The sequence below is a fragment of the Archocentrus centrarchus genome, chromosome 20 (genome assembly GCF_007364275.1).
Source record: "Archocentrus centrarchus isolate MPI-CPG fArcCen1 chromosome 20, fArcCen1, whole genome shotgun sequence".
NCBI classification, from domain to species: Eukaryota; Metazoa; Chordata; class Actinopteri; order Cichliformes; family Cichlidae; genus Archocentrus; species Archocentrus centrarchus.
In genome coordinates, this window is record NC_044365.1 from 24,787,663 (window position 1) to 24,859,751 (window position 72,089).

The following is a 72,089-nucleotide window of genomic DNA, read 5'->3' on the forward strand; positions in this document are numbered from 1 at the left end:
CCAACAAAAATCCTGGACAGTACAGTACATGCTCCCTGATGATTTGAAGTGCATAAAAACCCTTCCAGTGGTTTTATACTGTATGAATAAGGTCAATGAGGCCTGTAAATAAATTCATGTCCAAGAAGAAGAGTTGTGGCTTACTTTTTTAGATGATAGATGTTCCAGATCACCTCTGGCCTTGAAGAAGAGTTTCCCATCACCAACTTAAACTATTCCAGGTTTTTATGGGTATTTGTAAGCATGTCAGCACAAAGGCCAAAGGTAGTGAGTTAGGGTATCTCAAGAGGCTCTGCATGTGTTTGATACAGTACATGATATATGCTTTGGGGAATACTAGGTAGTAGGCATAAAAAATGGTCAGGGTTTCTTTGTTGTGGTTGTGCCTCCATAGTGTAGGGGTTTGCACAATTGTCTAGCAAGAGAAGAAAAAAATAAAACCCTTGTTCAATCCCACAGGGAGGCTCAAATCCCTTTGGGGTTGCATTAGGAAGGACATCCACCATTAAAACAAAAACAGCTGAATCAAATGTGTGGATGCTACCTGCTGTGGGACCCCTTGTGAATAAGGGAGCTGCTGAAAGCATTTCAGTATGTGAGCATTTAGGCCTACATGCTTCCTTCACACAGAAAGAGTTTTTTTTTTTTTTTGAGAAATCTCCCACATAAATAAGCTCTCTGACTATTCTCAAGTGGCATGGTGGAAAATAATCTAGCTATTTAAAGAAAAAAAATTAATCAGTGGTTTAATTTGCTTTAAAAGGTTCATCTGTGAGATACCTGCCAGGCAAGATACAAAAAAAAAGAACTGAGTGAGAGAGTGAGAACTTTTGACCTTGTGAGCCAGTCTTAAGCTTTGCATTCCTGGGAGGCTGTGTTGCCTGAGAGAGCTGAGTGATTTCTAGCTTTCACAACTCCCCGTGGTTTCTAACCTCAGTGTTTACGTGCGTTGGAGAAAGAAGGCTAAGGGTGGGGGTTGGGGTGCTCAAGAGTGCTCTATAATGACCACCACTTGACTTTGGCATTGTGCTTTGCACTTGTTTCTCAATCAAACCCTTACCTTCAAAGGTTAAATTTACTCTGCCATCTCACACGGAGGATCCACTGCTAACTTCAGGTCTACTCTGTAATTCTATTAAGCCAACCCTGATATTATACAGAGCAGCACCTGACAGATATAACAGCAATGCAGCTTTTTGCTACCACAAATGTTATGAAAAAAAGTACCTACCACTGGATTAAAGTAGATTCTCAGTTTCATAAAGGTTTCATTTATTTTCAAGTAATATTTTATTCAAGTTGCTCCCAATATAATAATGTACAACACATCATGATATATTTGATTGTTTCAGAAGCTCTCCCACTTATATACAGCATATGAATGCATGGTACTTTATATGCATTTTTAAGCAAATCTACATCATGAAATATTAAAGTGTTGCATAGTTAGTTAGATTAAATATTAAATTATCCCTCCACTTAAACTTGTGAAAGTCAGTACAAAAAGATGGTTAGAGCAGAGTGCCCAGATGAAGGCAGAATACCACAGCACAGAGCTACAGACCACAATGTCCAGTGTGGAAGATTTTTTTTGTCCATACAACAGAGGTATCCAAGGGGAAAAACAACCCCTTACTTGTGGTTGGTCTTTTAAGTGGGAGCCAAAGAGGCAATTAGAAGGATCAGGGTGGATCACCACTAGTTTTGTCTTGATGTGCTGTGGTCACCAGATTGCCAGCCATGGTGCTGCCGCTGCTTCTGGCTCCTCAGAGGGCATTAGGTTCATATGGATGGCTCAAAACAAACACACCCGTGCTGAGGGATTCTTCAGCTTTAGTATCTGGTAGGATTTGAAGAAGCGCTAACTACAAATCTAACAAGAGCCACACAACTGGGAACATACAATTATACCATACCAATGGACAGATGGCTACTGGGAAAAAAGCTTTCTATGGAATGAAGTTGACTATGGGATGAATAAACTATGGGAACCCTCCCATATCAAAAATACTGTTGCAATCCTTTTCTCCTTGCAATTGGAGCAATTAGTAACTCCCAAGTAAAAATTCAAATGTTCTAAATGTAGATTTTAGCTGGACTTTCCCAATGGAAGCGGAATCTTTGTAGCTCCAAATCTGTAGTCCTACATCCTACTTTTGTCATAGTTTCACATTTTTCCCTGTTGTATCCTTGCCTCTTGTAACATAATTGTGAGAAAACTGAAACAAACTAAAATAAAACAGATGGAGGTTAAAAAAAAAAAAAAATGCCAAGTGAAATTTTGGAATTTTGAGAAATTTAAGAAAAAGGTTGTTGAGTTTTGGTATCATTTGTATGGTCTTTCCTCCAGTTGTTTTCATGGAGGAGGTGATAGTATATGGAACGAAATAATGTCAGAATTGCATATTTTTAGTAATAACCTCAATATAAAACAGAGATGTAGCTGCTGTGACATCACCCATTGATTTGATAAAAAGTGCCCTAATTTTGATCCTAGCTAAAGTTTAAATTTAATCAGCCATCCATCCATCCATCCATCCATCCATCCATCCGGTTTCCAGTTCAGGGTCACCAAATCCTGGAGCCTTGTCCAGCTACATTTTCATCATACTTCATATTTGATGACAATAAAAGATTTCTATTTCTATTTCTGTCATAGATCAGGGTACACCCTGGACAGGTCACCAGTCTATCACAGGACCAACACAGAGAGACAGACTTTAACATCTTAATAATCCTTACGGGTGATTTAGAATTATCACATCACCTAAAGTGCATGTCTTTGGACTGTGGGAGGAAGCTGGAGTGCTCTGATAGAACATACACTGTATATACAATTATATATATGCTGCTGCTCTTTGCTCAATGCAGCAGAAAACCATTCATATGTGGTTCCTTGTTGCATTGTATGTCACAATATTTGCTTATTTATTTTTTAAATTTTGGGCCACTTTAGAGAAAGTCATTAAATTTCAGGCTAAAAGAATAATATTCAGGGTATTTTTACTGCTGTCAAATATCATAATGGATTGAATTTGGCAAGAACAGTATGCAAGGGTTAAACCTACAGTTCATTAGGTATCATCGTGGTACAATCACAGGAAATCATGGGAAACTATATAATGATAATCTCCAATGACGGCTGTTAGAATAATAACTGTACATGCATGGTAGGCAGTGACCATCTTGTGTTTTCGGATGATAAAATATTTTATACCTTATGGCACAACTTCAGAGAGATTGTTGCTATGAAGGTGTGCAGTTGAAATCCCCTGTTAGCTTTGATGGTTTTTAAGAAAGAACCATTATGTTTTCTTGGATTTCCCTCACTGTTATAACTGCCATGACACTATTAGTGAACTGTACTGATGGTTACTCATATCGGGTCATTAACTAGTCACCTAGTTATTGTTTTCCAAACTTCCAGTTTGTTTCCATCTCAAGCCCTCTTATTTTAGAGGGTCCTATTTGTCAGTCAATGAAGTATAACAATAAGCTTCCATATTCCTGCTTCGATCTGACTGTAGTAAAGAAATTAAAAATCATACACACCCTGAGAAAATTGTTCCCCTAAAATGCTTTACTCAGGTTAATAAAGTCTGAGATGCTGAAGTCCAACATTATCTGGATTTACACACAATAAACTTAATTATGATTACATTCTGATGCAATGCATTTATTAGTGGGGCTTTACTTTATGCTATATTTTTTTGTTGATTTCCATATATGGTTCATAACCTATCTCAAATGCTTCCTATCATTCACAGAAACAAAATTAGAATTATCAAAGATTTATTTAGGCCTTAGTTTCATTACAGCCCACTCTCCCCGGTTCCTCTCTTGTGAATCATTATGGACATACTGAGTGTGGGTGGTCATCTCCAGTACTGTGCCAAGAATCACAAACTAACTGATGAAAGCAGCAAGAAAATTGACTGTTTGACGTTTATCGACAGTCATCAACAAACACGACAGCAAGTAGCGTCATCTGGTATTTAGGCAATTTTCACTGGCTGTCTAGAAGAAACATTAGAGATTTGATGGTAGATTATATTTCATTTGTAATGTGTGAACATTGCACCAGATGATATCTTTAACGTGCTTACGTTTACAGCTTCCTGTGAGCAGACAATACAAAACTCTCTCACCTGGAGAGTTAAATTATTTCCATTTGCACCAGTAAGAATAATGAAACAACTGAATTGCTTCAAAATGCATCAAAAATCATCACAAAATATATTTAATTATGCACAACAGCCAAATTGCAGTCAGAATATTTTCTTAGCTAGAGAGATTGATTTCTGTGGATTTGTATTTGCATTTACATCTAAAAAGAAGTTGTTTTATATCTTCTTTGTTCTCTTATAACGTCTCTTTTTACTATGGAAAATGTCTGACATCGACTTTAGATGTGGCACAAACAGTCTGTACCCACAGGGGGGGCTCTAAACACCAGGCTCCCGTTGCTTCTTTTATGCAGCCACATTGACCTAAAACACGTAGCCACCACGTAGACTTGGGCACGCACACCCTGACACCAGAATACCCGACAACACCAGTCTTCTGCCTGCACTTCAACTAACAAAGTACAGGTTTAAATAAACTAAAAGATCATTCAAAGGACTCCAAAATAGCTCATAAAGGACATGTTCTGTCCTTTTTGTATGTTTTCTATAAACAGAGCTTCTGTGGCTTTAGAAAACTCCCATCTTCCATTCCACTTTTGTCTTTTCCATAAATCAATATCTGTCTGGGAGTGTGGGGCTGCTGATTGTTTTTACAGAGCGTTGCTGTGTAATTTGGCTAAATGGTACTTGCACCCAGTTTACTTTGAGATGGTAAACAGTCTGGCTGGTAAAAAGTGAGGGTGTTGATCATCTCAAAGCATGCAATCAACGTAATTGGTATTGTGGACTCTGAATGTATTTGATTTCTTACCTGGGAGATAGGCATGATGATAGGCTCATAATAATAAGTAGTGTTTTGGTTACAATAAACAATATGGATCACGTTCAATATGGATCATCTTGTCTTACCTGACATGTGGCATGAATTGGTTTTGCAGACTCAGAGTCTCATTTTCTTTTTATAGATCCCAGTAACGTTTTTTACAATGTGTTAGAGCTGCTGCTCTTGCCTCAAACAGGGGGTTTAAAAAAAAAAAAAGAAACAAGAAGAAATACTCCCACTCTTCAGCTGGTGATCTTTCCACACAATGATGCAAACTAGGATTTAATCAAAACTAGTTTCCCTGTATTTAGAGCAGTTTTTATAGAAAAGATGCCATCTAATCAGCGTCTTATTGTTTGCTTTGGAATGATGCATATGTAAAAATGTTGATGATGATCATCAAAGAGCTTTGGGCTCAGCAAAATACTTTGTTCTGGTGCAGGCACCCTTAAAAACAACAAGTAAACAGCAGCAGGCCTTCAAACTTCTGTGGTGTCACAGCTGTTGAAGATGTTGCTCCATAACAGAGGTCTCATACTGAGTGTTAGCAAATGATATAGATGAGGTCATCTTCCCAAGTTTTCAAACATTCCTGCATTGACTGCATCTGCTTATACACATAGTTCCTAAATGACCTTTGTTCCCTAGAGTCCAATTTGTGTGAAATATGAGGTTAAATGAATTTTACATCTTTTAAAGTGCACATATGTGAAAATAATGGACACAACTTTATTCGCACACATCCATTAATGCACAACATGCAGACTCAGCGGCATCAGATGTTTCCTACTGTATCCGTGTTTCATCCCAGTACTTTTCCACTGATGTCTAACTCACAATTGCACTGTGCCTGAACCGAGACACCCCCTCCCCACCCACCGCACCACACCAGTCAACCAACTGCCCCACCTCCACCCTCTTCTACAAATGTAATTTGAGATATGTACAGTATGTTAACCATGCAGTACATTTTAGATGTCTCACACACATGCATGCAGCTGGCCTTTTTGTGTGTCATGCCTTTGGGATCAAAATATCCTGCACAGGTGCTATACTCCTCAGGAATTATCACTGATTTTGCATGGATTTCAGATACACACAAACACACATTTCTTCCCAAACTCTGTCAGGAGCCTGATAGATTTTCTAAAGCATATGGCTAATGATAACTTGCATATTTTCACTGGAAACAAATCCCATGGAACTACTCATAGTTTCACTCCAAGCGCCTCCTCTCGCTGCTGTTGTTGTCCAAAAATGATTCAACACCCACAAATATAAGGGAGTTTGTTGCACTGGATGACATGCTGTTTTACTGTGATTAACATAGGCAGCGTCACTTATTTTAAGTGGGCTCCACATACACTGGTTTGGTGCCAAGAGTTTTCATAGTAGTGCACCAAAGATTTATTAATCCACAGCTGGAAATTAACTCTAGTAAAAATAACAGTGATTGGGTGCATGAGGAAATTAACTGCATCAAAAAATGGTGGAGAAATGTGGGGGAAATTAAAGCAAAACATAATGAAACTATATATTTGTGACTTACTATAAGCTTTTTTCAGTTGGACTGATAGGGCTGGATTTGGTGGCTCAACAGTATAAACACAAGAATCTAAGGATATATCTTATTGAACTTGGACAGTTTAAATAAATAATAAAGAGTAACTTAAGAATAGTTTTTAGAATAGAATAGAATAGAATGCCTTTATTGTCATTATACAGGATGTACAATGAGATTTTCTGTCACTTAATAGATTTTTCGCCTTATGGCACATATCAGGTCACAAGGCTCTTACACGTGGATTAATGCTTTGATTCATTACCCCAGGCGGTAAATGAATGACTAGGCAAATAGATAAACAGTCCATTAAAATAAGACAAACTATGGTGGAAACTCCTCATTATACCCACCAAGCAAGACTGCCTCCAAACCACCAGTTCTGGAAATGACCACACATAGACTGGCCCCAAGCACTTAAATTTCTACATCATTTTAAACACCTAATTCAAATCCTTTTGTTTGGTCAAGACCAGAGTGCTTGCCGGGGTAATGGCTAAATCACTATTTGCCACTGGGCACCCTGCAGTTAGTGGTGCACTTGAATTTACTTTGGGATAAAAGCTAAATTTCCATCTCAAGAACCATTTACCCTAAGTATGGGTATTCATTGGGTTAAACATGGTGAGTACAACCATCTACAACTGTTAAAACACAGACTCCAGAGCTGATTTTATTTATAAAAGGAGGAAATGACCTTAAACAACCTGCCTTTGCATTGAAAACACCCAGTCTACTGTATCCTACTTCTGACTTTAGAATAAATCAGGCTTCAAATATGTGTCACCATATCTTCCTTCTGATAAAGCCATTCCTGTGAGAATCTTCTGTGTTTGGTAAGGACGTTTTTTCCTGCATGCCTGGTTGGAATCAATGTCACCTTTCAGAGGGTCTGGACACAGGGCAGTTCAGGGGAAATGATGGCTACAAAGGGCTCTTTCAGCAGCTGAGAGCATTTCCTGGTCTGACCTAAATCTCCTCCTCCTCCTCTCCCTGTGTCTTTGCTGCTTCACAGCAGCTACTGAAATTCAGCCTTCATTCCAGCTTTACACGGAGCAAAAATGTGCATCTGGTCAGGGAGTTAAGCCTGCAAGGTAAATACATGGCTCTCAACGGGGGGAGGCAAACCTCCAGAGGCTATTGGTGATAAAAAAGTAATGGGATTTGATAGGAAGGTGAGAACTTAGTTTGTTTTTTTAATATATAATCTAGGTTCAAATCTAAAGTGGAAACTGTATTAGGTTTCTATATGGTAAACATGTAGTGATGTAAAAGCTAAAAATCTCTCTAAGCTCCACCTTCAACACTCCCCCTCCCCTGTTCTGTCATCAGTCTTACAAGCACCATCTGTACCACTTTCATGAAGTTGCATGTACATGTTTACATTTAGCCCCTAAGGTAAACTGAACTACTTTTGCACTGATGTACATCATCACACCACACCCAAGCACTTCAGGGATACTCCCTGCAGCAGAGCAGCACTTCAGTCCAAACCAGGCCTGATGGATATGTCCAGATGTGGAAAATGAACCGATAAAGTGATAAGACAGTGAAAGCTTGTCTGCAGTGGTAACTACATCCAGACATTGTTCTCTTGTGCCAGAAGAATCTACAAGAAGACAGCAGGTCTCAACGTTGAATTGTTAAGCATGTGAACTATCAGTCTGCTGTCTGGATAGTGAGTGCTTTAAATGCAAGAAGATTGTGCTTTCAGATGCTCCATTATTTCTCACAAGGTCACTGCAGTGGATGGACCCACATGTTGATTTGCCACAGAATTTTAAGCCAAATGCAACCATCCCATTTACCCAGACTCCTGAAGCTGGGATTTTGTCTCCTTTCCGGATATCACAATTTATCACTCATAAGGCAAATATGTTGAAGACTATACCACAGAGTGTCTGACTGTTAAAATTACAGTAAATTTGAAAACATTTATTATTCAGCAGAGTTTTTTTTTATATTGAATTTTTACAATAACTTAAAGAAAACGTGACTGAGTTTCCAGTCACACATATCTGTCAGGAAAAAAAACATTTTCAGTAAAGCAAATCAGTGTTGCCAATCTGCAGTAAAGAAAGAAGGAAAACCTTTCAAATAAAATGACATATTGATCTTCATTTAAATATAATTCTTATTGAAATCAGCTGTCTTTGCTGTGCAAAACTACCATTTTTTCTTTTACTGGGTACAAACCGAATGTTAATGTAATTAAGAAATATAATAAATAAAATCACAAATAGAACCTTGAGTGATTCAGGGTAGAAAAACACCTTAACTTACACTCAGACAAATAATGACCTTGAATACAGAAACATGTTAATTAGCACCAGTAGTAATTTTTGAAAGAATACATAAATTCAGTGACATTTTACCTGAAATACAATTTCATACAAAATGGTCATTTGCACAATCTCACACAGTACAGCCAATAACAAGCAAATCTACCAGTGTGCATGAATGATGGTTATCATGACAGCACTATGAAAATCATGACAATCTGCTGCACAGAGAATTCCTTGGAAGATTTTTGTTTTGAATCTAAAAATGAGATGGGAATGTGGCATAAATTATTACCCTGCTAGCACTTTTTTGCATCAAAACTGATAATTGCCTTTGTTACTTCCCTTTTCTCTCTACTCTCTTTGTGACAGAGATTATCTTTATGCAATTTTCCATCCTTTTAAAGCAACTGCTTTAAAAAAAAAAATCCCATCAGCAAAACAGCTTGAGCACAAAACTTCAAAAAAAAAACCCAAAAAATTTTGGATAAAAAAAGTGAAGCGTGGTCAAAAGACTTGACATCATAAGGTAGTTCAAGGATCAATAAAGGACACTGCAATGTAGCGGGTGCCGCTCGTGGTGGGTAGGCCTTCGTGGAGGTGAGTCAGTCGTCCCGGGTGCATGAAGCTCCAGCCTTTTCTCGGTGATTCTATGGAGCAGTTATACCGATGGAAACGGCAACCCCCTCCCTGAGAAAGAAAATTGGAACCATAAATGTGAAATAAATCACTGGACTGAGAATATTAAAGAGACAGATTATGCATGTGGAAATCTTAAGATAAAAATCAAATTTTATAATATTCATGTGACTCATCCCTCGTAATACAACTCCTTACCTGGAAGTCCATGCCTTTGTTATTGAGGGCAATGTTGATGGTGAAGGTGGAGGAGTCATGGTGGGGCCTCAAATATGCTTGTCTCTCAGGAGTGTATTTTACAACAAAGTTCATTACAGCATAACCCTGTGACGAGACGACAGAAATGCATTATTGGGTGTGTTGATGTACCCTCAAATAAAGAAGAATGCAGAGGACATAATTTACAATAAATTTCAGCTTTACAATATAGTAATACAGTACTTATATATTAAAGTATCCACCAGTATTAACTTATTATCATGAGGTTACTACTGCTTTAAATTTAGTATATAAAAATTCAAATGCATGGATGTCACCATTTTATTGCTAGCAGGTTTTGATAGTGTTTCCAGTATATTACTATGTTATTACTAATTGGTTTTCCCTCATAGCCATACATCTGTTTCCATATTATCACCCCTAGTTTCTGCCCTTTATTACTCAGTGACTTAAATTTCAGTGTAATATTACACAGCTTAAACCACAGTTCATATAAGAATTAGGTATTACTTAAGTGTTACTTTGGTAAGTAAATGGTAATAACTTGCATTTTCTAGATTACTACGCTCCTTTCCACTTTATTACCCCATCATTACCGTTGTTATCAAGCTGTAATAGAAAGCGCTACCAGCGTATTTTTCAGTGTCATCCAGTGGAAAATCTGTCATGTGCTGTTAAGATTCACGATCAAGAATACCACAAACATGTATAAACAGGTCTTATGACAACAATGAACTTTTCTGCTGTATTAGCTCAGCTTTTGGCAGAAAAAGGTCGGGTTCATACCAACCTTTGTATAATAGCCAGAGAAAACTTTTAATGTGACGGGTGAGATGAACTCTCGGATGAAGTGTAGCCACTCTTTCTCAAACCCAATTTGCTTCATGTGAATGTCGTCCGTGGGCACAGTCTCATAGCCTCCAGCGATCCGCTTGTCCTGAGAAAAAGGAGAGAAAACAGAGCACGATGCAGTGTGACTAACGATGGAACAAATGACCCACTATCCTCAAAGTGTGTGTCCACAGTTTTCAAAGTGATGGTGATTGTGATGATGTGCATGTTATTTTTTTTAAAAACCACAGGCTGTTCTGCTGTCTGCCTGCATGAGAATTAATGACCCATTCAGGTCAATCCTCTCCCAAACAGCGTCAAAGTATTTGTACAAATATAATCTCCTTGGCTAACTTTGAGACACCATGAATTAGACACCATTAAACTAAAACACAGCTGTTTATTTCATTGTATTCAAAAGGCCAATGTAGAGATGACAACACTAAAGTCATTTTTCAACTATATACATTAATCATGTCTGTGTGTGTGACTTTTTGTGTCATAGCAAAGTATAAATATGAAATTGCAAAAATCTAGCTAGCTAATCAAGAATAGTCCATTTGTTACACCTGGATGACAGTTAACCCACAAATGACTGAGAGACAGCTTGAAAGTATCAACAGTAGTTAACTGATGTTCAGTGTTCGGGTAGTTTAACAAAATTAATTTTCTCTATCTTGTAATTTAAAAAAAAAATTTCTATAAATTTTTTAACCATGATACAAATTACCTTACAATGTCATTGCAACAATATTAGCTTGCTAGCTATTTAACCGTTATTACTGATAAGATTGTCTCCTTGCTTCTGGCAACATGTAATGGGTATTTGTCTTTACATATTACATAAATGAAACCATCAATTTATGATTCTAAAGTATCCTGGTTTCATTTAGATATTAGGTAAGACAAAGCAGACAAGTTAACTCAATCTTCACTATCTTGTTTATGATCACAGTGCAGCATTTTCATTCTATTTCTTTTTATCTTCATGTGACATTTAATGTCTTTTTGTCCCTGTTGATAAGAGGTCAGCAGTTGCATCTCAGGTTCTGGCCTCTCCAAATAATGACTCTGTTGTTTTTTGGCTCCTTCTGAAATGAATCCAGCACCATTGATATTTTCATATGGTTATGGCCTCATAAAGATGTATAAACATAACTACAGAAAGAATAAGAAGACTGTGTGCCCGCTGTGGTTACACTTCTGTTCAGTGAAGCTGAGCTAACGGTACTCACCTCATGTCTGCCTCCAGACCATGAACCGTAGTTCTCCATCTCCTCAACTAATTCATCACAAAATTTCTCTGAAAAAACTGGGAACCAGAACACATCTGGACATGGCTGTAAGAGACACACAGAAAGAGACTGCTGAGGATAGACATGAATAACACCTCCACCCTGAGCTGTAGTAATTGTAACGTAATACCGAGATATGGTAAAACCAGATGTTGGGATTTCTCTGCGACATTATGTCATCCAATTTCCCTCTCAGTCTGTATCTGTAGCTTAAAGACATGCAGGTACACATACATAAATACAAACCTCCTCCAAGTAGTTGTCAGTAAAAATTCGAGTGTAGTTTGGGTGGATGTATTTCGCTTTCCAGTCCTGTAATTACAAAGAATTTCAGATTAGTGGCTATTTTTTTTTTTGGAACATTTTCTGACCTGCATTCCTCACAGTGGTAATCTCATCTCCCACAGGGCAGATCCCAGCTTGCCAAATCCAGTAGTAAATCATAAAGCCTTACCAGTCAAGAGCCTTATCACAGCAAATTATTTCAAAATTGTATCACACTTGTAATCCTTCCATTATTGTTAATAACCTTTACAGGTGGCTGTTGTTTATCTCAGCTATTCAGGAAAAAATAGCTTTTTTTGGTGGTTGAAGGATAATGAGAGATCGTAATGACTTACCACAGGGTTTTCAAATATCTGCCACAAGTCATTGTTGTAATGAGAAATGTTATAATTGGCTGTGGAAATGAGCCTCCCAAAGTCGTGACGGTTGGTTATGTACATGAAGACTCCCTGCAGCAACCAGGAAAAAGTTGAGTAAGTTTCGTAAAAGTTTGAGAAGAAAAAGATCTCTGATGTCTCACAAACAAGAGTTACTTGTCTACACAATCATTGTGCATGCAGTTCTAGAACACATGAATACTAATCAATGGTTAACGCTGGCATTAAAAACTGACGAGCTGATACTTGTGGCAAATGACTAAAAGCTTCATTTGCAAAAAACTGAGAATCAAGTTGGATTTAAGTGTGCTTAAACACACTGAAATCATTATTAAACTCTACATTCAAACAGACAAATGTCATATAAATAATCTTAGATTATTTATGGGTGTTGGGGGAGGGTTGTAGAGGATTGGGAACAGGGTATCATGGGGCAGGAGAGGAGAGGAGTGGGAGAACAAGAACAGAGGGGTGCTGGGGAGGCTGGGACAAAGCATATCCAGGAATGATATTCCCTCTACAGTGAAGCACGGGGAGGGCGCTGTGTAGGAGGGGTTTGGACTCACTATCAGACTAGGCTTTGTGTTTGATGAAAATGAATAAAAAATTAAGGCTGGTTTTGCAATCTCTTTGGTGAGTTTCCAAATTGCTAATGTGCAATACATCCTGTGAAAACTGTGATTTGGACCAGATGTTTAGCATGAGTGAGGGGAGAGAAAAAAAAAAGAAATTCTTTGAGCCTAGTCTGAGATTAGTCAGTGTGTTTAGAAAGAGCAGCTGGTAACGTGTGTGTTGTAGGGTTTGGATGTTTGGGGTAAAGCATCAGGACAGGGGAACTGCGTGTGAACTAACTCTCCAAGCTTTTGTCTCCTCCGTGATCTCCTCTTGGAAGCATGAAAACAGAACAGAATATGAGTCTTTCTCTGTCTAGCTGAGACAAGTTTACTTTTAGGCCTAAAGGCATCACAAGAAAAGTCAACATCAATTTCCAAAGAGCTGCCAGTCATCCTAATTTCTTATGCAAGGAAACAGGCAGCAAAATAGGCAACTCAATAGGAATTTGTTAGGAATTTGTAATTCCTCAATTTGAAAAACATACATTATAAACTCTTAATCATAAAACTCCCAATGGTGAATTCAGTGTAGGGAAAATTTCTATGTATAGTTTATTGAAAAGTTTGTATACTACATGAAATGAACCATGGCTTAGACCAGCTTCTGAGTGCTAACCCATTGGAAATGGATGTTTTGTAAGCAGAATAATCAAAACAAATGGAAACCTTTGGGGGCCTGAGCATATGGAATGATTCCGGAGAAGGGGAGTCTTTTTCTCTGTGACTGGTCTAAAATAAAGGAGAAGCATCATGTAAATAAGGTGACATGAATGATTTCAAAATAAAAGACAGGGTGACAGAGGAAGTATGTCACATACATAGGAACTCAGGAGGAGAGGAAACGCGCCTGCAATGATAAAGTAGCAAGATTCCCTCTGAAGCTGATGTTTTTGTAGGTTAACGTGGGAGCAGTGCATGCTGGGGGAACAGGCCAGGCAAACCAAACAACATACTGTACACCAAGTCTGAATCAGACACGGTAGTTGCCAAGTGCTGAGTGCAGGTGACACAAAGCAAGACTACGTAAAGTGTTTGCAAGTGAAGAGAAAAATAAACCCAGGACAGGAAAGACCATTTTTTGTCTGGTAGCCAGCCAGGCACTGGTTTTACTGATTGTGGTCATGGCAAAGGTTAAAAGAAAGTAAAGGATGATGGGATACAAGTGGAGCAGAGAACCTTAATGCACCAAAGAGACACTATAAACACAAAATAGTCATGCCTTGCTGACAAAGACATTTTAAACACTCATACTTGCCAGTGTTTGGTTTCCGTTGAGCTGTTGACTTTTGTTAGGTGCAAATTCATTGCATATTCAAACTAACTCTGTTGAATCTTTTCAATACATGTATATAGAATTTATTTGCTATAAATATACCTAAAGTTACCATGCCCTCATACATTCTTGCTGTTAAAGTAATAACATTTTATGGCCAGTAATACTATGACATGAATCCTTAAAGATGGAGGTTGTGCCTTCTTACCATTTCTCTGGCATTTCTACACAAAGCCATATCTGGGTCCAGTTTTTCCAGAACAAAGTAGTTCCGTTCTTTCAGTTCATTCCTTAAGGCACTGCCCTTGACAAGGTATACATGTGCCATGTAAGGAATGTTCCACAGACCCCTAGAAACAACAGGATATAAAGATGGGAAGTACTTATTTTGTATTAACCATCACAATTTGAATTCTTGGAATGCATTCATACAGTGTGTGTGTAAGTGTCTGTAGAGTGAGCTGTGTGGTAAAATAATGCCATCTTAATGAAATTTTAACTTATTTTTAAGCAAAGTCAGTCAGAAAGAAAAGGTCAACTTGACTCTTTTCACATCTCAGTATTTGATAATCAAATCACTGTTCGGGTAAACTTTAGCTTCACTGACTGTTCACGTACGCTTGCTAGGCTTAGGGCTCATAATGTGTCTTGCATTTTGTGGCTAAACATGAAGGAAAATTGTTTCAACACAATGGCAGGAGATTTATTCATAGTTATGGACATGCTCAGCGATCCAGTGCCCACTTTTGGTTTGTGAACCATGAAATGCAAAGCCATAACGTTGTTTACCCTTATTGCTCTTGTGACTTACACGCGTTTTCTCTGCACAATGTCAACATAATCTTCAGAGCGGGCGTAATAACCATCCAGACTCAAGGCTCCCCAGAAGTTGGACCACAGCTTGCCGTGACGAGTGACAAGGGGGCCAATTATTTTTCTGTTGGAAAGTGGGAAACAGAATGGAGCAATGGTGATTCTGTCAGGGCAGCTAAAACTCAGTGAAATCTCCCAGGCAGGCAACCACCTATCACACTGGGTCACTTCTGGATAAAATCTGCATCTAAAAGATCAAACTCTGGCTAGATAGTATACTTTATATTCTACTGCCAAGTCAGAAACAGATCACAGAGAACCACGATGCAAACCACACCAGTACATCATGCTGGATGCAATTCAAATAACTATACTTTTTTTCTATAAAAAAAAAAAAAAAAAAAAAAAAAAAACTGGGAAAACTTCAGCAACCTAACAGAACCATAAATCACATTGTGGCTTCATATGGATGTTACAGTATGCTAATAATGGCAATCTTTCTTGGTTAAGATAGATTGGATTTTTCCTCCCACAACCCCTGTGCCAACTGAGAATTCCCATGCTGCCTTTAAATATCCGTGAAAGGCTTTCGCTTTGCATGCCGCCAGTCACAATACCATGCCACAGCCACAGTGACATCTAGTTTATGGGAAAGTTTCTTTAAGATCATGAGCTTCAGAAGGGCAAAAAGAAGTTGCATGTTTGTTTTTTGTATAATGCAAAGTGGCATTTCAGGGTTAGTTCAGTGGACTCTTTTGCTGTTTCCATGTGGCCAGGGAAAAACAGGAAGCCAGAGCAGCCTATTTTAAAACTTTCATTCACTCAGCTGTAATGTTCCTGTGGGTTAGCAACTTGCGGGATAAACTAAATGGCTCGATGATCACAACAGCTACCAAGAAGATCCGAACAGACTCTATTGTGGCTTCTATTCCAGTTACTGTGTGATTACCTGTTTTGCTCAACGAGGAGCTTCAGTGTCTGTCTGTTGGTCAGCATGACATCAGAATCTATGCTGAAGTAGTAGTCGCATGTGGCGTCCTGACGGCAAAGGTCCCTAATGAAATTAAAACACAGACATGGTAGAGAAAATAGTGTGTTTTCCAACCCAGAGCTGATTAAGGCCAATAAAAGGCTTCGAATTAATCACTGTCACAGTTTTAGATTTATCAGCTTCAAGGTGTAATTTTCAGTGGTGGAGTCAGACTCTCACTGTCTTTAAACCTTCAGTGAATGAGGCGATTTCAGAAAATTAGAGACTCCTAATAAACCTTAGACTTCTTCATTATAGGCCTGTCCTGACCAATGCTTCCAGGCATACTGTACCTAAAAGTATTGGTCAGAGTCAAAGGGAAAGAGTTTACACCTGTGTGTGTGTGTGTGTGTGTGTGTGTGTGTGTGTGTGTGTGTGTGTGTGTGTGTGTGTGTGTGTGTGTGTGTGTGTAAACCCTTTTATATATACCGTATTTTTCGGACTATACGTCGCTCCGGAGTATAGGTCGCACCAGCCAAAAAATGCATAATAAAGAAGAAAAAAACATATATAGGTCGCACTGGACTATAAGTCGCACTTTTTTTTGGGGGGGGGGGGGGGGGGGGGTTGATAGAATCCGAGACCCAGAGCAGAAATTCCATCTTGAACGGCAATTTAAAATAATAATGGATTAAAGAACAGGACGAACACGGTTACGCCTACGTTATGCTAACGTAGCACATTCAGCTACATGACGCACAACGAACACGTGTTCGGTATGTTAACGTAACATTAAGTTATTCAGATAACCATAGCATAAAGAACATACTGTCACAGACTGAGTTATAAGTTCTTGATGTGTTAACGTTATAGTGTTCAGAATTCCTATTTAGTTAAGGCAGAGGCACTCTTACACTGCAGCAATAGGATTAACTGAGTGTCCTTAAATGTGTAATGACTTAGAGGCTGCAAAGCTTGTCAATCATTCTAGTTACCTATAATAGAGAGTCTACAAGAGAACATGCTGGTGATTGGCTGAGTGCATGGGGGGTGGGAGTGTGGGCTGGGGCCCGCGTGCGAGAGAGTGAGAGAGACGGCTGATGAGCACTGCAGTAGTTCCTAGGAACAGTTCTGTTGTTTTGGCGTTGGATACGGCCTACAGTAGCCTGTGTTTGGTTCCAAATAAACAGCAAGTAAACTGGCACAAGCTTTCGCTGTGGTCTGTTTGAGGGACGCTACAATACTAACAAGTTAACCAAACCATCAATCCATTGAATTCTTCATCCTCGGTGTCACTTCTAAACAATTCCGTACACTCCGTAGACGAAGCGCCGCTTCCTCTTCTGTGTCGCGTTAGTCAGACTCGTCGTCAGCTGCAGTTCCAATTATTCCGGCCTTTCTGAATCCCAACAGGATGGTTTGTCACTGAAGCCCATGTTTTCTTGATCCATCCAATGACTTCCAGGAAAGTTGGGTGGCGCATTCTCCCAGTTGCCGTTAAGCTGTGCTCTCCATCCATCATCCACTGCGCCCACAGGTTACGCAAGACTGCCTTAAAGCTGCAGTTCACGGAGATGTCAAGTGGCTGGAGTATTTTGGTTCATGTGTTATAAATGTCACATATACGTCGCTCCGGAGTATAGGTCGCACCCCCAGCCAAACTATGAAAAAAAGTGCGACTTATACTCCGGAAAATACGGTACTGTATATAATTTGGCAACTTCTACAACCTCATTAAGGAAGCAACAGTCTCCATCAGATGCTGTCTATAGATGCTTATGAGACCTGCTCAACTTAGACGAGACATTTTGGACCAGTCCTCCTTATGTAACCATTTCATTTTAACAATATTTCTGGGATGCATTGACTGAACAACCCTCTTCAGCTCATGTTACAGCATCTTAATCGGGTTAAAGTCAGGACTCCAACTTGGCCATTCAAAAATACAAATTTTCTTATTTTTTTATACCATTCTGTTGTTGATTTACTTGTGTGCTTTAGATTGTTTTGTAGCATCACCCAGCCTCTCCTAAGTGTCACACATTCCTGTAAAACCTCTTTTTAATGGTTTTAAATTCTTTGTTCCCTCAGTCTGTGAAGTTTGGCTCTCTTAGTGCCTTTAGGCCCTAAAGGTGAATTGCAGCACCAAACATGATGCTTCCTCCACCATGCTTTACACTTGGGGTATGATAAAATTTTGGTGTGAACTGCCATTTTTCCTTCAAACATGACATTGTGGATTTTTGCAAATAAGTTCAACTTTTTTCATATCTGTCTACAGAAAATGATCCTGGAATTGTTGAGGATTGTTTTGCAATCTTTTTCTGTGACTTTTTTTTTATATTAGCACATTTAATGTCTAGTGTTTTTCTTATAGTTGACACATGAACAAAGTTTTAGTAGGTCAAGATTTCATTTTTACATATTGTCAGGATTGCATGTGAGGCTTTTGGTGCAATAAGAGTAGCAGTCTTGAATTTATTCCATTTGGACAAACCAGAAACTATGAACTCACTGACAGTGAAATGGAGAAGCACTGAAATGGTAGTTACTTGTCAGTTATATTAAAACATACCCTGCTTTCCTTCTGAACACTAATAGGGACTGTAATTTAAAAAATCTACACCATCTATTTGAAAGAATGTATATTTAATGTATTTCTGCAATTTCTTCACCTTTTATATCCATTTTGATATAAAAGCAATTTAGAGGTTCAAAGGTAAAGCATGGTTAATCAGCAAACACCATAGCATCCTTTAATCTATTTTACTTTAAAAAGCACAGATTCTGAGAAATGATAGATTTATAATAATTATACATACATGCCCATGTTTCTGGCCTCTCCTTGACTCAAAATTTCTTCTGGTCCCACAACTTTGAAACTGCTGAACACATTCCTGTTCTCTTCCCAGAACCTCTGGATGTGCTTCTCGTGGTAAACCTCCTGAGCAGGGAGCCAATATTAATGGATTAACAGAGACACCACATACTGTGTAAGGAGCCATGTAGAGATCTAGGAAAAAAAAAAACTTCAGCTGCATCCACTCACATTGTTGTGAACAAAAAGTTTGAGTTTATCCTTTGGATAATCCAGGGTGAGCAGTTGCTGGAAGAATTCAGGAAGAAATGGAGTTGGCTGCTCAATGAATACTCCAATCAGCACACTGGGATACTCCTGTTTAGATTAGAGAAAAGACAAATTATTTATATTTTACACAAGTGTTCTTGGCAATGGAGAAGTAGTTTAACATAAATCATGAATGATTTTGACATTTCAGTTCTTACATAAGTGAACCATGAAGCCAATACAGCTGACACTGTGTTAACTTTATATACTTGATTTTAATTCAGCAATGTTCCTTGGTTATTATCTTTGCAGAGTGTTGTGCTGGTTTTGACATTTTAAATGTGTAGTTAATGCATTGCAATACACTGTGCATTAAATTACTGGTCATCTCCTGCTTTTAGAGACATAGCCATTTGATTAGTACTGTAGTTATCTAATAAAATTCCAGGAAGTGATTAAACACATTACCAACACATGGACAAAACAATTCCTCAGTAAGTTGGGGAAAGAAAAAAAAAGAAAAAAAAAAAAACCCAGGAAAATAGAAGAGAGGAGGACAGACTTTCCCATGACACTCAGCTCCAGCCCACACAGCTCAGTCTGGACTTTTGATCCTCTTGACCAGTTCATAGCAAAGGTCTGGGCCAATGATGAAAAGGGATCCAAGCCGAACCATCTAATTTTCAAGTTCCGCAGTGACTGTGTTTTAGGCACAAGAAGGGGAACTCATCCATCAAGCCAATGTGAGCTTGAGTTGTTACAGAAAAGCAATAGAGAGACAGAAAAGCGAAAGGAGAGCAAAGAGCTAAACTAAAGCATTTCTTATGTTAGAGAAAAGCGACACCTAAACACTTGAGACATCATTAAAGAAAAAGTGGCCTAGACTGGATTGTTGAGTCTTTGGTGGTGTAACTCTCAGTGTCATTGCAGGGCTTAAGTACACAAGTACAATAAGAACCAACAAGTACTGCCTGCAAACTGGGTTTACCCCACAAGAAAGGTCTGGATAGTATGACCAAACTTTCCACATGACCTGATCTTCCAGCAGTCCCTGTCCCAAATAAACAAAGGGGCATGGCAGAATGAATGTCCTCTCTAAAGTGCCTATTATTGAGTTGGAGCAGGGTTTTCTGCATTCACTGTGAAAGGTCACCAATAGAAACTTTCACAGTGATGCCTTTCATGTAGTTCGGTTTGTATTGAATCAGCTCCAGTTAAACTATTAAAGTACATTTATGCAACCTGTAGGATTACAGTAAATTTATTTGTGCAGCGTGAAGACTTTACTGTTAGTGAACAGTGAAAACATATTTTGCTGCACACTGGACAGGTTTCCCCCAAACTATTTTTCAGGTAAAAATGAATAAAGGTGAACTGAGATCTTCTGTTGGTTTTAGAGCTCCTTTCACACAGAACGAAGCAGAGTTTGGCAACATTCTTGACAGACATAACCGCACAGCAATAGACATTTCCTATTGCCTGCCATTCCTGCTGGCTATATGTTGCACAGTTGAACTCTGTGACAAATTTTCAGTGAAACCGCTGTAAGTCACTATTGTGGATAAAACCCACACTGAGAAGCCCGCTAAAAAGACAGGCTGGTCGACAGTGACACCCCTTTAAATGAGCCCTTCTGAAAACCTCAAAAGCCATATCCTGCAAAGCAGCTGTACAGTGCTTCCTCTTGCCCAAGTAGTTCTCCTTGCACTTATGCTCGTTCAAAATGGTCCAAAAGGGAGAATAGGCACATAACATATTATTGCTGGAAAGACAGCGTTGCACCAGCAGTCTTGCTTATCTGCTGAAATACCAAAAAAAAGAAAAAGGAAAAAGAAAATCTGGGCCCTTCTACTACTGTCTAAACAGTCATTGATACATGGGTGGTTGATGCTGGGAGACCGTCTGTATGTGTCATTCTTTCCTGTGTCCAGAAGAGAGGCTGAAGACAAACTTTCCACAGCAGCTATTTAAAAGCAGACTAAAAAAGGGATGGCAAGTAGACAAAAAAAAGACAGTCTGAAGCACCTACGTTTAACTGAGAAAAGTCCAGAACATCATCATCACAGTGGCTACAGCCATGTTCATAGTTCCATGCGTTGGGAACATAGTTGGCCAGGTAGTTCAAATACATCTGTAAGAGAAAGCATTCAAAGTAAATGAAAAGACTTTTTTTCCCCCCTTTATGCCTCAGCAGAGGTCACATTTTTATGATATGTCTGAATATCGTAACCTGGAGTACAACTGTGGACATGGAGATTTATTGTAAGAATGTGGCATGACTGGACAGATTCACTTGCAGACTAAAGGCCATGGGGTGATGTATCATCTACAGAAACTGAGGCTTGGAAACAATGTTATCATTCTTCATAACTTTCAACATATTGTTAGCACAACCATTGCTGCTCTGTATTTAGTATGAAAGCATATAATTTCCTGGTTGCTACTGTTTACCAGTCTGTTATTGTAGACGTTAACGCCGTGATCATGTAGCTGTCACCAAACTCAATTTGGCAAAGGTAACTAGAAAATGAAAATGAACTAATGGTCTGACATTCAGCTAGGCAGCTCACTAGGCCACATGTACTGTGATCTCTCATTAAAAGCTTTTCTTCCAGCTGTCGAGCCCTCTGGGAAGAATGACTCAGCAGTTTGGTGGGTTTGGTTCTTTAACAGGGAAGACCAGACAGACGCGGTTGGCCGTAGAATGACACAGAGGAAGGAAAAGACCAGAAGACAAGGTCAACAGAATGATAGCGAGCATCCTGGTTTTTAGCTTACTTAGCGCCTCACAGTGATGTCAGCTGACTGATGACAAAAAAAAAACAAAAACAAATGAGAGCATTATAGCCATCTTCACTACTGAATAATGACCCGCCTTTTATGTCTAGGTAGCTGGCAAGTATCACATTACCAGTATATATATAGTGGAATTTATACACTGAACAGTAATCAGTCATGATGAATGGCAGTTGGATAAAATCTAAAAGTCACGTGCCAGCATAAACTCATTTGCAAATGGGAGGAAAGCATTTGATAATTACACCCAAAGCCAGTCTCACAGGGGAGCATAAACATCTTAAAAGTATCTGTTCTGTGCCATGAGTGTGCTATATTAGGTGTGTCCTTCACTGTAATTTCTTGCTCACTTTGGTGTTTCCGTTGCCATGGACAACTACTGGCAGAGAGTCGTACACCGTGTTTCTAACTCTCACTCTGTCCGTTCCAAACTTGAGAAGCACTTCATCTGCCAGAAAAGGGGAACACAAGACATTTTAGGCCAGGTTATGAAATCGGATTTACTGCACGGGCGGGAGCTGCGAGGATTTATAACTTACAAATTGCCAATCCTACATGTTTGCTGAAAATAATCCACAGATTGTGGTGGCACAAACATGTTGGTTTATGGGGTCTTTTTTCACTTACACAGTTAATATTATACAGCTTCACAGAAAATTTTATTATGAAATAAAATGTCTTTAAGTTCTCACCGACGGCCCCGTTCAGGTTTTGAAAAATCTGGCACTTGTGGTCCAAAGTCATATTGAGAGATTCCTGTAAGACAAGAACACAAAGAGCTACATTTAGCCATCCAAGATGTGTTTTCAGATTAAATTAAGATGTCACAGCTGTGATTCAGTAGTGCACAGTTTACTCCTGTGGGTTGTCTTCTCTTATTGCAATACCACATCCAATTTATACCTCTTGCCAAGCTGTTGAACTCCCATTACATTACTCATAGAGACATGGCAGATGTTGATCCAGTCATGATCAATTCATCATGTACGTAGTAAAAAATAAATAAACAATGGCGGCAGGACCCAAATCGCAGATTTAGAGACTCTTTGGACCCCTGAAGGGGACACGAGGTACTTACTCGCTTTAATGGATCCAGGTATATTTTAGTGTAGAAGAGCTGGTCATCGTCATTGTCATGAAGGTTCCACTGTGAAACTATTCTGTTTATGTATGGGGCATACCCAATTATACCTGCAAGTAATAAACAGTGTGAAACACATATCCAGCAGTAAAATATAGGGTGAGAGATGTTTACAGGGGCATACACGAGTGGTAGACTGTTGGTGACAATTATACTACATCTGCTGGCTCTATGGTGTAGGTCTAAATACTTGGGAAGCCTGGATGTCTTAACACAGAGTGTGACTTTTGGCATAAATCCCAAGCACACACACAAGACATGGGTAGGGACTTTCTCTTCCCTCAGTGTAATCATGGGTAATAAGAAGGGTGTAATCTTTGTGTTATGACCAAGACAACTTACTGCTAGCTGAGCTTCTCAAACTGAGTTTGGTAGTATCTCGCACGCTATAAATGTACATTCTCATGGCAATCTCTACTCCAGTTTCCCCCATGCCTCCTCTTTTTCTCCCTCTGTTGCTTAAGGATAGTGACCACAATAACAGATTGCAGGGTTTGACTATGTTGCTGGGTTGCTCCATTTTGCATCCTATCATTTAAAAAAAAGCCTCAGACACTGTAAACAAGTCGATGGACAGACATGACATAATCTAAGTGGCAGGAATGAGAAAAAGTTCAAAAGGAATCATATTTTATGCTTTTAAGCTTATACTGCAGATAGCCAGTCTGCCTCAACAGAGCCAGGAAAAATGCTGGGAAGTGCACGCCTGTTGGACACGTTCAGTGCCTTGCATTTCTCTACTAGATGAGACAGCATAAAACATTCTCAGGAATGAAAACACAATGAGAAACAACAGTTCACATTTTTACGATATATGTACTTGGACAATGTTTGAAATTTAAGAAAACACTTGCAACGTTTAGAGCTAAATTCTTGGGGTTTCAGGTGATGAACTTTAACCGTTATTAATTCTGTTTGTGTGCGACCCCTTACTCTGCTTAAATAAACACATGCAGCCACACACAAACATAACCCTATCTTTACTGTATCCCCAAGACACTAGACTCTCTGTGACAAAGTATGTATCCAGATGCTGCAAAACTTTCCCCAATGGTCACTTGGGCGGTAGAGTTAGGAACACAAACAAAGCCTACAATTTTATACAAACTGTGGCACATTCAGGGGCCGAAGACAAATCCACATGTCATGTCAATGACAATGAATGCTAAAAACAGCCTCTGATCAGTCGGAGACAGCCGGGCTCCAATATGGGAGGTCAGACCACGCTGATGACCACAAGGAAAGCAGTAATTCAGTGTACTGAAGAACTGGCAGGACACGGCTGACCGTGCCATTCGGATTATACATGAGAACATACTGCTACTGTTTCTTTCCTAAAAATGTCTGCACCCCCCCCCCTCATTTCACATCTTCATGTGCGCATTCACATGACTAGAAACATCCCCACATGTAAGAGAGTGTCATTACTAAAGAAAAGAACCCATAGCACGCCATGGGCTTCTCCCACCTCCAGTGCACTGTGGACAGGAAATACCTGACAGATCAAGTTTACAAAGAAAATATACTTCCATTTTACAACAAGAGATAATAAAAAAAAATCCAGTGGTATTATATTTTAAAACTACCACTGGGCTGCAGGTCTCACAGCTTCTCCACCACTCTTAACTATAATAACACTGAAGGTGCAATGCAGTGTAACTTCCTGCATTCCAGCAAGGCTTACAGGTCTTACAGAATGTAAAAATCCGCTTGCCCACATAGAAGTTGGGTGTGTTTACAACCAAGCATAAAATATAGGTACATAACATAAACACAGTGGGTATCATCTGAACCAGTTTCTGTGGAAACCACTGCTGTAATGACCCTAATATTGCCTTCAGATTTTTTCAGTGTCCAGTTGTCTGACACAGATAACCATCACCCTTAACTAAGAATGTTTATTCTCTACAGATGCATGGATTATGTCACTTCAGGTAAAACATGGGTGACAGGGTTGTGTTAGAAACATTATTTTTACATAGCAGGCACAGAGCAGCAGCTGCCTTCAGGCAGTGTATTCAGATGTAGGTCTGCTCTGTGAATTTAAAACCACAAAAGAAGACTTATCACTTTTCCTTTTAAAATATTGCACAGCTCCTGCAGACAGCTGTTTTTGGTTTTAATAAAAGTGGATTATTTCTGTCAGATGTATGTGACACACATGACTTAAAAAAAAAAAAAAACACTGCTGAAATGCTTTTTGTGTAGATCAGGGCTCTTCAACTCCAGGCCTCGAGAGCCCCTGTCCTGCAGGTTTTAGATGTGTCTCTGCTTCAACACACCTGAGTCAAATATAGAAGTCATTAGCAGGACTCTGGAGAACTTGACTGCATACTAAGGAGGTAATTCAGCCATTTGATTCAGGTGTGTTGGATCAGGGACACATCTAAAACCTGCAGGACAGGGGCTCTCGAGGCCTGGAGTTGAAGAGCCCTGGTGTAGATGCACCTCTAGAGAAGGTCTAATTTAGTCTTTTGAACTCACTTTGTGTAACCACTTTTTATTGTTACTGTTAACACAGAATGATTTCAGAGATTGGACTTAAAACGAGACAAACAGCTTTTCATATTAGGAACCCACCTCCAGAGTTGAGGTAGCGTTTGCCACTGCGGACTGAGGGGTACTTGTCAGCTAGCTGTTTATCTGGCCATACCAGCCCCTCTGCAGCAAAGAGCACCTTGTGATTGGATTGCTGAAACTTCCTGAGAATTTCTTCTGGTCCTCCAGCAAAGATAAGATCATAGCTAAAAAAAAAAAAGGGGGAGGCAATAAGACGAAATACAACAGATCATTTAACCTTTCAAATGCATCAACATGTTTTATCTTACATCTGACACACTGCCTAGGCTTCTACTTGCCTGAGACTGATAAAATCTGAGTGCAAACAGTAGACATTCTTCAGGAGAGAACACTTGTGTAGCCAAGCATTGTGGATTGTAGTGCTAGGCATTTCAAAAAGTGCTGTGCTTTGTCAGACACCAAGGCACAAAAGCACATAAACTGTGCTGACGCATGCATGGCCTATGCAGGCCTGGGACAGACTGAGGGGAAAAATTGCCAGCCTCATTACATAGCCCTCATGGTGACTTGTTTAAAAGTATGCTATTATCCAAAGGTCAGATATTTTAGTATGTGGAAACTCTTAATATTTCTGGTGATTTTATTACTTTGAGGTGTGAAGTCATAACAATAAAAGAGGCGATTCATTTTAGTGACACCATTCCCAAAGTAATTGCTTATAAAACACTTTCTACTAGATGTGGCTCTGATTCAGAGTTGTGAGCCTGTGTACTTTAGTCTCATATTTAGGGGAATTCACATGGATTTAATTCTGAAACCCATTTTTTTTCTAACGGCTTGTGTCGTGCGATTAAGGTTTATCACTGCACCAAGCAAAGTGTAAAACAATACCAACAAGGCATGCAGCTTTGTCCAGGAAACCAACTGCCTTTCACATTTATTTCTGTGAATTTCCTGTATTTACTTAAACCTACTTATATGTCTTTTCAAGATGTTTAGTAAACTGTGCCTGTAAAGGAACGTCATATTGTGTTGTTACAATTGCAAACTTTGGTGTGACTGAAAACTGTGCAACCTGACTATTGAATATTAACTAGGATTGGTTTAGGTTAGTAGACTCATCAATACCAAACTAGCAGTTGAATGTAACTGGTAGATGAATGATGAAAGGGATGGGCTTTAAGGTTCAATATGTTGTCTGTTCAGAGATGCTTTTCTGCATACCTTGGCTGTAGCAACTGGTTATTTGAGTTACTGTAGCCTTCCTATCTGCTCGAAGTAGATTGACCATTCTCTCCTCTGACATCTAGAATCAACTAGGAATTTTCACCCAGAGAACTGCTACTCATGGGATATTTCTTCTTTTTCTGGCCCAGTCTCTGTAAACCCTAAAGACAGTTGTGTGGGAAAATCCCAGTAGATCAGCAGTTTGCAAAACACCCACACTGCCACATTCAAAATCACCTTTCTTCCCCATTCTGATGCTCAGTTTGGACTTCAGCAGGTCACCATGACCACGTCTGCATGGATAAATGCATTGAGTTGCACCTGTGATTAGTTGATTAGATAGCACTCAATAGAGTGGCCAACTGAGTGCATGATGCACAGTGTAATTCATAGTGTATTTGGAAACCCATAGCATTTACAGTATATACTGCTTGTCCTTGCTCCATTATGTTTTCCCAATTGCTGCAGTAGCTTTCATCTTAGTCAAAGCCACCTAACAGGAGCAAACATATCTAGAGATGCTTATGCAGTAATTAGAGAAAACGATTGCCTCATGAATTTAAAACCACCATTTCTTTAATTTCTTCCTGGCTTTACAAAGGTGTACTGTTTGGGAATGAGAAAACCCATTTAGCCAGTTATATTTTCCACTGTGAAGCACAGTAGCGATTACTTTACATGACCAGTTTCTACCAGTTATGAATGTGCATAGACTGACTGTTACATAGCTCAGCTGCATTCATCATTCTGCCTGTGTATCTTTTTTGATTGCATGCAATCGCTTTGATTCCAAGAATTCGGCCGATTCTGATAAGCACAATTTCAGTTTTAATTACAGTTTAGCAACTAAATTCATCATAAGGCAAAATGTAGGGCTTTGACTGTATCAAAAACAGAAACTGTCAAAACACCCAAGGTGGTCCAGCAGGATTAGAGATGTTGAATTACATTTAACTGGATCCTAATCTTCAGAAGTGCAGAGGCAGTTGAATATACTACAGTCATTTCCTCTAAAAGAAAAAAAAAATCCAATTACCTGTTTCAAGGGTGTGACAACTTTGCACAGCAATTATGGCGAACATTATTCATGTGACATGGTATGGCAAGTATCATCATCTTTTGCTCTATTTAAGGAAATGTGGCATGCAACGCTCTTATTATTCTCAACCACTCAAATTTACTCAGTGAAACTTTCCATTTGACTGCAAAACTCATAATTCACTTACCTGCATGGGAGAATTACTCTCCTCATATATTTGGCATTGCTCTATAATAATGCCTTTGCAAGAATGGTGCACACATAAATATGCAGAAACACCTCTCACTCAGGAAATATGGCTTTCAAAGCAATTATTATGGTCTGTGATTGAGGAAAATTAGTTATAATATCTAATTTATAGCTCTACATAGCAATTAAAGGTGTTTAGCTTTTTTTTTATACCGAAACAGAAAACAAAAATCAGATGAAAGCTCAGTCAAACTGATGGTTACACAGAAACTGAACAACAAAAGAGAAAATGTACCAAAGACATATCATAAGGAAGCAAAAATACATGATCAAACAACTTCATCTTTATTTAATTTATGATATTTATTGACTTTAAACAAATATAATAAGAATAAAGGCCTTTGCTTCTCTACTGCATTCAAAGCATGTCTGTCTCCCAAATATCTGCTGGGAATATTCAGTGTACCTTACATCTGCTGAGGCTTACTCATGCTTTAAAATAAGCCAATCAGACATATTTTCAATAATAATTAAATTATTTAATTTAACAGAAAATGAATTGGAATGGTAAAGGAAAGGCCAGTGAAAGGAAAAATAGTGCCGATCTCAATTTCCCATTAAGCTCAATAAATCAGAGCATACCTATCCACAATCAGGACAACAAGATCCTCCTGATCAGCCAGAGCCTCCATGGCATTCTTCAGTAGTCTGACTTTTTGCCCTCCACCAATAGAATGACCCACATCACCGCCCTTCCATGCTTCTCCCATTCCCAACACCTGAAACAGAACACAGGATGAGCCTGAAACTGGCTTGACACCAAAAAATGGCCTTGCAACACTCGAAAAATGCCTGTCTTGTCTGGCAGTCTTATTTTGTATAATCTGCAAAAAAAAAAACATCCCAAATGTACAGCAAGATTGGTCACTATTAATATAAAAGCAATTCCAAATCTTTAAAGAAGACGAGTTAACAAAATTCAGTTAAAGATGTGCACATTTAGGAAAAACATTACCCTTAATATTGTTCAGTCTACACAACTGCTAGAAGATATCAGCCTGATTATGGCTCCATATAGAAAACGCAGGGAGTCGTCGTGTGATAGAAATGAAAATGGGAGTGTTGCAAGACAGCTGATGTCCTGGGTCAGTTGCCCTTTGTTTTTGAGGTTTTTGGACTTGTAAACTTTAGTTTGTAAATATTCTGTTGATTCCTGGTTTGCTTAGTGTTTACATTATTTCTTGCTGAAGTAAATTTAATCTTGTTCTCAGCTGCTAGTTGCTTAAGTTTAGTTCTCCCTCAGTGTTGCCCCCTCCTGTGTCAAGTCTCCTGTACTAAGTTTATTCACGTGTCTATTTTTTTCCACTCTTCCTGTTTTAATTTGCTAGTCTCCTCTCTCATGTGATGTATGTTCAGTTTTCCTTTCCTTGACTCATTAGTTGATTCAGTTTACCCGTGTCTCGTTCTCCCCAGCTTTCTCCACTCACTCTAATTACCCTTCTCGGAGTATATATAGTCATTGTCTCCCCTTGCTAGAATGTCAGCTTATGTTTCTGCTTCTGTTCAGTTTTCCCTTTGTGTCTCCCTATTTCAGTACCCTCCAGCCCTGATGTTTAGCCTCAGTTTAGGTTTCAAGTAGTTATAGTTTTCAGTTTCCTTTGTACTCTATGTTCCACGTTTGCTCAAACCTGCCACCAGCCTTCAATAAAACGGCACGCCTTTAGTTCGTCTCAATCTGCCTGCCTTTGTGTCTTGCATTTGGGTCCTCGCACTCAAGCCTCCCCTCGACAGCTGATCTTTTAATCTTGCACAGTGTGTTTGTGATGCAAACCAATGCATCTGGAAAGCCTCACAATGCACCAATAAGACAAACAAACATGTCAAGAGTTTTCTGGGGTCTTTATCAACATTCATTTCTGCGCAGCTGATCAGTAAGAGCACAGAGCTCCAGCAGCTTTTGAGATTTATTTTGTTTGCTTTTCTCAGCTGTGTACAACTGTTAAATGCCTATTTGCTTTCTTTTCTTGGAAATTGCTAGCTAGTGCTGCCTTCTTGATAACATGTGCACGACTGATCCAGGAGCAAAGGGTACTCTGCAGGGTCACTGATGTAAAGACAAGGTATTAATCTGTAATTTCCTAGCCTGACAAACAGTAACAGGTAAAAACATCATGATAAACTGATAATTCAAACAATATAAGCAAAGACATAATAAGAAGCAATATTCAAGAAAAACTTAAAATGGTTAAAATCAATAAAATGGATTGTCATGGGTAAAGGGCCCAAAAAGGTTAACATATCTTGCAAATATCTGTCTGGAGAACAAAAACAAACTGGTGCAGCACACACACACACACACACACACACACACACACACACACACACACACACACACACACAAATGAGGGCAGGGCATGAACTGAGTTCTAAGGGGGAAAATAAGACAAAGAAAAGAGGTTTGGGTTTTGTTTTTTTTTTTTAAGTAGTTGTTTCAACCACAGAGGGGAATTCTGGACTCAGATTAAGGACTATCTGTTTAAGATGAATGTTTTTACAGCTTGCTCCACTGCATTGTTTCCTTCAAAAGGCCCAATCAATCCTGGGAAGTATTTGTTAAAACATCTTGCTGCAGTGTGTGTCAGTGCAGTGTCGTTAACTGCAGATTTGTGCAGACCATATTTTGCTCACTTAAGCTGTCAGACAGGACAAGTTTTAAAAAAAGAAAAAAAAAAACTGCAGATTTGTGGATATAAAGTCATTTCAGAATACTAAGAGTCTTACCTTCACAGTGTAGTTAAAATAATCAGCAGACCTCATGAAGCGGAGGAAACCATCTGTTTCCTCGGTTGCAACAGTTAAGACGAGCAATTTTTCTGGAAAAAAAAAAAAGAAATATTCCTTATTTTAACTGTAAGTCATCAAATACTTTCTTTGCTATGAAATTACAGGGATGCAGGGATATACTCTTGCAGAAGATATTTAAGGTCACAAAAATGTTGGCTTCCATTGAAGGATATCCACAAAAACGTGTATATTTTTCTAAGCTTAAATATACATACTGAGATTCCCACTTCTGTGTGGACCATGAGTTTGTAAACCTCAAACCTATGTCAACATACTGGTAACTATTTGGTTAAGCAAACCCACGTCTCAAATTAGGAAGGACTACTGTAGTTTTAATTTGATTCCAAAATGGACATGCATTTTCAAAGACAGACAAAATAATTTCCTTCTTTTTGGGATAGAACTCCCACAAACCTCCAGGATATTTCCAGTGGCCTTGAGTGCTGAAAACTGAGGTTTGAAGAAGGGTTAACCAAATGCTAATTTGAACCATCGTGTCTAGATTCCCCAAAAGCTACACTCACTGAGCTAGTTTTCACTTATGTCATGTTTTGTAAAGACACGCGCGAGCAGCTCTAATCTGAAACATTCTGGCTGTTATTGCAAGCCAAGGAAGGAAGGTCTGCATATCTTTACATCTTTTTCATCAAAAGCTATTACAGCATGAAGGGGGAAAAAGCTTCCATTTTATAATGTGCAAAATGCTCTGATAGCCATCAGACAAGCTAACAAAAAAGTTCAGGATGCTTTATTGTGGTTTTATATAACCACTTGAGCACTAATCCTGCTTTTCAAATTTGCAAAGTCTATTTAATATACAGCACAAAGTTCCATTAAACCCCTGTAAATTATTTATTGGACATTGGCAAGTAGAACTAGTAGTGGGAAAGACTACATATCTGGGACCTGTAAAGCCTTCAGGAGGATCTAACTCAAAAATGCAGTCTGCAGTTAAAGAGCTGGCAATACTCCTTTTTGGAGTGCAAAGTTTAACACAATTATCATAATTGATCCTTTTTGTTTTGTCTTTCTGACTGCATTGCAAATCTCACTAATCATATAAAGAGTCAAGTTATTAGAAAGTTTGTAAAGAGCATGTTTTAATATCACATTTTGATGTGGTACAACCTCCTTCACTCTCACTATTGGCCAAATAAATCTTACATGGCTGCCAGTTGATGTTGATCTTAAAAAGGTTGATGTAAGTTATTTGGATACATTTCTTGCCACATAAAAAAAGAAAAAAGCAACACCAAATTAAGAGTGGCACTGTATACTACATTTTAACTATGCAATATACTCAAGGATAATAACTGTACTAAATTATAAGTTAAATCCACTTTATGAAAATGTAATCAATTTTCCATATTTTGAATGTTACAAAGATGTCAGCTTCTGTCCCAAACCTATGCCCCATATGTACAGTTACAGGAGTTTAATAACATGAACAACCTTGAAAATGAATACGGAAGGTAACTTTGGGTGTTGTACCCAAAACCTTGTGATTACTTTGATCACTACCAGATTGCAGTCGCCTGGAAGATGCTGACTTGTCTGCAAACACTCACACTATCGTTTGTCAAGTACTTGTAACTTAAAAAAGCGTTAATGCAAACCCAAAACAGAGACCTTTTTTGCCATTAAAGTAAATGCTGCAGCTTTTCAAACATGTTGGCTGCTGCTTTTACTTTGAAGGCAAATATCCTTGCTCTTATCTGCACTGCACTTTTCATTTTCGCTGCTGCTTGGTTAGTAGATGGTGATTGTTTGGAAAAGTCGGTGTCTTCCATGCAAACTGTGGGTGAGTGCAGCAGTCTGTCAGTGGCCGTAGTAATGGTGAGGAGGGTTTCAGTCCAGTATACCTCAGCCTCCAGCTCGCCAACCATTTGGGAAATACGCATTCCTTAGTAAGTGGTGATTATCAGAGGGGGTCACTGACCAGTATCTAGGCCTGGGTAACTGGGGCTTTAGCAATTAGTTTCACAGCTGGTTGGAGTATGCACATTTTAAAAATGCTGTTTTAAATTATGTAAGGAACTAGTTTATGTAGTCGGTCCTATTCTAGAGCTGTATTTGTCAAGCAGCCTCATGTAATGATGTGGAGTAAGGGACCAGAATGTAGACTTCTTAAACAAAACAACTAACCTTTATTGAAGCCAGGAAAAAATTATCCCAAAAGCAGTAAAATGATACTGAGCTAACTTACACAGAGGAAGAGAAACAGATAACACAGTATGACACAAAGAACAAAGGCTAACTGAGGGCTTAAATATACACATGAGGCACATGAGGTAATCAAGGGAAGTGGACACAGGAGGGTGACGAGACAGCTGTAACTAATTAAAACAAGACAAGGAAGTAAAACTAAATGCAAGGCACGAGACAAATGACGATCAACGTAAAACAGAAAGTGAGTAATTAAAAATGCAGAATATAGGAAACTTGAAGTAGGAGGGGGGACAAGAACTAATCAAGATTTAAAACCTAATGGGAACTCAGAGCAAGAATGCAAGAAAATACTTAAACAATCAACACCTCGAACTAAGGAACCACTGACTCTAATGAATAAAAGAAAATCATACCCTGGGGATCAACTAAACTCAACTATAAATAGGAGCTGCAACTAAGCACTAGAGATAAGTACCAAGGAAAAACACAAAGATAAATTATAAACAACAAGCATACAAATAATCAAACAGAATATATTTAATAATAAGTCCAAGAACTCAAGTCTAAGACCCAGGACCATGACACCTCATTGCAACTCTTTTCCATCCTTTTACTGTCAATGTGACTTAGCCATTCTCTCATCTCCGTCTAGTCTGTGGCTCTGCCATCACAGCCATTCCGGTCATCATACCCATTCCGGTCATCATACCCATTCCGGTCATCATACCCATTCCGGTATTGGTATGATGTCAAGGTTCTGTTACAAGTTGGAAATAATTCCCTGCCTTGCCCTTTCCTAACAGTTTCAAATAGTATGTCACCCAGCAAAACCTAGGAATATATAAAATTCACATCAGTCACTGCATAAAAAGCGTTGGAAAGACTATTCTGATCCACAGGTGTTGTCTGTTCTTGTTCTTGGCTTGAAGCAAGAAGATGTCGGAGCACAGTGCTGCCAGGGGATGATGTTTCCTGCAGCTGAGAAACACATTTCTCATACAGCTCTATAAAACAGGTGATTTAAACGGTTGCAGGAGAGTTTCCATGTTGCCCATTTCCCCAAACCATACTAACACAGAGGCAAAGCTGAAGCCCCACAGGTCAACCAGGTCAGGTATGGGGATAACTGAACAGGATTCCAGACGGTGTACCCTGGAACCCAGCCACAGTGTTGCAGACAAAAGGCACACTTAGGTATGTCTTGGAACAATTCTGAAACCTCGATGAAAGATCTTTTTTTTACTTGTGGGCTGTGATTACAGCCAGGAGAAATATTTAGTATTTGTCTTTGAAAGTACTTTCAATTGTTTGTCTGTATGCACACCCCCCACCCACACATACACACATACATGCACACACAGAAATGAATTCAAGAGTTCCAGTAGCATTGTTTGGACTTTACAGAAAATGCTGAGCTGCATGTTGTGATCTATGCATTCATATGACATCTATTTTCACTGTGAAGAGCTGTGTACAGTACATGTTCTCCAAAAAAAAACAAAAAAATCAGACTTTCCTGTTACATCAGGGAGACATTTCCCTTGAGGAAGAAATACACTGACAGCTAACACCAATTACTCCTCTGTGACTCTAGCGTGACCTTTTCAAACCACATACCTCACTCCTGTCATAAACATGCAGACCACATGAGTGCATCCCAACAAGCAAGTTCCCACTTAAGTATAGCCTGGAGATGCAAACCACCTTTGATTTAAAAGAAATGAGACACACTTTTATTTCCGACATTCCAAGTTTTTCTTTTTTTTTCTTTCAAACATTTTTGGCAAGTCTCTTTTAAAATCCCCCACGATTCTGCAGTGCCCTCATGTGAACTATTGGCTGGTTATTATGAATGTGCCTCCAAATCCAAGCTAAAGTTCCAAGGACAGAAAACTGATGAGCCAAGCCAATCTGTCAAACATCTAACGGTTGTTGCTGCTTTAGGAGTTTCAACAAGTTTCTAATTCAAGACTTCACATTTCTAGTCAGCACTTTAGGTAATTGCATAATGCGCTCAACAGACACATGAAAAGTAAAGTCATTCATGCGTTACTAGTTTAATCAACATGTGTCCTGTTATGAATGAGATGGAAATCAGGCCACATTTTGCTAGTAATTAATGCAGAAATCCTGATAATTCCAAAGAGTTCAAAGTTTTCCTTCTATGTCTATGTAAGATTCAGTCAACTCTTCATTATATAATGGAGCAACAGTATTATCATATTAGATTAACTCATTCTGGGACAGAGCTTGTTAGCACTGGTCTTTATTCTCATACCAGTCAATTTAAAACAGACTGACACAGTTAAAATACATAATCCAATCACTCATCTAATCTAGGTAAAATGTCTCATTTTATTTGTATTATATATATATATATATATATATATATATATATATATATATATATATATATATATATATATATATATATATATATAATAAATATGAAAGCTCCCTGGAATGAGTATTAACAGAAGACACATATCTTTGATTATCTCATTTCATCCCAGTAAAGGAAAGGTAACAGAACTACTGTATGCATCTAACTAATTTTTTTTTTCTTCTAACATCAGTCTTAGGGCAACTGACCAGCAGTCCTTTGATGTGTTTTTTATGCAAACACCATAATCGCACCCATAATGAAGCATAATTGAAAGGCAGATGGTAACACTTAAAAGGGAGGTTTTTATATAGCTGCGATTTTAGAGGTTCAGTGTCTAGTCAAAGTAAACACAGCATGTTCTCTTGTCAGTACTGTATGAACAGCCCACAGGAGGAGAGGAATGTAGCTTATACAGTGCTGCTTAAATTCTTCTCCAAAAAAGGCATGGACACCAAGTGGTCTTTCCTTTGCACTTTTCCTCTCTACCACATGGGTTCAGCCATCTAGGTAAACTTTCACACTCGGACGAGCAAAAGTTCTGACTCACTGGCTGGGGCTAGGCTTAAGTAAGCATTTCTTGCAGAAAGGAAAGAGCTATCATGGGAATGTGCCCTGGCCCTGAACATGAGGATAACAGGATTCTTTTTTTATGAGACAGTCCTGGCTAGTGAACACAAGCCTCAGTTCCATTCTGGTCAAGCAAGTAAAAATAGTGTGGAAATATTCCAATCAATGACCTACATTTATTTTAGCTGCCTGAGGATGCTTTTTATGTCAACAGGAAACAATTCACATTCACAGGCAGTCTTTATGCATAAATTTGGAATTCCTCAGAATATACTCAATGTATCAAGTCAAGTCAAGTTTATTTATAAAGCACATTTAAAACAACGACGTTGACCAAAGTGCTGTACAAGATCTGTAACCCCAAGGACTATACTAAATAAAAATAAAAATATATAAATAAATAAATACAATAATAAAATAAAAATAAATAAATAAAAAATTAAGAACAATAAATAACATAAGAAAATTAAAAATCAGACCGTGCTTATGCACAAATGATGAAGGTTAGGCTACCTTAGAAAGAGTGAACACATCTTTAAATAATAACCATTATTATTGAGATTATTTACTGTTTTACAAAACATGATCAACAAAAAATGATAACAGAATAACATTGTTAACAATAATGAACTAAATTAGGGTGTTTCCTTAAAGAGAAATAGGGGTGTGGCAGCAGGCAGACTGCTAGGATGGACATATTGATTTAAAATGATTATGTACACTCACCTGAACACGATAAGAAAAAAAAAAAACTGGCACTGTGTAAGACCATAGCTATGCTCATATTGGTGTACCGAGTTTGGTGACAGACGGGGCATTTTTATAACCACATCAGAGATTATTTAGACTTCCATGCAAAGATTTCAATTTGAACTTTCAGATTTGCTTGAACAAAGTCTCCTGAGAAGCCAACCTGTAATGTGAAGTGAACTTTAATTCAGGTCTGTGTGTTCACATCCTGCATCAGATATAAGGAAAGGAACCATCAGTTTCTAAGCATGTGGAATGTGTTAGATTTCTAACCATTCCTTTTTAATGTATGGCGTTGGCACTTGACCTTTACCAGAACCTAAACACTGATTTAAACTGACACTCTGTATAGCTGAACTCCTTCATTGTTTTACTTAAAGTAACAAATACTTAACATCCTGTTAACTTACTTTTTTTTTAAAGGTCAGTTTCTGACACAAAATTTCATCACTTGTATCAATTGTTAAAGTTATTGAAATATCAGGACAAACATGTTAGCATTAAAAAAATAATAATTAAAAAACAAATTAAAGCTGACTGACGCTTCATAAACTTTTAAACCCTTACATTTACATTCCTTCATGTCTTCAAATAAACATGAAGCATGCTACCCTACCCACAGTTATTTTCTAAGGCTTTTTCCAACTTTAGAATCATTAGAATTTTAATGTGACCACAAAGAGCTTTGGCTCAGAAGTTTCACTTTTCATACCTTAAGCCAGGGGCTCCTAGACACAAGGACATTATTTTTTAACCTGCGCATTAGTCATTAGCCTTGGGCATACAATTTGTAGGGCGGATAGACAAGGTACTGGAAAAAAACATTTGCTCACAGAATTGGTGATACAAGTGTTACTTTTGCTGTCCACAACTAAATAAAGAGTTTATTTATTTATTTATTTATTTTTTAGTTACTACCAGAGTCACCATAGTTGACAAAACACGCCATTTCCATAACACAAGAGCCATGGAGGGCATCCACAGAAGCTCCTGTGTTTTCAATTACACGTTGCAAACCACAGGCACTTCAGGCATAGGATGTGGCATGATGTCACCAACATTGGGCCAGGAAACAATTTTAGTAGTCGTCACACATCATTTTGAATCAGGAATAGCTCATTACTTTTCCCTACACAAAACAAATAAAAACTAGAAAAAATAAGTAATCTCTCTGTCATGCAGAGACAGTTAGGACAGTCATTCCTTCTTCTGCCAAAAGGCTGGTTATAGTATAGACCTTCACTGATGGAAAGAACACACACTCAGCACACTTCAACATAATGCATTTGCAGGTTAACCAGTCAATATGTTAATGTATTCTGTACTGAATTGCTGTATAAGGAATGAAGAACACAACTGAGGCCTCAGACACATTAGAGTAAAAGTAGCACGGCAACTCTGTTTAACTAGGTAAAAACAGAAGTTGGCAAGAGATTGCGTTGAATTTTTGTCCTGTCTGGGACCAATTGCAAGTAATTGCAGTGACCAACTGGTTGGTCAGAGCTTGAGCAGATAGCACCCTCAACTTCTGGGTGACTGCTTTTGGTTGAAGGCGATTGCACAGGTTACCCCTGTGGGAGGTAAGCTGACTTGGTCTGATTCGGACTGACTGCAATAACTCGTAAACAGATTGGCAAAGGCTTGCAGTTGATTGCCATCTAATTTCTAAACACAGACTGCCCACATGTTGCAGTCAGTCAGACTCAGTCTGCGTCACTAAGTGCAACTTGTCTGCTCCATCAAATAAGGAAACACAGAAATCTGAGTTATTAAGGATTGTGGCAGGCAATTTACTGTAAATTGCACAAAACTTACCATTTGCGTCTTATTTTTGCACCCGTTTTGTGTGATAGCTGCCTGTAGGAGTGCTCGTTTTTTTGGAAGGAGAGAGAGAGATGTGATCAGTAGGAAGGCGTAACTGGCGTGGCTAGATGGCTCAAAGCTGTGAACACAGTGCCAAAACTCTGCCCAGTCGCTCTTTACTTAGTCCTCATTCTGAACATTTAGAGCCGAGCCCCAAATATTCCTGCTCCACAGTAATCCTGGTATTTTAGTGAAAAAGAGCAGCACTGAAGTGAACTTAACGAAGCGTGGGAAGGAGGGAGGAGAATCCTGATAGAAGACGTGTACAAAAATACATCGTTTTCTTTTTTTTTTTATTTTTTTTTTTTTTTTAAAGTGAGCAAAGCAGGTTCCAGTGTTTCAGGATTTTAATCACATTTCTACATGGAGATCAGTACACAGTGAAAACGTCTATGCATGTCTGCACATTCATGTTTCTTTCTTTTACTTCCCTTGATAGGTGCTATTACATATTTCTGTCAAAATAGAGCTATTAATGGGACTGTTAGTGTGTTATTGCATTACGTTAAGTTTAGTGTTAGTCCCCATCTTCCACTTTACTCTTCAGACGCTCATTATCAAATGCAATACAAATGATTGAATCCTCTATTCACTTGACCATATAATTTGATCAGTTTTGCCACTTAATTTCAACATTTAATATGACCTAATGTTAAAATGCAATAGCACAAAATGGTGTGAGTTTAAAGAAAGAATCAATATTACACTATATACCTACAAAAACAGTCTGCTTTGGTGTCTGATTTTTTTTTCCTGCATTCTTGCAGAGTGTTGTCTGCAGCACATCACCCTTTCCATGTCTGTAAATCTCCATACTAGGAAGGTGGTATCTTGTTCCATTTACTGAGTTAAACAGCAGACTTTTGGATTTTAAGAGTTAATAAACATGTGAAAATGACTGAGCTCTGTAATGTGTTTTAGAGCATCAAGGACCGCAAGTTCCAAGTTCTGTGAACATTGCAGTAAATGACAGACATGTTACGGCTGATTTTTTATTATTTTTTTTTCCCCCACTCAGGAGCTTGGCCGCTCCTTTCTATCAGCCCATCACAGCAGCACCACCATCGGTTGCAAAGCCAAAAAAACTTACTTGTAATATTTCTTCAGAGATGCCCTCATAACTAGATGAAGTTTTGTTGTTTTCTATCCAGTATAATGTATTAAAGATATGACTTTCCAAGGAAAAATCTGCAAGTTGGTCCCATTTTCTCACATCTGTAAATCTCCATACTGGGAAGGAGGCATCTCGTTCCATTTACTGAGTTCAGCAGCAGACTTTTGGACTCAGAGTTGATAAACATGTCAAAATGACTGGGCTCTGCGACGTGTTTTAGAACTTCGTGGACTGCAAGTTCTAAGTTCTGTGAATGCTGCAGTGAACGGCAGTCAGGTTAGGGAGTGTGGCTGCTTCTTTCTATCGGCACATCGTAGCAGCTGCATCATCAGTTGCAAAGCCAAATATAAAATGTGCTTTTAATATTTCTTCATTGAGAGGCTTTCTAACTGCACGATATAAGACAGCAGCCCTGGTGCATAACTCCAATTCAGTTTCACGCACTGCAGAAAAACCTAAAGATGTCTACATTTAGGACATGGCGCAGTAACAGCAATTTCATTAACACACACTCACGGCTCAGGAGCTGACAGCAAATAATGTTTTGTGTTCTTCTACACATTGTACATGTCAACTGTTATACACAGATTTCAGGTTTATATGGAAAAACAGTCTGTAATAAAGCAACTCTATGGATAAAACCTACACTCCACCTGACTCTCAGTTCTCAGGATGACACACAGTCCCCAGCAATTTAGAAATGAAGGGCTTACTCTTATATCATAAACATATTGATTCTTCCTCAGCCTCCTCTTACTTATCTTAACTGCCACGCTGTTAGAGAGAAACACAGGCGCAAAACCTGCACCTACACTGAGTACGTTAATCGCTCCCTCATCTTCTGAGTTGCAAATTTGCTTCTCTTTCTCTACCTGGAAACTGAATTGAAATATTCTTTAAAGACAAACAGTGAGCTGCTCCCTAAGAGCATGGCTTGGCTTCTTCTCAGCTACAAAATTTATTTTAATAAGCTCCAGTGACTACTCAGGTAAACTGGCTCATTAAATAACAAACATGGCAGTACTTTTGAATTTTGCTTTAATTTAATTTTTGTTTTAAAACCAGTTTTCTTGCTGTACCAATTACTTAAACTATCACTGTAATTGGCTACAAGGGCGCTTGGAGAGAACACCCTTCACCGAGGCCAGTGACTGATCCTGCAGCTTTATGGCATACAAATCAAAACGTAATGCTGTGTTTGATTGTTCGTGCTCCACCTTTTCGCCAGGCTTCCTGAAATTTGGCCATTTCATTTTTTTATTTAATCTTGCTGACAAGCAGACAAACAACTTGTCCCTGCCTTTGTTGTTTTCTCGCCAGTATAACTGTATTATAGTTACAGCTTTCCAAGGAAAAATCTGACAGTTGGTAGAGTAAATTTTATAGCCTCAGTATCTTTAACATTCTGACCAAGATTGCTGCAACGTAAATGAGTCCTGTGTATTTGAAGAACATGCAGCAATCTAAACAGTACAGCCTTTTCAACTGCATCAAAACAAGATTCAACCCGCATAGTTTTTGTCAAAGACATTTTTGACATTTTGAAATGTCATTTATTTTCTTGCAATCTTCATATCCTACACACAGCTGCAAGAGAAAAAAAGACAAAGCAAAAAAGCAGACAACACAACACATATTTGGCTGGAAAGGAGGCACGAAACCAACCTTGTGGTGACATAGTGACAACGTTCTATGGCATGATTACAGCCTTTGCTTGCCAGCAGGGTTTGTTAGTTTGTTAGACTGGAATTACAGGCAATAGAGAGCGCTATTATACAGTATATAAGGCATGGACAACCTTAGGTGGGGTTTCCTTTTTCTTCTCTATAAAATGCTGCTTGCTGACACGTCAATGATGTCTGGGAAAGCGCTGATCCAGAGATGCATGGTCCATGGGACAGTGGGACAGACTACAAATCATTAGCTAGCATTTACTTTCACACTTTTTTCCTTGGGGGGGGGGGGGGGGGGCAGATAAACAGCAGTTAAATAAAATCACCTAAGTGCTTATAATTTTCAATGTCTAATTTATGCTCAAACTTGATAGCTTACACATTAGCTGGTCCAAGAACACTGCAGAAACACTGTGCTAATAGGATGCCTGGCAGAGGTTAACAGTGAGCTGATTATCTGAAACTGTGTGTTGTAGCAAACTATTCAGTCTTGGATTAGCAGTTAGTTGTCAAAAGAGGCCCACACTCACACGACAAGAACTACATGTTGAATCCAATGCTCCGTCCCAAGTTTCACACAGTCATTCAGACCTAAGTGAAAGGCTTCTTTCAGGCTGTGTAGACAGTGGAGGTCTACGCAGCCCCAATTTTTGTAACTTTCCAATATGGACAAACCAAACACAGTGACTGGCCAGGTGCACACTGGTGAGAAATGGGCAGAACTCTGAATTCCTGCTCCTTCCACTTCCACCTTTTCATTGCTGAATCACGCTGTTTGCATCTGTGCTACAACCAACGGCGTCTGAACCAACACGCAGACTAAAGGTCCTTTCAATAGTGCCTTATTAACCCTACTTGAACAGTAGCGACACCCTTTTCTTTTTGACCTGGTGAATGAGATGACCTTGTTCTAATGAAGCATACTTAGGCCAACATGGCAAACACACAACTACCAAGACTTTCTCTGGGAAAGAAACTCCAGCAGTTTGCAAAATACTCAACAAGTTGATATTCAACAGAATAAATGTTTCTCAAATCCTCTCCAATCAACTAATACAAACCCGGAAATGAGTAACTACATATTAAACTTTGACATATAATATTTAATTGCCTCATGTAATTAGAATTACTGTATGGCTGTCTGATGTTCTTCAGATGCTCAAAAAAGGGCAGTAATAAACCATTATCATTTACTGAATCATTAGATCTTTATTTGTTTAATAGTGAAGTGATTTAAAATAGAAAATTAAAAATGGCCCAATATGTAAAGTTTTGAAGATTCCATGTAATACTCGTGGATTTCTAAAGTTTTGCATTTTCCATCTATCTCAAATTTAGCCAACATATTATCTAAGTTTAGTGATGGAAGGCTTTCACAAGAAAACATTATAGCCCTCATAAAGTTAATGTGGCTACTGTGTGGATGGCCCTGGGTTAGTCTAGAGCAGATGTCAAAACAAGCCTGCAGAGACTGAAAGCAGCTGCTGTGCCCTGATAGTCAATTCTCCCAGCAAGATATAGCATTTGAAAAGGAACAGATCTCCAGGCTTAACTAAAACACAAGCCCGCAATCTTTGTGGCCACAACATCTCCATATGTTGTCTATAGCTTTTACGAGGTGCTATGTAACTATGGAAGAAGTCATGTTTAACTGAAATAATGTCAGGGTAATTTAGTGCAGTTTAACGACAGCAACGTGTTAGGAGCCCCTCCAGTCAATAAAACGCCCCGCACCCCACCCCCCCAAAAAAGTCAATAAAAATGTGACACAGGTTGCTTCGGGAAACATAGCGCTATACATTATAATATAGGCTTTCTCAACATGTGAGCAACTGTAGGAGCAGGTTGAGTTTGGCTCTGCTCCATGAAACTTAAATTATAACAGGTTTACAAGTATCTCAATCACATAATTGGTTGCTTGCTATTAAAAAAAAAAAATCAAATCGGCTACTCATGGATTTCTGGTGCATCTAGGTTAAATCAATAACAGTGTTATTTTAATTTTTTTTTTTCGTCTAAATGAAGAATAAAAGAAAAATAGTGAAATCATCAAAGACTCGCCCACAACAATTGGTTAGTTATTTCTCACACTAACATTTAAAGCCTGACATGTATATAAAAACGCAGTGCTGAGCGCAGCCAAACAAATAAAAAACAGAATTGCGAGAAACCGCAGACGTTTCTTCTGTGTCAGGCAACATCATGTAATTTTACGCTCCAACATATGTCGCGCTAGACAGATTCACTTTGCCACACAGGGAGCCACAGGCATGCAACCTGCGTCTCATGTAAAGAAACATCATGTAACTGGAAATTACAGCTAGAAAATTACCTACACAACTCCGCAGTTGCACAATTGGCTTCACAACTCTAAGATGTGCAACTCACCCAGTAAAATATGATGTAACTAGAAGCTGTATCAAAGCATAGTAGCCAGATTTGCCTGTATCTAAACAATAGGAGAGAGTAGAAGTTGTTAAAAAAAAAAAGTTTCTTACCTTTAGAAATAGGTACAGGAGCTTGAGGGGCATCACTGGGGAAGACAGAAGATACAAACTTGACCAAGCATAAAAACACTAAACAAAACTTGAGGTATTCCATTTCTGCTATAATGCGTGCTCCAGGTCAGAGAGCTGAGTGACCGTCGGGGATATTAACTCCCAACCCGGCAGCAGTGGTCAAGAACAGCCCAGGAGGGTCGCACTGTAGGTTCTCGCGATAATAAAATTAATAAGGGGGGGATGAAAAAAAAAAAAAAACGACGAATAGTATGTTATCTGCACGAGAGCTTGTAACTATTCGTTTAACTCAAGGGAACTGTTGTATAAGTGCTACAGTTCAGGGAAATTAAAGAGCAATAGGCGTGGTTGCTTAATTGCAGCTGCAGCATGAGTTCCCGGTAAAGCCTATGAAAGGAGACAGTGCAGAGGGAAAGATAGCCGTATTCATTCACCCCTGGCACAGGGACGTCCTACGCGAAAAGTGTGAGTAACTACAGCTGTATTTGAACCCCTCAGCCCCTGACTGTTAAATATCCCTCCTCTGGTCCCCTCCCCCTGAGCACACAGCATCTGGCTGACCAACACTGCTCCCCTTCTGCAGTGCAGTTCAAACATTTCATCAGTGGAAGCCGTGGAATAACCCGACAAAAACACACAAAAGTAATATAAAATAGCAAAATGAATCAAGCCCCTTCTCAGAATTTACTCAGCAACTTTTTTTTTTTTTTTAATTCACCATTTCTTCTTGTCATATGCACAAACTTCCCAAAACTGGCTCAAGTACCTTAAGTTCTTACATGCACACAGGCGTGGAGCCAGCCTTTTTTTTCTTTTTTTTTTTAATAGAGGTGACAAAGCTGAGATCATTAACAACATCTGAGTGGCATAGACACTAATGTCTTGCTCGTATTTTTTTTTCTTTTGTGGTAAATACCCCGTTTTTTGGTGACTTATTTTTATCATTTGGCTATGCGGATATGAGTATATAATAAGCTTATATAGAGAGAGTGACCGACTGACTGATCTGAACAGCTGTTAAAGTTATTATTTTTAAATTGTTGCTGAAGCTTAGATGATAATTATTTCATTAAGTGGTTACACTGTTATCCACTGTAGAGAGAGAAAAAATGCCGCTAAATAGAATTTAACAGTAGTTACTGAATTTATTTTGATTTTTATGGATACAAGAACAGCTCACTAGTGGGCTTTACCGCTGTTTGGGGGGGGGGGGGGGTCTTTTGGCGCTTTTTTTCACCAGACTTTAGTCTCTTTTGACTGAGAATTCATTGCCTTTTTTTTCAAGAAACCCATTGTTTGTCTCATTGTTTATGTATAAAAAACACAGCAAAAACAAAACATGAAAAATGTAAGGATAACTTTCCTTTGAGTTGTAATAGATGAACGATAACAGCGTGATATATTAATCCCAGCCACATATACTCAGTTATTGCCCACTGAAGTAGCAACTAATAGCAGTTATGTTCTCAATTTTGAGTTTGTACTGTATTACAAAGTAGTGGCAAGGATCCTTACAGATATCCAAGAACAAAAGTAATGTCTTCTCTTTGTTTTTTTTCTCATTCTCATTCCACACAGTTTCAGTTATATTTTTACTCATTGATCTATCACTTTATTGTTACAGCATAAGTTCAAATTTATTTGTCATATAGACAATTATACAATTAAAATATGCTTATGTACCAGTCCAGCTGTACTCAAATAAAGAAGAAGACACAAATAAAGAATTGCAACCAACATTTTTTTTAAGGAGTAATTGCCAGCATAACTAACTCGTGGTGCAACCATAGTCCAGGAGAGAATAATTGAGTAACTGAGTAGTTGAGCAGCTTTGTGTCTTGGCAGACAACAGAATCTGCATCTCCCTGATGGCAGCACTGACAACAGTGTGTTCTTCGGGTGGCTGGAATCCCCCTGCGATCCTCCTGGTTCAAGATCTGCATCATTTGATGCATATGTCCTCTCAGCTGAGTGGACCATCCTCCTAAGGGCCAAGTGGCTCCATTGCCTGCAGCTCCCCATCCAGGTGATGATACACAGTAGAGAATCCTATGACATCACTGAGCTGATGACAGTATATAAAACAGTCAGCTAATGCTGCAGATGTTAGAGCTGCTGTACATATCTAACAAGAAGAAATGAAACAGAAAACAGAAACCAGATGATAAATCTTGCTTTCATTTACTGTCACATATCTGTTTCCCTGTGTTTTAGCTGACACTGAAACTAATGCTTTCTCTGATTTGTGACTCCCATTCTGTATTAAGAGTAACAGACTTGCCCCCCTGCACAAATCCTTCCTTCCTGGTAAACAGTTTGCACGGCTGTCGTAATGACTGCCAGAAGATTGTTTTGCTTAATGACATCACCAGGATCATGGTTTTAAATTTAGACTGAGAACTTTTATTGCTTCTTTCCAGTCAGGCTCTGATAAACCTATAAAATGTAAAGCCATGCCAGAAAATTCAGCATTGGATGCTTGACTTTGAGTTCAGCTTTATTTATTTATTTATTTTTTGGTAAGTAAGCATGCAGTCGACACTATAGTGAGCACTGGGCAGGCACGTTTGTGGAAATTAGTGTGTCACGAGAAAATTACCCCTTCAAATCTTGCTGTCTCTCAAATAGAAACACTCTCAGCAACAAAGGTCCCTTCTACTTGGAAACTCAGACTAACACAGACAGAAGTTGTAACAGCACAAGACCCTTGCTTTAGCACTTTTGTTGAAGTATCAGTCCTAATATTCACAGCCAAAAAGGAGGATTAAAGAATGTGCAATTCAACGGCTCAGCACCAAACATATAACAAGGATTCTTGCCCTGTGGGTTTGTGAGGGAACTCTCTGCAGCTGGAAAATAAGTGTTTGTGGTACAGAACCTAAAGTTGCATTTTGGCAGCTTGTGATGGGGATATGCTACAACCATTGCTTCAGTTCACTGGCTCAAATCCAAATACCCATGACATATTTGGAAAAGCCAATGTAATGTTTGTTGGATTTTATTACACCCTGACAAAATATCCAGAAGTCATACAAGATATTAATATTCCATCAGAGGCAGTAATGGGAGATATGAGGTACCATAGACCTACAAGAGACAGGAGGCCATCTATAGAGATTTCTGTCAAAGTCTGTATTTGCAGACTGAAGTAATGATATGTCAAGAGCCCATGGTGGTGGCAGTACCACTGTTGACAAGTTTAAATATTGGGTATATGGTGTAGGTGAGAAAATTGCATTTAATTACACAAACGTGGGCAAATGCCAAGTACAGAAACTGGGAGAGGGCTCCTGTGAGTGGGGTGATGCCTGAATAGACAGCCATTAGCTCACCAGTGCAACAAGGCACACCTGCACCTCATTATCCCCACTCTATCTGCCTGCATATCAGGGGAAACTAGCAGAGTTTGGATGGCAACGCAGTTAAATACAGCTGTTTATCAAACTTAAAAGGGAGTGCAGACTGTCTGAAACTTTCTTACAGCGCAGGTGGGGGTGTTCTTAAGTCTGCTTTTTAATTTAAGCTTATTTCTGTGCAAAATAAAAACACACAAGCGTCCAGCCTTCACTGTCACTTGCATAAGTTAAAGACTAAATAGTGTTGTTGCTTCCTGACGACAGCAGACCTTCTATTTTTTTAGCAGTGTTGTGGCGATAGTGTGTTTATGAGCGCTGTTTAAATTTAATCAAACTGCAAGAAGAAACAGAGGATTCATTAGGGAGGGAGGCCTCAAAGGAGATGCCCAATATTGAACATAAAACAGCAGAAATTACTTAAAGTTGAGAGAAATATAGAAAAGTGAAGATGAAACTGTTCATTAATTAGTGACTATCATGAGTAATAGTGGGCATAAAATGAAAAGAATATTGTATTCCCCCTTTCATTTATGCCGGTGCACTAGTTTAGCAAAAATATATCTGTCAGTGGTCCTTGGACTTTGTTCTACTTTCTGCTCTATTTTTTGACACAACCCTCTTTTGGTGGTATGGTTTTGCAATTGCACTGGTGAGTCACATATCCTAGAAACTTAGTCCCTTAAACCATTCACGAGAACCCACAACTGCACTCTGATTGTAAAAGAATGGGGTTTTTTTTTTTTTATTTTTAGCCCAGTGCTTTGATCACTCCACTGAAAGTTTAATTACTAGTCCAGATCAATGGAAAGAGTAAACTCATTTTTCTTTCTTCAGCTCATCTTCCTGAGTACCCATCATTACGTCATCTCCCGGCTCCTGTGGTCACATTTATGGGACTTCAGGGCTTCCAATATCCCACGGTGTGGTTGAGGGATTCCTTGAAGGAAGTGCTAGAAGGTAACACTGCATTTAATCTAAGACCAAATAGTTATAAATAGCACAGCATGTGCATTTGTTATTGTCACAGAGTTTAGCTACGCAGAGGAAAAGGGGTAGACATGGATTAATTCACTCTTATCATGGGTGGTCTTTTGTGTATTGTCTCAGAAAACAGGCCACAGCTTACTGTATGTGTGAGTTTCAGTCTTAGGAATTTGCATTTCTACTGGACAGGCTGGAGTTTTGGGGCAGTGTTCCTTGAAAATTACATACAATAAGCTCTTTTTTTCCAGTCTTTCATTCGAATGTCATCATTAGGGGGCGATGTTAGAACCACAAGGCCTCAAAATGTGCACCAGAAGTGGGTTAAGGAAAAGAGGATTCAACCTTGCAGTAAACCTGCCCTTCCACTGCCACATCATCACTTTAAAAATATGTGCATACCCTACTAATTTTCTTTTCCAAATGCAGTTTGGAGGAAAAGTAATTGTTGCCTTGATTCCATTTACTGACAATTGGTTTAAGCTAACTCACACGTAAAATCTATATCTCTGTGGTCATAGGGAGACGCTTGGGTGTGTGGTTAGGTTCACAATTTGTGTAAAGTGTAGATTAGGATTTGAGTCCTATTTCCGACAGTTTTCTTCATCATCAACTTCATAACTACGAAAAAGGGTTGTTGTTTGGTCATATTTTATTAATATTCATATTTTAGAAAAAATTTTGATTAAAAATGGAATATTATAAAAAGACAATATGTAAATTGTTAGAACTTAGAAATTTGATTTTTGAATTTGATGCCAACATGTTTAAAAAAATATGAGCTTGGGGAATGTTTACTGCTGTGGTTTTTCTTTTAACAACACTAACTTTTTGAATCTTGTAGAAATCAATTGTTTTATTTTTTAAATGTTTTTAAAAGCAAAATATTTTTCATATTATTATTTCATATAACATTTCAAGTACTCAACAATAAATGGCCTCATTTGTCATAGCATGATTTTAATTCAATTCAGTTCAATTTTATTTATATAGCGCCAAATCACAACAAATAGGCATTTCAAGGAGCTTTATATTGTAAGTTGAAGACCGCACAATGATTACAGGGAAAATGAGCAGCACTTGGTGACAGTGGGAAGGAAAAACTCCCTTTAACAGGAAGAAACCTCCAGCAGAACCAGGCTCAGGGAGGGGCATCATCTGCCATGACCAGCTGGGAATGAGGGGAGGGAGACAGGACAAAAGATATCCTGTGGAAGAGAGCCCGAGATTAATAATAATTAATGATTAAATGCAGAGTGGTGTATAAATAGAGTGAAAAAAGGGAACCCCCCCAGCAGCCTAGGCCTATTGCAGCATAGCTAATGGATGAATGGTTCAGGGTCACCTGATCCAGCCCTAACTATAAACTTGATCAAAAAGGAAAGTTTCAAGCTTAATCTTAAAAGTAATATTTGTGAATCCAAACTGGGAGCTGGTTCCACAGAAGAGGGCCCTGAAAGCTGAAGGCTCTGCCTCTGACTTGATTTTAAAATGGTCCAAATGTATTTGATGTAATTAGGAAGGCCATTTTTGACAATTATGTTAAGTGGGAGCACGTGTTAGCCAAAAACTTGTATGTATCAACAAGAAATAATGGTGCTTTCACAGATGTGTAAGTTAACAAAGCATGCACACTGCACTAATTCACCCCATACCATCACTTATATTGGCTTAAGATAGATGGTCCTGATCTTCTCAAGCAAAGAGGGCTTCCAAATTTCTATTTGTGAAACCACAGTACTGTTTTATGTTTTGTTTTAGTCCATCTTAAATTGGTTCTGGCCCACAGAAGGTAGTTGTCTTTCAGGAAACTTACTTATGAAGCTTAGACGTAAGTTCAGTAAGGACAATCTGTAATCTGCCTGCTTTCCTGGGTGTTTGGTTGCTGGTCTATTCTTACATCACTTCCACTTTCCCACACTGTCAAACTCAATGCTAACTTCGCTTCTAGTCCAGTCATCTTTCTGCCAGCTTTCTTTGAGCCAGTTAGTCTCCACTCTGCGTACTGTAGATATCAGTGCTCATCTGCACTAATTCCTATCACTGCTGGGATTCTGTTCTGCTACAATGGGCTATCAGAGTCTAATCACTAAATAACTAATTTTATATATCCATAATCAATAAATTATCTTCAGTTCCTCCAAATGACCTCTCCTCATTGAACTATTTATTTTTTCCATTTAAGATGCATTTGTGGATGCTGCAAAAAGTCTTCACTTAGGGGTGATCCTCTCCCCATCTTTATTTCTGAAAGTTTCTCTGGGATGCTTTTTGTACACATTTGCCTCAAATTTTTAGAATCTGGCATCAAAATTCAAACTAAGTATATATTTACACAAATATATGTAACATTTGGATAGTGGAGTGGCAACATTACCATCCCCTGACCTATTGTTCCAAAGATGGTAAAGTCCAAATGCGCCCAGTGGTGTTAGGAGCATCCAAAGATCCATCAAGGGTATACTTTCAGCTTCAAGGGAATAATAGCACAAGAGCAGACCAACCCAGAGCTGAAACAAATCCACCTCACCAGGAGGACATTGGGATGTTATTCCGACTGGGTAAGTGTGGCTGAATGGTTGCAAAGAAAGGTATGGTAATCCAGACTGAAGGGGTGGAGCTGCCAGAAGGAGGAATAACAGATATACAGGACCTGTTATCCCACAGGCCAACGGGAACCATGACAAAGATGTACAAAGGTCAACCACAGCCAAATACCTCCAGAAGGTAAGACAGGTGCTGAGAAGCCAGCTGAACATTGAAAAATATGATCCAAACCATCAATACATATACTCTAATGGTCATCGGATACCCAGCTAGAATAATAAGCTATCTATAGAAATAAATGTAAGAGGCTATAGAAGGAACAGAGGCCACTGATGTCAAACTCCTCACTTTGCACGGAGGTCTCCACCTTAAGTCCAGCACCGTGAGGCTCTATGAGCAACGAAAGGCAGGAGGGCAGGGATTATTGAGTGTCAGAGCCACAATCCAGGATAAAACACTGAGCATCTGTGAATGCATCAGGAAGATGCCCCGCCCCCAGGATGAGCTGCTCCACGTATGCCTCAGGCAGCTGAAGACAGACGGTGGTGAGGGACAGGAAGAGGAACTATCATGGACGACCAAGCCCCTGCATGGGATGTACCATCAACAGACTGAGGAACTGTCTGACATCAAAGAAATCTAACAGTGGTTAGAAAAGGCCAACTTAAAGGATAGCACAGAGGCTCTGATCATGACCGCACAAAAACAGGCCCTAAGCACCATATCCATAGAGGCAGTAGTCTACCACAGCCTACAGGACCCAAGTTGACAGTGCAAAGGTGCTCCCTAAACTATTTAACACATAATAGCAGAATTTATAATGCAAGCTAGGACCACGTACACTGGGAGGCATGATCACGTGGCTGGAATGGCCTAATACATTTAAGTTTTTCATGGGCATGGACTGGAAACAGTTTAGACTGTTTCCAGTCCCAGATTCATTATTTGTTATATCAGTGTAAAAGTATGTAAAAAAAAACAAAAAAAACAACCATCCCCCATTTTATATTTTACATCTGCACTTCCACCCCCTGTGGGTGTGTGGTGTTTTCTTAGGCTCCGTTTGCACAGATGTTGCTTCAGCCATTTGTTTATCACGCTGGTTTTAAAACACAGATACCAGAAATTCCAGTGACTGTATACTGCTGGGAGACAACTGTAGTCCCTCTAACACAGAGCAAACTGCGTTCCATTTAATTCTCAGTGCAGAGCAACAAAGTAATGAGAGGAGATGTTTTCTAGTCTATACTGGTCTTCACAGATTTATCACAATCCTAACAGGATATGTTTACCACACATATGGCAAATGGTCCTTAAAATAAATTCTAGCATCTTTAAACATTATTGAAAATTGGTTGAGTGATTACACCAAACAGTTCAGCTAATAGAAAATCATGAGCCAAAGCTCATGAACCTGTCACTACTGTATATGAGGTATTGCAATTTCTAACAATGGGAATCGCAGAGGCTGCAAATACACAATTATTATTAATAATTAAAAAATATTATGATTACTTCATTCAACTTAATACAGTTATATTTTGTGATGACTGGCATGTTTGATCTGAGTTATATGCAAATAAAAAAATGTTTTATTGCTGTGTGAATATTGAGCTACAGCTTGACTTCAAATGCCTTTTTATATTGTAAATCACATAAAAGTCAAGCTATCCCTTGGAAAAAATTACAATGAGGAATGATATATGACAGATTCAGCCCAGCTAGTCGCTCCAACTATCATGTCTGCTTCTCCCACTGAGTCATATTATATTAAATATGTTCATCTCCCAGATGTAAATTTTTTTGTGTAACCAAATGTAATTTTAAAGTATGTGTATCACAAATTATTACACAATTATTGAAAGCAAATGTGCTTAATTATAAGGGAAGTCTATGAAATGGGTTGTTGCACAAAACACTGTTGCTGTAGTTTTTCTCAGTCTGGGACATGTTAGCCATCAAAATCACTCCACTGACATTGGTGAGATCACTTCTGTGTGGTCTAAGTATTAAATTCATAACAAATGTGGAGTGTTTCTTGGAAACATCACAGCTTACCGCAGAACTTCAGTAAATTCAGAAATGTGTGTTCTGTTACAGTATATGTCTAAGGAAGGTCATTTTTATGGAAGTTATTCTTGCAAAAATGAATCTTCAGAAAAAAAAGTCTTTGCCCAGAACTGGTATTTAAGGTTCCAGTGATGATGATTGAATTGTGGGGGTCACTAGGAGTTCAATGAAGATCAGCGAGTGTGAGAACCTCTATAAAAGCAGAAGTTTTGTCAGTTTGCAGGTCTGGAGCATTATGTTAACACAATGTCGCAATCTTCCCACGAGTAGACGTCCCAGTAAATGCACTGCAAGGTCAGACTATGTAATGCTGAGAGTGCAAAAAACCCAAGAGCTACATTTCAGACTCTACAGGCCTCAATTAGCATAATAAATGTTAAAGTTCATGACCATGCAATTAAACAAACAAAAAAACAAAAAAGACTGACCAAGTATGGCTTGTTTGGAAAGGTTGCCAGGAGAAAAAGTATGGCAACACGGCTTAGGTTTGTGAAGTTGTATCTGAACAAACCACAAGCCTTCTGGTACAATGGCCTGTGGACAGACAAGACCAAAGTGGAGATATTTGGCTATAATGCACAGTGCGACATTTTGTGAAAACCAAACACAGCATATCAGCACGAATACATCATGCTAACTGTCAAACACAGTAGTGGAGGGGTGGTGATTTGGACTTGTGTTGCAGCCACAGGACCTTGGCACCTTAAAGTCATTGAGCTGACCATGAAGTCCTCTCTATACCAAAGTATTATGTGAGCCCATCTGTCCAACAGCTAAGGCTTGGCCAAAATTGAGTCATGCAACAGGAAAAAGATCCCAAGTACAGCAGGAAATCTCTAACCGAATGGCTGAAAACTTAAATTTTCATGGGACTGCAGGGTCCTATGAAAACCTTCTTTTTCAGATGATTGTACACAGTCACAGTGCCTCTGTATTGTAGTGGTTTACACATTTGCTTAATGAGTGAAGGATCTGTGGTCCAGTCACTGGAGGAGACTCAGATCTTTTGGGGGTTGCATTGGGAAAGTTGTCCAGTGTAAAAAAAAAAAAAAAAAATGAATAAAAATCTCCCAAATCAAATATGTAGAACTACCTGCTGTGGCAATCTCTTGTGAATGAATGAGCAGCTGAAAGTAATTACTGAATATACTATATATACATATATATATATATATATGTATATATAGGGGGCCTCCAGCTCGCAGTGGAACGGTTCGCAGCCGTGTGTGAAGCGGCTGGCATGAGAATCAGCACCTCTAAGTCTGAGGCCATGGTCCTCAGCCGGAAAAGGGTGGAGTGCCATCTCCGGCTCAGGAACGAGTTCTTGCCTCAAGTGGAGGAGTTTAAGTATCTCAGGGTCTTGTTCACGAGTGATGGGAGAAGGGAACGGGAGATCGACAGGCAGATCGGGGCTGCTTCTGCAGTGATGCGGACGCTGCACCGGTCTGTCGTGGTGAAGAGGGAGCTTAGCGTAAAAGCGAAGCTCTCGATTTACTGGTCGATCTACGTTCCTACCCTCACCTATGGTCACGAGCTTTGGGTAGTGACTGAAAGAATAAGATCGCGAATACAAGCGGCAGAAATGAGTTTCCTTCGAAGGGTGGCTGGCCTCTCCCTTAGAGATAGGGTGAAGAATGCAGTCATTCAAGAGGGGCTCAGAGTAGAGCCACTAGTCCTCCACATCGAAAGGAGCTAGTTGAGGTGGCTCGGGCATCTGATTAGGATGCCTCCTGGGTGAGGTGTATATATATATATATATATGTATATATATGCATATATATATTTGAACTGAATGCTAATGCAAGCATGCTAACACACAAAGACAACACTAACATGCTGCTGTTCACTAAGTGTGGATCATGTACATCAATAGATATTCCACATTAATGGTGTTAGATCTTTACTTGTTTACACTGAACCACACCAAGCCGCCCTCTTGCTGCCATAGTGTTCTATTTTTAACACTATGAGTTTAAAAGGCTAGGATTATGCTCCCTCATGAAAGAGCACATAGTTAACTACGGCCACCGCAGATGCTTTGTTGTTGTTATTATACAACTTGCTAATCTGCTTGGACGTCCACAGAGAGCCTTGCATACACCCCTCTTATAACTGAATTTATCTCACTTGGATCCTAGAAGTGCTTAGCTTCCTTGCACATGCAGAAAATATAATGCTGTCATATCACAAGCATCACCATTCCACAGCAAGCTGACCATCCATCAAGCTCAGTATTACTGCGAACATAACCACTTCCAATCCCTAGAGCAATGTCATGAGAATGGCTTTATTTAATGATCACAAAAAAGGAAAAAAAAAATGACATAAAGTGTTGCTCGTAATCCCGCCTTCCCTCCTCCATGTGCACTCCTCCATACTTTTTTCCAACCACAGCTCAATTATCTGTACCACTCAGAGAAGTAGGACATCGTGTATTCTGGAAAATCTTGCCATGTAATATGTAAAAACCATCACCACCACAGCTGAAACTTAATATTTGCCCTGAGTCACACATATTCTTAAGTATAATACAGGTCAAAGCTTAAATTTAAGAGAAATGTGCCCTTTTTGGATCATAAGGAAGATGACTTAATATAACAGAGAATTGATGATATCCATGAACACCAGGCTCATCAAAAGATATTTCCACAACAGAGATTTTTTTTATTGAATAAATGCCATAATGAAAAGGAGCTGCTGTTCAGCAAAGGTTTGAGCAAAAACACAAAACAGTAAAGCTTTAAGCATGCTCTTCTATTCTAACCTTGTTTTCTAAGCCCCATATCCTCCTATCATTGATTTTTAAAAAGAAAAAGCTTAAAGTTGTTATAAATGAGCATTCTTTGGACTAGACCAATGAACTTTGGTAGCTTATTTGAATATAGTTCATTTCCCTCTTCATAATATCCTTGATAACTGTTTGTTGTTCACATTGTTGATTATTCTGCACCTCAGGTCGGATTTTTCCACTAAAATTGTAACATTCAGATTTAACAATGACACTTAAAGAAAATTGCTGAAAGACGAGTTGAAGGTGCTTAACAAGCAGACACAGTGCTTTTACATAACCATTTGCAAGGTTGATCGTTGTTACAAAATGTATTGAAATGACTATAACCAAGAACCCCCCTTACTGCACTGCAGTTTTTTTTTTAAGTTCACTATTAATGTTTTTTTTAAAACTCAATTTCTACTCAGTATTTAAATCAAAAGAGCTTCACACCACAGTTCTTTTTTTTTTTTTTATTGAAGTGTTTCCATGGACTATTTGCACAATTTAAGCTTACCTCATTTCCATTCATTGCGTGACTAAACAGTTTATCAGTTCACAGTATTAATGCAAAAGTAGAAGAATAAGGATTCTACCTGTTTCTGTTATATAACTGACTGAAAATAGCAAAGTTCCCTTTGTATCACATTCTGATGACTGAATTTTTTGGCTTTTAAACACAATCAAAGAGCCTTCAGAGAAACTAGCACCAACATCTTTTACTATTATTATTCTAAGGGGAAAAAAAGGCAGGCAATGCTAGTGACTGGAATTTATTTTGACTGAGTACTTTCTCAACAAATTGTATCTAAAGGAAAAAGAAAACAGACTTCAGAAAAAATAACAAAAAACATCCATCTTAAGTTCTTATTTATGTTTCGCCTTAAAAATCAAGTTGTTTTTTTTTTTTTATCAAGTGTTTATACAGAGAGAAATAAATCCACTTATGGCTATTCTAAAAACAAGTTTCAATACACTGAAGGCAGAATAAAAGACTGCTGACACAAGAAAATGTAAGTCTGCACTGGCAACATTATCTCTCCCAACTGGCGGTATATAGTACTTTTACAAAAATAAAAGCTTGTAAGTTTTTAGATTTCATATGTAAAAAATGGCTGGAGATGAAGGATGATTTTTCAGGTTTGCAGAGTCACAGATTACACAATCATGGTGATTTTTTTTTTTTTTTTCATAAAGAATGCTAACTGGCCTTAATATTCATGGAGATCACAAATAATACCTTTTGCTACAATACTTTATACGACCCCTAATCACATTGATTGCCATATTTATGAAATATCATATTTATATTTAAGCATGGTGAAAGAGTACCAGTGGCCATTTGCTGTAAAATATTATTCTACTGTACTGGAAACGACAATACTTTGACATGTAAAACTGTCAAGTACGCTATGTAATGTAAAAGGTCAAAATTAAAAAAATCATTTTGATATGCAAGAAAGTGGATGCAATATATGGATACTGATATCATATAATGTACAAAATGGTGTTAAAAAAACAAACAAACAACAAAAGCTTTATGTTCATAGTATCAGGTGCAGGTGATTAACTTCCAGAGCCAGTAGTGACAGTATAATACAGTAGTAGCATGCATTTCAACCTGAGTTTATCAAAAAATATACAATGTCATCAGATACTAATAACATTAGTAAGTATTTACTGAAGATCGTTCATGTGGGCTGATTATTCTTAAATGAATATCTAGCTCCCTCTTGTGGGTAAAACCAGGACAGTATGTCAAGCTAATAGCACATCATTTCTACTTCCCACCCCCACTCCCACCCGCCCATTCTTAAAAGGAAAACATAAATTAAAAAAAAAAAAAAGCATAATTATTGTGGGAAAACAAACAAACAAAAAACTGTCATATGAAATGATAATTTATGTTCACAGACAAGTACAATCATAGCTCACGCAAACACTTGTAAAACGCTGCACACCAAAAACATAAAGTGATAACTAAGAGCACTGGATATTAGAACTACAGACAACCAAATTTAATGAGTCCCTTAGTTCTCACAAGATATAGATGCAAGCAGGGTAGATTAAGTAAATTAGCATCTTCACTTGTAGTATGACCAAATCACATATGAGGACTACATACTAACCATAATGACACCAAAGTGTTTTTTCTTTCCTACAAACTGTGTAACTGTGTTCCCTTTTCATTTACTTGTATATGAATGCATCTTTCTGCTAAAATTTATTTTGTAGTAGTAGCTAAGAGTTTTGGGCCCAGATAGAATCATAGACTACAATGTAAAACACACAGCAAAAAATAAATAAATAAATAAATAAAACAATAATAATAAAGAAATCTTTAACATTGTCTAAACTAAAACTTAATTGTGCACTTCAGCCAAGTGGCACAATTTTTCAACAAACCTGAGCAGCTAAGCCTAAAACAAACCTTCTGTTTCACTGTACATGCAAAGTGTTAACATTGACGTACCCTTTGGTACTTTCTTTAAACTATCTCTTTGAAGGTTGTTCAATGTTAGGGCATTTGGGGCTAATCATCATGGCTTTGTGGCCTCGCTCTTCCACGAAAAGTTACATGGAAATTCGGTTTGGCTCCTAGTTAGTTGTCTCAAAGAACATGAAATCCTGTATGAAAGAAAAAGGAAAAGAAAGTATTAATAAAAAAAGCCAAAAAAATTTTACGCTGCTACTGATCTAATGCTTAATCATTAGTTAAAATGCATCAGCCAAAGCATTTATGGATATGTACTGCCAATTTTACAGTAAAGTAAAAACATATTGCAAGAATTTAGCAAATTGTGTTTTGTGCTTGTTGTGATTCAGGTGGGTTTAGACCACATTTCCCACTAGATGAGGGCTAAGTTACAACTTAAATAGTTGGTCGGTGGATGATTCCCTGTGTAAGTAACTACGCTGTGCTGACAGTTACTACTAATCTGCAATGCAAGAAATCTAAAACTGCTTTCTTTACAAAGCCTTTACATTACAGGTTAATATATCATGTAATTATTTTGATTAAAAGGTAAGTTAATGATGGACTTACAATGAGAAAACATGCACCGATCATCACAGCCTTCATTCTCACATCCAAATCCATGGGAAACTGGATACCAAAATTGTCTGCATCTGTGAATGCTTCCCTAAGAAGCCCTGTCCACTGCTTACTAATTTTTCCAATCTTGCTGACTTCATCCATTGTCAAAATCTGAGGAAAGAGTTACATAAGAAGACAAATTACAGACATGTGTTGCTTTACGATAAAACTCAATCCCCAAACTTGTTTGGTTTTATTGGAGGAAGATCACTGAACAGCTCATAATTTCATCTTTTTTGCCCGCTGCCACAGAAATCTGAGTTTTGTAATGACTTCAAAGCAGCTAGGGGATGGTAATATCATGCTTCAGTTACCGTTCCTTTGGATTTGGCAAAAGGCCTGTATCACTGACCCAAATCCCCTTCACAGTTCAATCTAATAAACCTAGCTGAGCCATGGAACAATGCCTACACTATGCCACACAAGAGCATGCCCTGTGCAGTGGCTTCATCCACACTACAGGCTTATGTTATTGGAATCACATTTCTCACTTCAGAGCATGAGAAGAATTCCTTAAATAAAAAGAAAAAAAAAGAAAACATGTCTAGCGGGTGAAAATGTAACCATGTCATGTTATGTTGTCACAAATTTCATGGATCTGTGTGTTTGGGTAAACCCACCTCAAAGTCAACATCTGGAAGGCAGCTCCATCCACAGAAAGGCCCATGAATCTTCAGTACAGGCTCGTTGTGTTCGTTTGCAACAATAAATTTAGGGGAGAAAGGATGCCATTGTTGTATCAAATAGCCCACTGTGTTGCCGGGGGGAGCCTGCACCTCCAGCTGAGTGAAGCATTATTTGAGAACAGAGCGTTATTTCTAGTCAGTTTTTTTAAAATGCATGTAAAAGTCAAAGGCGGGGTACAAAGTGTAAACAATGAGGGGATGCAGTGATCATTGAGAGAGACTGTAATTTCACAGACACAAAGAGGACATGTTACTCTCACCTCTTGTAAACAACAAGGGAAGAAGCAAGACATGCACTTCAGTGGTCTGGTGATGGTGATGACTTCTTGTCCAAAATTGTCAAGGATGTGGATGGTGAAGGGGCGAAGGGGACCGCAACACTGTCGACTCAGACAGTCGTTCTCCTCGACAGCGTAGTAGACATTCTGGCCCATGACGTTACGAACTTCATACTTATTATTGCTTTCAAAGCCAATGAGGGCTGTATGGATTAAAAATAACAACAACAAAAACACAATGAGCAACTGTTACTAAACATGTCCTTTAAAATGCAAATGTAGTGAATTAGTCTGCGTACTGTACCTTCAACAAGCTCAACTTTCTGTTTGATGAGTAGTTGATCCACCTGGAACATAAACTAGATTACTTTTCTCTGAAATGCAACACCTCAGAGGAGCAGTTGTAGTTGGAGAGATAGTGTTATATATGTTAGCATAAACACAAATCACATTGTATGCCCTGGACATCCAGAGCTGTAGCCTTAAATGTTTTACCCCTGGATTTCAGAGAGAAATTACAATAGAATGGAAATGATAATAGCCCTGAATGTATCCATTACCCCGAAATATGACACCATTAATCAAAAATGGTAGTAGGGTATTTTGGGTCATTCAAGGAGCAGATAAGCTTCAAATTGCTTGGATATAGTCTTTTTAGTCTTTTCATATAGTCTACTATAAATTCTACTTATATTCTATTTATTTAAGTGTTAGTTCATGTGCAATATTGCTTTTGGTTTATATGTGAAATATTAAGAGGTTTGGGACTAAGAATTTCATTGCCACTAGTGATGTCCCATTGTTACCTGTATGTGGCAATAATAAACTAAACTAAACGTAACATTTTGTGAGAGGGAGGCCAGAGAGCAATAGAGACAGAGAGAGCATTCCCATTACAGTGTTTGTTACTGTTGGCCTCCGGTGGGAGATAAGCTGGAACATAAGAACCTTCTTCTACAACAAAAAAGAGGATGAAGGCAATGAGGTGCAGGCGAGGCAGCGAAGCAGAGGAAGAGTTGTCTTTTGGTGCTGTAGCAGCAGTGAAGACGTGAGAGCCACTGCCTCATCAACTAACTTTTGTAATTTAGACACATTTTGTCACAGTTCAGATTTGCAACAATTGTACATATGATTGGGAGTTACATTTGTTTGGTTAAACACACTATTTAAGAGGAAAGATTGCCATTATTACACAGAGCTTAATCAGTTTAGTGCTAGTGGATGAGTAAGCAGGGCATGCTTCCATAGTTTTCACTGCTTTGTGGTTTTCTGTTGTGTCAGGTGGCTATTTATATTAGGAAGCAGAGGGAAGGTAATATGTCTCATTATGGCTGTCCTTGAGGATCAATTTAGACTTTCAGCTATGCAGATTGCTCGATTAAGAGACACTTGTATCACATTACCTACCTGTGTCAGGTACTCTAATCCTGGGGGACAGCCTGGTATTCCCGGGCTGGGCACAGCATACATATTCATATTGTCCGGAGGGAGTTAGACCTGTTGATGAGGAGTGTTTAAAACTGAGAAATGGCGCCATCTTCTGCGTGTATATATATATATAAACCACAGTCGTGAACAAATAATGCTAAATCGAGGCAAATAGACCAACGTCCCGTCTATTTTCGATATTTATCTATTATTTTCCAGTTGATAGAACAGCCCGGGGCGTCATTGCGCTCTCTAAGCTCCTGTGTATGCTTTTGTTAACCAGCATTTTGTAGTTATGACCCACAGCGTGGGGGAGCGGCTGCAGCTCTACATGGTGGGCGACACAGATATTCTTGGTTGGTTCTGGAAGTGACGAGCTTCTGACGGGGAGACACCAGCTGGAGAAATCCTCTTAGTCCGTTTGTTTACACATAGACAACAGGCCTAAAGCCCTTATAAACTGACCGCGTTCAGCGTGTAAGGTCGTGTCAGTGCAGATTTATGTGACCGATCATGTTAAACATGTTTACTCTCCGTGAATGTTTCGTCAGCTGGTGAAGAGAGCGAGGATTGATCTGCCTACTTTTGGATTCAAACAGAGCGACGGGCTACAGTCAACACCAAAGTCTCTCTACACACCCTCTGCAGTTCACACTAACCACAAGACATTAAAATGTTACACGAGAAATAAAAAATACTCACCGATTTTAACCTGCTACTTAAAATAATAACGGGCCACTCCGGAACCAAACCTATGGAATAAAACTGTAATCTCATTGGTCGACGTCCTGGTACTTCCCATCTTCATGCACCAATGGCAATATGAGAGTATAGAAATGAGCTCAACAGAAGCAAATGGGATTGAGTAGAACTGAAAAAAATAGAGGAAATGAAAACGTCGATAAGCTGCACAATTAAATCGTCTCCATTAAAAACCAAAAAAACGTATTGTTTAAAAAGCAAAAATTAATAATTAATGTTTATTTCAACATGCATGCATTAGCAGAATGTCAGTTTCCTGATGTTACAGAAGCAGTGTTATTTATTTTCAGTATGTCTTGATAACTGTGCATCTTAATGCATGGATTTTACAAAGCAATGTATGCTAAAGTGCAAGAGCTGCATCATATACAGCACTGTTTGCAAAAGAAAGTTGTGGAAAAATAAAACCAAAAGGGAATCTACTCATATGCAAATCATTTTAAACCCCATGATTTATTGAGATTAGTACAAAGACAACATATGAAACTAAACTCAGGAGAAAAAAATGTGGCACACGTTTATCACTGTGTACTATCAGTTTTTACTGATGTACACAGTGATAGACAGAGACATCCTCTGGAGGACACCACATGTTGCTTGTATATGCTGGTCAGCATTAATGGTGCCTTCATAGACATGCAAGTAACCCTTGCCATGTACAGTAATCCTCCACACTCCCAAATATGGTCACAGTTGCTGGCTTTTGTCTACTGTTAACAAGCCAGATGATCTCTTTCCTGTTTAGCACAACAGATTTAATTTCCATATACAAGCAGAATAAAAAGTATTTGATTTGTAAGACTAAAACATGACAGTTTTCTACTGCGCCTCAATCCATCTTAAATGAAAATGATACAAAAGCATTTCTGGATCTTGATTGTAGTGTGTGGTTATTTCTTTGCATTGTAAAGTTTAAACTTGGACTCCTGAATGCAGACATAAAATCTGATTGTTGACAATAGTTTTTCAGATGCATTCCAGATCCCATGCAGTGATTTCCACTATAGAACCATACTTTTTTTTTTTTTATTGCAGTGAGTTTTAGATTTGATTAAGCTCTCAGATGTTGTTTGTTGTGTCTTCCTGTATTTTAGTGTTATGATACAATTGTTATTTGATAGTAAAGTTAATAGTGCAATGTCCAGAGGACTTTCAGATGTTGAAACCATATGGCAGCCTCCTGCAAGCAGGGCTGGCATTTATTAAGAAGTTATTGTTTCCTTAAAGTGAATTACCCCGTAATATATCTGGCTATAGTCAATAAAAACCCTATTTATTTGTTTTTGGCTAAACTGCCTTCATTTTGAAAAAAAAAAATGTTTTTACATTTTAGTTTAGTACAGAGAAAGAAAAATCCTATCTTTCCCAAAATACCGTGAGCATCATATGTGAAATATAAAATATAATTTCTATATAAAAAATAATAAATAAAAATTACAACAATCTTAAGAGGTGACTTTATCTTTCAGCGGTGAGATGTATTAGAATATCGTGTTACTGTGAATTTTTCAAGTGAAATACAGCACTGTGCAAAAGTCTTGAGCCACCTCTCATTTCTTTATATTTTATTCTTGGAAATGTGTGCAGTGTTTTAATAAAACACACAGAAACATATGTTGAAATAAAGCATATAAGGCAAAGGAGTATTTCTTAGGCAGCTTTCTTGTAATTTCTTTTAGTAGTCTTCAGGAATAGTTCTCCAGGCTTCTTGAAGGACATTCAAAGTTCTTCTTTGGATGTTGCTGCCTTTTGCTCCGTTCTCTGTCAAGATGACCCCACACTGCTTCAATAATGCTGCGTTCCAGGCTCTGGTGAGGCCAATCTATGACTGATAGTGTTCCACTGTGTGTTTTTCTGTCATGTGTTTGGGAACATTGCGGTCTTCTCCAGATGGTGTTACTGTGTTTATATTTCCATCAATTTTGATTAGATTCAAAACACCACTGTTTGAAATGCAGCCCAAACCATGACAGAGACTCCACAGAGAAAGATATTTTTTTTAAGGCAAGCTACTTCTTCTTTTGTCCTTCACTTGACCAGTTTCCTCATTTTTTTAGGAGTCATTGTACACCACGCTGAGATATGCCAAGTTTTCAGCCAATGGCTCTTTGTGAATCACCTTGTTAGTGTAAAAATACAAATTTATGTCTGTCAAACTGTGTTATCTTTGGCATTTTTCATAGATTAAACTAAAGAAATTGGAACAACTGTGACCTCATGGTCCACTTTAAAGTTCTATGTACTGTGTATGGTTTGTTACCTAGTGTTACCTAGTATTTTCACAGGATAATACATGTTTCTGTCTGACTTTTCAGGTTGTTCTGAATAGTTGATATTTTTGATTCCAAATGAAACTGACCTCCACATGTTTTTTTAATTGTATTTTATTATTATTTGAACAGTTGAAAAGGATGAGCTGTAAAACCTGAATCTTTAAGAATCAGTGATGGCTTTACTACTTTGTGTGGGTCAAATATTTTAACAATAATGTTTCTCAGTATAACATTGCAAATAATCTATGGATTTGATACATCACTTTGTAAACACCAGCCTCAGAACCTGTAAGTCATACTCTTGCTAGTGTTAGACGTTGGCATGATGTATGTACGGTGTCCAAACGTTTGACTGGCACTGTAAATGCAGCCCCTTGTGAAAACCTTTCACAGTATTCTTGTTGCAGCATTTTGGATCAGCTGAAGGCTTTTCAGGGAGCTTTTAGGACAGCCTGACAGTAATGAATTACAATAGTCCAGCCTAAAAGTAATAAATGCACAAATTTGTTATTCAGCATCACTCTGAGACAGGATGTTTGTTTCTAATTTTAGACATATTGCGCAAATGCAAGAAAGCGGTCCTACATATTTGTTTAATATGTGTATTAAAGGACATATCCTGGTCAAAAATGACTCCAAGATTCCTCACAGTATTACTGGAGGCCAAGGTTATACAAACCAGAGTAAATATCTGGTTAGACACCATATTTCTAGGTTTGTAGGGACGAGTACAAGAACTTCAGTTTTATCTGAATTTAGAAGCAGGAAATTAGAGGTCATCCAGGCCTTTAAGACATTCCTGCAGTTTAAATAATTGTTTTGTGTCATTTGCGTTCATGGATAGATAAAGCTGCATAGCAGTGATGCAGATGAAAAAAACAGCTGTGCTTTTAATTATTTTGCTGTCACAATCCCAGATTTTCATTCTTTAGGATGTTTTACTTGTATAATCAAAATATGTGATTTTTCCAAACTTTGTTTATGCAGTAAGATACCCATCATACCCCAGGTTCTGATACTTTTGGAATGAGGCTATCTAAAACTGAATTTCTCATTGTAACTGTGTTTTGTGGTACCAGTTGTTAAAGAGAACAGAGCTTGCAGGGAGGATTACCCTATCACTTTTAAATTTTATCTCATGCATTTTGGCCTTCTTTCTTTCTTTGGTCTCTTAAAAGGCATTAGTTTGACATGGTTACTCAAAGATTTTGTTTACATAGTTTAGGGAGACAGGGGTCAGCTGTCCGCTAACAGTAGGTGCAGTCCAGTTGAGTTGATTTATTGGGCAAATTGTCAACTCATGAAGATCCTGGGCTTGATGAGACAGGAAAGCAGTCTGTTGTGGCCATGATAAGAGATGTTGCTTCACAGTAGCCATGCTACTGTCATGGTCCTTTCAGTTTAGATCCTCAGTTTATTATTGTTTGGGTGTTCTGTTATTAATTAGTTGTATGTTATTAGAGTTTCCCTTTGTTCTGGTCTTTCCCGTGGTTGTGTTCCCGTATGTTTTGTCCCAGTGTCTTGACCCTTCTCTGTGTTTAGTTCCCTTCCTGTTGTTTCCTTGTGTGTGTGGTGCTGAGGTTCCCTTTCCTGTAGAGTTTTCCCCTAGTGTCCCTCCCTTGTCTTGTCTGTCTTCCCCATGTTGTCAGCCTGTTTTCAAGAAGGTGTCTGTTTAGTCATATGTTTTGATGCCCTCTGTGTCAGGCAGTGTTAATTTCGTTGACGAAATATTTTCGTCATAGTTTTCGTCAACGACCCTTTTTTTCATGATGATAACGAGACGATAACTAAATTAAAACTACCTAAAATGATAAAAACGATAACGAAATTAATTAACACTTTCGTCAACGAATGAAAACGAGACGAAAATGCTTGGCGGGGACGAAATCCAATCAGAACTGATTTAATTTTGTGACTGGGCGGGACAAGTTAGGAAAACATCCAATCAAACGCACAGTTGTGCAAATTTGCTCTAAACCTGGGAAGGACAAACTAGCCTGTGATTTGTCTTTATTTCCGATAGAACTAATTTATGTAAACAATGTCAGCAGGGAGAAAGAGAAGAGCCGATGCATGGACACATTTGTCCTTTGATGCCGTGACAAACAAAACAATAAACCATGTGGGGCGACTATCTCGGGTAAAAACAGGACAAATCTTAAACATCTGCAAACCAGTCACCCAGATCTCCATGCAAAGGTAAGCATTTTAATGTCATGCAGGGTGAAGTGTTTTTCCCAGTTTAGCGTTTGTGTTTAGAGAAAATCTCCCCACCGCGGTGGATTAGCCTTTCCTAATCTTAGTCCTGAACACTGCCCTGTACCTTTCAGAGCGTGTCCTGCTGTAAAACGCTCGTTTATCTCAGTCAGGTTAATGATCAGGTGTGTGGGAAGCAGGTGAAACGCTAATGTTAATATTAATAATATTCCATAACTTTTATTTATTTATTTTTTTTAATTTTGTGTGAGTGTGTATAATGACTAATTCAAGGGAACTGAAGAAAAAGCATTTACATTTTATACCCTTTATATTTTAGTCGACTAAATTGACTGTAGATTTAGTCGACTATATTCTTCCGATAATTTCATCGACTAAAACTAGACTAAAACTATTCAAATTATGACTAAAAATAAATTACATTTTTGTCAAAAGACTATGACTAAAACAAAATCGAAATTTGCTGTCAAAATTAACAATGGTGTCAGGTTTCCGTGTGTTAAGTCTTCGTGTGCCTCAGTGTTGGTCACTTCCTGTTTTCTTTTGACAGTGTCGTGTTCCTTGTGCTTTGTTTAGTTTTGTTTCCCCTTGTCTCTGTGTAATTATGTTCAGCTATGCCCCTCACCTGTTGCCTCTTCCCTTGTTATCCCTGGTGTATTTATTGTCTGCTTTTGTTTTTGTTGGGTCCTTGTCAGTGAAGAATCCATGTTGGCTTGCCTGCTCTGTGTTTTATGTTTTCTACTTTCAAGTCTTCGAGTTTTTTCATGTAGCTGGCCCCAGACCAGGCGAGTCTTGTTAGGTGTGTACAATAAAGTTAAGTACAAGTGTAGCTCTTGCGTGTCCTGCATTGAGGTCCTCTCTGCCATGCCTGTGACAGCTAACAAGGGTCTTGCAGACAGAAATCGATAATCAAATTAAAAAAAAAAAAAAATCCAGAAGACCACTATTAAACACAGCATAAACCTCCTTTGGATTTCAAATTAACAGTCAAATAAAATTCATCACAAAACATATCAAATATACTACAGATATTTTTTATTCAATTAAAGTGTGTGTTTAAATGCTGTGACACTTCAGGCAGCTTGAAAAACTCAGTGGGTGGGGACAAAATGGTTTAGGGTCATTTCTCAAATAGAGGTTTTCAACACTGTCTGCAGTTCACAGTATAGCCTAAATAAAAGACTAAAAGAGGTACTCGAATAGAACAAGTGGTTCTATATTAAAGCAAATCAGTAAAACACACATGCACAGATGATACAGAAGTTTTTCACATGTAAACGAATGGTACACTTCATCTAATTGTCTGACCTTTAGCCTCTTTTACTTGGTAACACTTATACCACTGTGACATTTGCTGTATAATCATGCTTAAGTATCTTTGTATCATCTTGCTGTGTTTAGAAAGAGCATCAAACTAAAACCACCACCTTAATATTTAAACAGAAAAAGTCAGTGTTGCTATAGTAAAGTCAGTGAACAAGTGTGTGACATTTAGTGGGTCTAGCTTTAACAGTATGCATCTATAGTGTGAATTTGAACATCCTGGGTGAGATTGTTCTCAAATTATCGCGTTGTGTTCAAGATTTTCAAGAAACCTGACCTCTGAACTTTCCCTTTAGGTGTGAATTTGAACATTCTAGGTCACATCAGTCTTGCGTTATGGCCAGTGTTAAAGTTTTGTGGAACAGATGCTGCCACCAACACGGCTGACACCGCCGACGGTAAGGCTATGACAATTGCTTGACTTTTTATTAGAAACAGCTGAGCTAATAAATCCAAAGTCCCCAAGATATGGCTCCCTGAGTACCGCTCCTAGTCCACATTCACGCTCAATTTCACAAAAAAAAAAAAAAGCTCAGCTTTGCTGACCAAAAACAGCTTATCCACAATTTCGTTGGCAGTCAACATTCACAGTTAAAAGCTAGTAGAAAGTTTTGTCTTCATAGCCTGAAGAACAAAAGGTGATGCATTAATTAAAATTTTAACAAATTGCCTGTGTTAACAAAAGCGTGCGCCACACTATTTTGGTAATATGTGGCGTCAGCATGGCAATGGTAAACAAATATGACCCCGGGTATTTTTGGTCCTCTAATAGTGACAAACAGAATTAAATAATTCATGGCATAATTAAACACAATGCTCCATAGCTGATACTGTGACTAAGTCATTTTTTTTTTAAACATGGCTTAAACAATTATTAATAACACCTGTCATAATAACCCTTTAAAACCTTAAATAAAAGTGAAAAATGGTTAAGGGTCAGGTGGGGGTCACAGGAGCGAGCAAATGTACCTGTCATAATCCACTGATTTTGCAGACCCAGAAGTAGTACTCAGGAGAGCAAAGTTAAAACATAAAGCATGCTTTTAATGCTGAAAAGTCCAAAAACAAAGTTCCAAAAAGAACAAAAAACAACGATTAGCAGGGCAAGATGCTGGGGAATTCAAGTATCCAGGAAGCACATGAGAAATAATTGAGGAAGCACAGGGAAAGTAGAGCAAGAGGAACACACAGCAATGTGGATAATGCGACAAAGGACACAGGGAGACTCCGATAAGATAATGAGGAGAGCGTAAACAGGTGGGGACACAGCAAAAACTAATCAGGAATGATGAGACAAGGGATGTAAGGGCCATTTCATACCCACCACGCAGTACCTTGTGAACGGCACTGTATGACAAAGGAGACGTCAAATTGACATTACACCTGCTATCGTTAGCTGCTACTTATGCGGGTTGTGCACCTCTCAATTTTTGTAAGCTGGCCTGTTGTGCCACTGCCACCACAGCTGGGCCAAAGACACGATCACATGATCGTTTCATGTCGTTTTTGCCACCATTTTAATGATATATTAGTACAGAAGCTCAGAGATTTACAGGTTATGCAGAGGGAGATGTTGCAACAATTTGAAAGATGAGACTCTGTGGAAAAAAACTTTTTGGAAAAAAAAAAAAAAGAATTGGCAAAGTCTTTGTTTCCAGATTGAACTCCTTCGCTGATATGGAGGTATTGTCTGAGTGGTGACACATATCATTCAGTAGAATACAGCAGCGGTTACCAGCGCGTTAACCCTCTGTACCCCATAGTCAGCCACGGCTGACTGGTGTGTTTCGACTACTGTTTGTGTATAAAAACAGTTTTGTACACACAATATTTTAACATATTTTACTAATATCAACACTTGGCAATAAATCAGGAATAAAAAAAATGGATATGTGCCAATTAAATATTTTATATTTTAAATTTTTATCCTGGAGTACCCTCAAACGCTATGGTTGGCATTCATTAGTGAGCGTAGGCTGTCAGATCACTGTTTACCTCATAATGCCAGGTGCGTCCACAACTATGTACTGTGGGGGAGGCTGTAAAACTTTGTGAAAGAGTCCGATACGGGTTGATGAAGCTCACTTCTGTCCGATAACAGGGATATTGAGGTGAGCTGCTGAGGATTTCCAGAACTTTTCCATTCATAACCACCTCTGTTTTTACCGCTTTTAGCTGGTATTACTGAAACCTTTTTGAAATGGATGCAGCATTGCTATTGACTCAGATACTGAGCAGATAAACTCTCATATGATATGAAAATGTAATCAAACTGTTTATTATAGCCTAACATTAGCTGGCATAATGTTAGCTTATAAGCTGCTGTTATTGTTGTTTAGCTGACTGTTGTTAGCTGTCCTGAGATGGGAGGGTGGCATGTCTAAATGTCACTAATGTCCTACCACTTACCACTACTTACAAAAAACAAACAACAACAACAAACTCTCAAAACGGTCAGAAACAAGGACTGGATTGTAAAAAAAAAAAAAAAAAAAAAACCCAGCCAATGTCCAAAGAAAAAACTTGAAAGACCTCCAGAAATCCTGGAGAACTATTGCTCAAGACCACTTTAAAAAATTACAAGAAAATCTGGCTCATTGGAAGCAAAATATAAAGAAGTGTGGCTCAAGATTTTGCACAGTACTGTACAAATTTTTATGAAATAAAACATGTAACTTGGTGGATCAGAAACTGAGAATTTACTCAAAGATGCCTTCTTAATCTGGACCTTGAATGATTGTACCCTTTTATATTTTAGTATACTATAAAGACAGCTGACAGCTGGGATAGGTTCCAGCCCCCCCGCGACCCTGAACAGGATGAGCGGAAGCCGATGGATGGATGGATGGATGGATGGATGGATGGATGGATGGATGGATGGATGGATGGATAAAGAAACCCAAACATCTTTTACCAGTCTGGTAGTATCAATCTCAGTACATATATCATACTGTTCAGTGAAACCCAACTATCCAAGTCTGTTTCCCAGACATGGATTAAACCCAATCCTAGACTAAAAGATTTTTGTTTTTAATGTTTTACACCTGCCTTTAAAACTAGGGACAGGCTAAGTTCACTTATAAAACCTTAAGCTGCAGAGCGTTGGTGTTTAAAACATTAAGGCTGCATTACTACAACTGTAGTAGAAAAACCTCACTGTGCACTTGAACTTTGAGTGTATCATTATACTTTGCATCCACTGGAGAGCAGTGTTGAGCTAATGATGCCCGGCCCCATTGGCATTAGCGAGAAGACTAATGTAGAAATTGCCTTTTCATTGTAAAAGAAAAGAAAAAAGAAGGAAGATATATTTGTACATACAAACGCACACAGAGAAACACTTTTTCTGTTACAAATGGCATGATGTTGTTGGGTCGTGTATGCTTATTTGTGAATACAAATTACCTGATTTCCTCAAGCGCTACTGATTTTTCTAAGAAACTCTAATGAGAACAAATGATGACTCACACACAGATCTGCTGACACTTCTGGCGCAAACGCCTAAAAAACATGTTTTAATTGATTCACGTTAGAGCGATTGCTGACCTGATATAGCCTAGAAAACGCTGAATCTACAGGCAGCATTGTAGTTTGTGTTCTGCAAATAAATGTTTTATAAAACCTGAATTTTTTTTTTTTTCCCCCAACAGCTATACCTTAAGCATGAGTTTATCCACGCTGCATCTAATGTGAAATAAAGCAGACCTGTTTGTAGCATTGGTGGTCCCATTTATCATCTGTGCTGCCCAAACAGAGCACTGAAACTTTTTTATCAGTGTGATCAAAATATAGTAATGCTTTGACTCTGAGATTGTGGTGTTCTTTGCTTCCATTTAAATAAACAGACTGTCAGGGGTCTTTGAAAGCCAGTCAGATTGTCCTTCTGACTTCCAGAGCCCAGTTACTCCCACCAGGGAATGATATGCATGTTTGTGTACGTGTGTGTGCACCCATTGTACAGCCTTTGCTATTGACATTCCTACCTGTTCTACAATTCTTCTGTGTTTGTGTTTTTTTTTTTGTTTTTTTTATGTGAAGGTGGTGCTCTTTATCCGCATGGGTAATCTTTCGTGCACTCCTAACGAGGTTGTCAGATTCACCGCATAATGAGGAGCCTAAAGATAAATGTAAAAACGCCTCCATTACACCGCTTTCATCCTCTTGTTCATTAGGTTAGCATAAGGTTACAATACATTACTCCAGTCCCAATGTTCCGCACACAAAATTGCATGTGTCACCGAAGCGGCTGTGTTTTAGTTTGCCATGATAATGTTCATTCAGGCAAACAAGAGCACAAACACATGCATTGTTACATGCTTAAACTAAGA

General features: G+C 38.5%; 2 protein-coding genes across 3 annotated transcripts; both read right to left on the reverse strand.

The window, feature by feature from the left end:
• Nucleotides 1-6,744: 6,744 nt before the first annotated feature.
• On the reverse strand, nt 6,745-44,394 carry plod2 (procollagen-lysine, 2-oxoglutarate 5-dioxygenase 2). 2 transcript variants are annotated; one of them, XM_030756844.1, is made up of 20 exons: nt 43,953-44,394; nt 30,870-30,961; nt 28,731-28,867; nt 25,694-25,857; nt 23,051-23,163; nt 22,665-22,728; nt 22,323-22,420; nt 21,206-21,307; nt 19,159-19,284; nt 18,932-19,053; nt 16,089-16,193; nt 15,138-15,263; nt 14,535-14,676; nt 13,720-13,782; nt 12,398-12,511; nt 12,024-12,089; nt 11,718-11,822; nt 10,442-10,588; nt 9,631-9,756; nt 6,745-9,483 (listed from the first exon to the last, which is right to left on the reverse strand). In XM_030756844.1, exons 1-20 carry the CDS (start codon nt 44,053-44,055, stop codon nt 9,328-9,330), a joined length of 2,271 nt encoding a protein of 756 aa, XP_030612704.1. In that variant the 5' UTR covers nt 44,056-44,394; the 3' UTR covers nt 6,745-9,327. The 2 variants fall into 2 exon arrangements, with proteins under 2 accessions (XP_030612704.1, XP_030612705.1); XM_030756845.1 differs by lacking the exon at nt 13,720-13,782 and having other exon boundaries at nt 43,953-44,393.
• Nucleotides 44,395-57,529: 13,135 nt separating this feature from the next.
• On the reverse strand, nt 57,530-61,970 carry LOC115799554 (phospholipid scramblase 1). Its single transcript, XM_030756775.1, has 7 exons — nt 61,889-61,970; nt 61,166-61,255; nt 60,063-60,105; nt 59,741-59,961; nt 59,415-59,576; nt 58,744-58,905; nt 57,530-58,325 (listed from the first exon to the last, which is right to left on the reverse strand). The coding sequence occupies exons 2-7, from the start codon at nt 61,232-61,234 to the stop codon at nt 58,296-58,298; spliced, it is 687 nt and encodes a 228-aa protein (XP_030612635.1). The 5' UTR covers nt 61,235-61,255; nt 61,889-61,970; the 3' UTR covers nt 57,530-58,295.
• Nucleotides 61,971-72,089: the final 10,119 nt, after the last annotated feature.

Bases quoted from the DNA above. Each gene is read 5' to 3' on its own strand.
- LOC115799554 (XM_030756775.1), bottom strand. From the start codon at position 61,234: ATGAATATGTATGCTGTGCCCAGCCCGGGAATACCAGGCTGTCCCCCA. The intron at 59,577-59,740 runs GTGAGAGTAACA...TGCTTCACTCAG, and splicing joins TCCCTTGTTGTTTACAAGAG to CTGGAGGTGCAGGCTCCCCC. The intron at 58,906-59,414 runs GTGGGTTTACCC...CTCTTTCCTCAG, and splicing joins TTCCAGATGTTGACTTTGAG to ATTTTGACAATGGATGAAGT.
- plod2 (XM_030756844.1), bottom strand. From the start codon at position 44,055: ATGGAATACCTCAAGTTTTGTTTAGTGTTTTTATGCTTGGTCAAGTTT. The intron at 10,589-11,717 runs GTGAGTACCGTT...CCTTTTTCTCAG, and splicing joins GGTCTGGAGGCAGACATGAG to GACAAGCGGATCGCTGGAGG. The intron at 9,757-10,441 runs GTTGGTATGAAC...GTCTCGTCACAG, and splicing joins TCTCTGGCTATTATACAAAG to GGTTATGCTGTAATGAACTT.